Raw genomic sequence first — 70,876 nt, 5'->3', positions numbered from 1 at the left:
AGGGAACTGGAGCACCCGGAGAAAACACACACAGGTCATGGGGAGACCGTACAAACTCCGCACAGACAGCACCCGTAGTCAGGATCGAACCCGGGTCTCTGGTGCTGTAAGACAGAACTCTACCGCTGCGCCACCGTGCCGCACAAAATTGGATAGCACGCAAGACTTTGCAGATTCTCTGTACCCGTGACAATAGTAAACCTGAACACCATTGGTAGCCATGCTGCAGCTGGCAGTGGGTGATCTGTGAATGACCCCCAGCCCCGGCTCTGCCCGGGTCCCTGCTGCTCCCACACTGACTCTCGCTTCACTCCACAGGCTTCGACAACTTCTCCCAGCTGCTGAAAGGAGCCCACTGGATGGTAAATGTTCGGCCACAGCCTCCCCCTCCCCGTTCTCCCCCTCCCCGCTCTCCCCCTGCCCGCTCTCCCCCTGCCCGCTCTCCCCCTGCCCGCTCTCCCCCTGCCCGCTCTCCCCCTGCCCGCTCTCCCCCTGCCCGCTCTCCCCCTCCCCGCTCTCCCCCTCCCCGCTCTCCCCCTCCCAGCTCTCCCCCTGCCCCGCTCTCCCCCTGCCCGCTCTCCCCCTCCCAGCTCTCCCCCACCTCCAGGGGCAGTGGGACATTCACCCCCCCCCCTCTCCCACAGCTCGGTGCCCACCACTCTCGGAGGGCTCGCAGGACTGAAGGTTCTGAACGAATGCAAGCCCTTTGGCCTAACATCTCTGTGCTGGCCAAGATGCTCCCTCTACACTAATCCCACCTGCGTGCGTTTGGCCTGTACCCCTCTAAACCTTTCCTATCCATGTACCAGTCCAAATTTTGTCATAGCCCCTGCCTCAACTACCTCCTCTGGCAGCTCATTCCATGCACCCACCACTGTCTGTGTGGGAAAAGGTTGCCCCTCAGGTTCCTATTAAATCTTTCCCCTCTCACCTTAAACCTATACCCTCTGGTTCTTGATTCCCCTACTCTGGGAAAAGACCCTCCATTCACCTTCGTTTCCTTCATGATCTTATCCACCTGTATAAGATCACCCCTCAGCCCCCTGTGCTCTGAGGATTAAACTCCCAGCAATCCATCCTCTCCTATGACTCGAGTCCTGCCTACATCCCAGTACCACCCTTGTCAGTCTCTTTGACCATGTCAGATTATTGATAGCTTCTGACTGTCTCCCCTCAACCTCAGACACTCCAGAGAAAAGTCTGTCCAACGTCTCCCTTTAGCTAACACCCTCTAATCCAGGCAGCATTCTGGTAAACCTTTTGGGTGCCTCTCCAAAGCCTCCACATGCTTCCTGTATTGGGGTGACCAGAACTGCACACAATTACGGTCCACCACCGAAACTCTTGGTGGAGCTGCAATGTAAATGCAGCTTGGCCAAAGTGCTGTAAAGCTGCATCGTGACACCTGACCCTTGTACCCAATGCCCCGACCAATGGAGGCCAGTCGACCGCCCGCCCCCTTCACCGCTCCGTCCACGTGATCAGCCAGCCCCTGCAGCACGGGCCACTGGTGTGTGTCCGTGTTACACAACCCGTCACCACTCCCTGCTCACACTCCCTCTCAATCCCAAGGACCAGCACTTCTGCAATGCCCCCTTGGAGTGTAACGCCCCCGTGCTACTGGCCCTGCTGGGGGTCTGGTACATCAACTTCCACCGCATGGAGACCCACGCTCTGCTGCCCTACGATCAGTACATGCATCGCTTCGCCGCCTACTTCCAGCAGGTAAGGACCCCACAGCTCAGCACAACCTGGGGGTGAGGGGGTGGGGGGGGGGGGCGTGAGTGTGTGGGTAGGTCTGAGTGTGTGGGTAGGTGGGTCTGTGAGTGTGTGGGTCTGTGAGTGTGTGGGTCTGTGAGTGTGTGGGTCTGTGAGTGTGTGGGTCTGAGTGTGTGGGTCTGTGAGTGTGTGGGTCTGAGTGTGTGGGTCTGTGAGTGTGTGGGTCTGTGAGTGTGTGTGGGTCTGTGAGTGTGTGTGGGTCTGTGTGTGTGTGGGTCTGTGAGTGTGTGGGTGTGTGTGTGTGTGTGTGTGGGTCTGAGTGTGTGTGGGTGTGTGAGTGTGTGTGGGTCTGTGAGTGTGTGTGGGTCTGTGAGTGTGTGTGGGTCTGTGTGTGTGTGGGTCTGTGTGTGTGTGGGTCTGTGGGTGTGTGTGTGTGTGTGGGTCTGAGTGTGTGTGGGTCTGTGAGTGTGTGTGGGTCTGTGAGTGTGTGTGGGTCTGTGTGTGTGTGGGTCTGTGAGTGTGTGTGGGTGTGTGTGTGTGTGTGTGGGTCTGAGTGTGTGTGGGTGTGTGAGTGTGTGGGTCTGAGTGTGTGTGGGTCTGTGAGTGTGTGTGGGTCTGTGTGTGTGTGGGTCTGTGTGTGTGTGGGTCTGTGTGTGTGTGTGTGTGTGTGTGTGGGTCTGAGTGTGTGTGGGTCTGAGTGTGTGTGGGTCTGTGAGTGTGTGTGGGTCTGTGAGTGTGTGTGGGTCTGTGAGTGTGTGGGTCTGTGAGTGTGTGGGTCTGTGTGTGGGTCTGAGTGTGTGTGGGTCTGTGAGTGTGTGTGGGTCTGTGTGTGTGTGGGTGTGTGTGTGTGTGTGGGTCTGAGTGTGTGGGTCTGTGAGTGTGTGTGGGTCTGTGTGTGTGTGGGTCTGTGTGTGTGTGGGTCTGTGTGTGTGTGTGTGTGGGTCTGTGAGTGTGTGTGGGTCTGTGTGTGTGTGGGTGTGTGAGTGTGTGTGGGTCTGTGAGTGTGTGTGGGTCTGTGAGTGTGTGTGGGTCTGTGAGTGTGTGTGGGTCTGTGAGGGTGTGTGTGTGTGGGTCTGTGAGTGTGGGTCTGTGTTGGTGGGTGGGTCTGTGCGTGTGTGTGGGTGGGTCTGTGCGCGTGTGTGGGTGGGTCTGTGCGCGTGTGTGGGTGGGTCTGTGCGTGTGTGTGTGTGGGTCTGTGTTGGTGGGTGGGTCTGTGCGTGTGTGTGGGTGGGTCTGTGCGTGTGTGGGTGGGTCTGTGCGTGTGTGTGGGTGGGTCTGTGCGTGTGTGTGGGTCTGTGTTGGTGTGTGGGTCTGTGTTGGTGGGTGGGTCTGTGTTGGTGGGTGGGTCTGTGCGTGTGTGTGGGTGGGTCTGTGCGTGTGTGTGGGTGGGTCTGTGCGTGTGTGTGGGTGGGTCTGTGCGTGTGTGTGGGTGGGTCTGTGCGTGTGTGTGGGTGGGTCTGTGCGTGTGTGGGTGGGTCTGTGCGCGTGTGTGGGTGGGTCTGTGCGTGTGTGTGTGTGTGGGTCTGTGTTGGTGGGTGGGTCTGTGCGTGTGTGTGGGTGGGTCTGTGCGTGTGTGTGGGTGGGTCTGTGCGTGTGTGTGTGTGGGTCTGTGTTGGTGGGTGGGTCTGTGCGTGTGTGTGGGTGGGTCTGTGCGAGTGTGTGGGTGGGTCTGTGCGTGTGTGTGGGTGGGTCTGTGCGTGTGTGTGTGTGGGTCTGTGTTGGTGGGTGGGTCTGTGCGTGTGTGTGGGTGGGTCTGTGCGTGTGTGTGGGTGGGTCTGTGCGCGTGTGTGGGTGGGTCTATGTGTGGGTGGGCCTGTGTCCCACCTCGCCCAATCTAATCCTCCAACCCCCCCCCCACCCCTGCGAGGGGGGGCCGGAGGCAGTAGGGGTGAGATGGGGGTGTGGGACGGTGGGAGTGGGATGGGGGTGTGGGGCAGAGGGGGTGGGATGGGTGTGTGGGGCAGTGGGGGTGAGATGGGGGACGGTGGGAGTGGGGCAGTGGGATGGAGGTGGGGGGCGTTTTAGGGCGGTGGAGTTGGTGGACTGGGGGAGGGGTGTCACCGCACTGTGGCCAGCGTGCATGGTAGATACCTCGTGCAGCGATGGTCTAATCCAACCCCTCTGTCTCCAGGGCGACATGGAGTCGAACGGCAAGTCCGTGACCAGCAGCGGTGCACGTGTGACCTACAACACGGGGCCCATCGTGTGGGGGGAACCTGGTACCAACGGGCAGCACGCCTTCTACCAGCTCATCCACCAGGGTCAGTCTGCCCCAGACCCTGCCCACCGCCAGGGGAGGGGGTCTGTCAGTGTGGGGGTGGGTCAGGGAGAGGGAGCGTGAGGTGGGGGTGCAGGTCAGAGAGAGGGGTAAACACATCAGGTAATACTACACAAATACAATCAATTCAAACTCGAGTACAATAGGTAGAGTAAAGTGGAGGATACAGAGTGCAGGATATAGTTCTCGGGTGAAGATACAGTAGACACAAGGTGCTGGAGTAACTCAGCACGTTAGGCAGCATCTCTGAAGAAAAAGGATGGGTGACGATTTGGGTCATCACCCTTCACACGTTCTGACTTGAAATGTCACCTGTCCATGTTCTCCAGAGATGCTGCCTGATCCACTGATGTGTTTGCATAGCATGCAGCACTTTATGTCTTTGGTAAATGCAGAATCTGCAGTTCTCAATGCAGTTATTGCCGTGTGCATTGTGGTGAGGTAGTGCAATGAAAGCCTTGCCTATAGCGGCATCACAGGCACAGACAGACAACACTAAACAGAAATTACGCATACTTGCACAATTGCTAAAAGAAAGAAGACTGCAAAAACAACCAAGCTACTAGTGGAAAACACAATTGGAAACAAGTCCATGGTAGAGCAAGTGGTGGTCGTAGTGTTGTGTTGCTGAGGTGGGGTTAGGGTCGTGCGGGTCGGATCAGGAACCTGATGGTTGCAGGAAAGTAGCTGTTCCTGAACCTGGTGGTGTGGGACTTCAGGCTTCTGTACCTCCTGCCTGACGATAGCAGTGAGGAGAGGGCACAGCCCGGATGGTGGGGATCCGTGATGATAGATGCCGCCTTCTTGAGACAGCGCCCGGTGTAGATGCTTTAGATGGTGGGGAGGGCTGTAGCCGCGATAGACCGGGCTGAGTCCACTGCTCTCTGCAGACTCTCGCATTCCTGTGCGTTGGAACTGCCAAACCAGGTCATGATACAACCAGTCAGGATATTTTCTGCAGTGCATTTGTGGACGTTTATTGGAGTATTCGGTGACCTGCTGACTCTCTAACTGAAGATAGACACAATGCTGGAGTATCTCAGTGGGTCACGTAGCATCTCTGGAGAAAAACGATGGGTGATGTTTTGGGTCAGGACCCTTCAGATTGAAAGTAGAGGGGAGGGAAATGGAGGTAGGAAAAGGCCAGAACAAAGCAGGGCTGGCAACGGATGGGTGAAGCCCGTAATGGGCCATAGTTGGCTTGGAAAGAGGAGGTAATGATGGGATACATGGATGTGAACAGTGGATGTAGTGATGAGGGAGAGGAAATGTGGTGGTTACTGCCGGAGCTGCTGTCTTCTGAACTGTCATTAATCACGCCACCACATGCCTCCTTCCCGCAGGAACACGCATGATTCCCGCAGACTTCCTCATCCCTGTGCAGACCCAGAACCCCATCCGGGAAGGGCTGCACCACAAGGTACGTGTGCGGGGCACTGTCCACGGGTGCCCTGGGGGGATCTCCGGGACCCTTGGGCACTGGGTGGGGTGGAAGTCATCCTCGATATGGATTGCAATATAGTTATATAGTAGTTCATTTAGTATTTTTGTTTGACTCATATTATGGTGGTGGGTTTTGTTTCGTTTTATATTGTACTGTAAATATTATTTTAAATAATTGAATAAATTATTTTTGGTTTTAAAAAAAAAAGGTACGTGTCAGTCAGCGGCTGGTGTGGGCGTAGCTGGGGTCCAGGGAGGGGATGGGGCTGAGCATTCCTGTACCTGATCCCTCTCCAGCCCACCACTCCGCTCTCCATCAGCACGCCTGTCGGCACGGGCATGCAGGTGACTGTTCACCTGCAGACAGAGAACATGGGTTTTAATCTGGCTGCATGTCCAGCGCACACATTGTGGGCCGAAGGGCCTGCTCCTGTGCTGCACCCTGCACCAGTTTCTGTTTTTGGCTCATGGTTGCACAGATTGGAAATGCTTTTCAGCCCAACTTGCCGACCAGCATGCCCCATCTACACCAGTCCCACCTGCCCCTGTTTGGCCCAAATCCCCCTGAAACTATCCTTCCCTGTACCTGTCCAAATATCTCTTCAATATTGTGATAGTACCTCCTCAACTACCTCCTCTGGCAGCTCGTTCCATACACCCACCACCCATTGTGTAAAAATAGTTGCCCCTCAACATTCCTATAAATCTTTCTTCCTCTCACCTTAAACCTATGTCCTCTGGTTCACGATTCCCCTACCCTGGGGAGGGACTCTGTGCGTCTACCCGATCTATTCCTCGCACGATTTTGTTCACATCTATCAGATCGCCCCTCCAAGGAATCAAGTCCTAGCCTGCCCACTCTCTCTCACTAGCTCAGGCCATCGAGTCCTGGCAACATCCTGGTGAATCTCTGCACCCGTTGCAGTTTACAAGCCTGTACACCAGATCCAGTAGAGCCGTTCCAAACTGAGCTGTGATCCGTCACGACTGTGTGCTGGAGTGGGCAATGGGGGCACAGACATGACCCAAGGAGATGCCAACCTAGGCACTGTGCCCCCTGTCACTCCCTCTGTGCTCCCCCCCCCCCCCCCCCGGCTATCTGGCCTCCCCCTGCCCTCGTGTCTCAGTGGGGGGTGGGGAGGAGTCTCCAGTTGGCGTGAGGCTGGCTGCCTGTGTTTTGCTGGTGTCCCAGTGGAGGGGTCGGGGGTGGGTGTGGAGGGGGGGGGTCTGGAGTGGAGTTGGGGTGGGTGTGGAGGGGAGGGGGTGGGTGTGGAGGGGAGGGGGTGGGTGTGGAGGGGGGGGTCTGGAGTGGAGTTGGGGTGGGTGGGGAGGGGGTGGGTGTGGAGGGGAGGGGAGGGGGTGGGTCTGGAGTGGAGTTGGGGTGGGGGGAGTGCAGCTGTGTGTCTACCCCTGTGTTACTCCCACAGATCCTGCTGGCCAACTTCCTGGCCCAGACGGAGGCACTGATGAAGGGGAAGACAGAGGAGGAGGCGCGTGCAGAGCTGCAGGCTGCCGGCATGTGTGGGGAGGCTCTCGACAGGCTGGTGCCCCACAAGGTCAGGGGGGTTCACACAGTGGGGGGGGGGTCACATACCATCACACACCAGTCCCTGTCGCTCTCTCTACTGTGCTCACACACACTCTCCCTCTCTGTTCCACCGCTCTCTGCATCTCTAGACTTTAGAAACAAAGTGCTGAAACAGGCCCTTCGGCCCATCGATCACCACACACACCAGCTCTATCCTACACACTTACTGACATTACAATTTTACTGAAGCCAATTAACCTGCAAACTGCGACTGGAGCGTGGGAGGAAACCGGAGCACCCAGAGAAAGCCCACAAGGTCACAGGGAGAACATACTGACTCTGGACAGACAGCACCTGTGTAGATCGAACCCGGGTCTCTGGCACTGTGAGGCAGCAACTCTACTGCTGCGCCACTGTGCTGCCACCATTGTCTCTCCCCTTCCCCCTTCTTCCTCTCCCCCCCCACGCCCCCGCCTCACGCCCACCAGTCCCCACTGCACATTAACCCCTCTCCTCTCCACTCCAGGTGTTTACGGGCAACCGGCCCACCAACTCCATCATCTTTAAGAAGTTGACACCGTTCATGCTGGGAGCCCTGATTGGTGAGTGGGGGCTGAGGGGGGGGGGAGGAGGGGGGGAGAGGAACCTAAAGGGCGGGGAGGCAGGGACAGTTGATCACTCCTCCCATCATCACGGGGCTGAAGCACTGAAACAGGCCCAGCGAGTCGGTGCCGACCAACATGCCCCATCTACACTAGGCCCATCGGCCTGGGGGAGGGGGGGGGGTGTATTGGAGGGGGAGTGAGGGAGGGTGTCCCTGCCGTGCTGCTTCTCACGACATGTCTTCTCCCTGGCAGCCATGTACGAGCACAAGATCTTTGTGCAGGGGGTCATCTGGGACGTCAACAGCTACGACCAGTGGGGGTGAGAACCGTTCATCTGCGGGGGTGGGGGTGGGGTGGAGGGGGGGTGGGGAGTAGGAGGGGTGGGGTGTAGGGGGGGTGGGGTGTAGGGGGGGTGGGGTGGGGCAGGGTGGGGAGTAGGGGGGGTGGGGTGGGGGTTGGCGGTGGTAGGTTGGGGGGGTGGGGAGTAGTGGGGGTGGGGTGGGGTGGGGCAGGGTGGGGAGTAGCGGGGCGGGGGTGGGGAGTAGTGGGGCTGGGGTGGGGGTTAGTGGGGGTGGGGATTATTGGGGGTGGGGAGTAGCGGGGGTGGGGAGTGGTGGGGGTTAGATGGGGTGGGGTGGGGAGTAGTAGGGGTGGGGTGGGGGTTAGTAGGGGTGGGGAGTAGTGGGGGTGGGTTGGGGGTTAGTAGGGGTGGGGGTTAGTTGGGGTGGGGTGGGGGTTAATAGGGGTGGGGAGTAGGGCAGGGTGGGGGATGTGGTGGGGCAGGGATTCTGTGTCGGGTCACTGACCTCCCCCATCTGGTTGCAGGGTGGAGCTGGGCAAGCAGCTGGCCAAGGCCATCGAGCCGGAGCTCACCTCCCCCGACCCTGTCACCTCGCATGACAGCTCCACCAACGGCCTCATCAACTTCATCAAGAAGCACCGTGCCTGAACCCCGGGGACCCCGTCCCCCACCCCCAGCTCCCCGGCCCGGCTGTGACCCCCCCCCCCCCCCGGCCCAGTGCACTGAGCCCTGCCTCACCTTCGCCTCCCCTCCCCAGCGCCTGTGCCCGACTGCAGGGTCTGAGCCGTGAACCCCCAGCCTCTGTGTGTGTGTGTGTGCGTGTCTCTCTGTGTGTGTGTGCGTGTCTCTCTGTGTGTGTGTGTGTGTGCGCCCACATTGCTGTTGTGTTGCTCCCTGCCCTATCCCGACCCTGCACATTCACACTATGTAGAAACTGAATCAAGATTTAAAATAAAATTTCACCTTGAGTTGCTGCTCTTGGCTCTTCAAGCGCGTTTCGTTGTCGTCTGTACCACAAACAGAATGTGCGAGTGCTGGAAACGAGGAACTGCAGATATTGGTTAATGCACAAAAGAATACAAAGTGCTGGAGTAACTCAGCGGGTCAGGCAGTATCTCTGGGGAACTTGGATAGGTGATGTTTCAGGCTGGGACCCTTCCTCAGACTGAAAAGTAACTGAAGAGTGTGAAGATGGTTCCTAACATAAAACGTTGCTTATCCATGTTCTCCAGAGATGCTGCTGATCTGTCATATCACCAACTAGAGAGTGGTCCTGACCTATCATCTACCTCATTGGGGACCCTCAGACTATCTTTCATCAGACTTTATTGAACTTTATCTTGCACTAAACATTATTCCCTTCATGTACCATGTACAACATGTATGGCTCTATTTTAATCATGTAAAGTTTTCATTGACTGGATAGCATGCAACAAAAGGCTTTTCACTGTACCTTAGCCTACATGACAACAAACTTTGTGCAGGAAGGAACTGCAGATGCTGGTTTCCACTGCAGATAGACACAATGTGCTGGAGTAACTCAGCGGATCAGGGAGCATCTCTGGGAAAAAAAGGTGAAAATACGGGTCGAGATCCTTCTTCAGAGGGCGGTGAATCTGTGGAATTCCTTGCCACAGAAGGCTGTGGAGGCCAGGTCAGTGGATATATTTAAGGAAGAGATAAATGGATTAGACAATAGGTGCAGGAGTAGGCCATTCAGCCCTTCGAGCCAGCACCGCCATTCAATGCGATCATGGCTGATCACTCTCAATCAGTACCCCGTTCCTGCCTTCTCCCCATACCCCCTCACTCCGCTATCCTTAAGAGCTCTATCCAGCTCTCTCTTGAAAGCATCCAACGAACTGGCCTCCACTGCCTTCTGAGGCAGAGAATTCCACACCTTCACCACTCTCTGACTGAAAAAGTTCTTCCTCATCTCCGTTCTAAATGGCCTACCCCTTATTCTGAAACTGTGGCCCCTTGTTCTGGACTCCCCCAACATTGGGAACATGTTTCCTGTCTCTAATGTGTCCAATCCCCTAATTATCTTATATGTTTCAATAAGATCCCCCCTCATCCTTCTAAATTCCAGTGTATACAAGCCTAATTGCTCCAGCCTTTCAACATACGACAGTCCCGCCATTCCGGGAATTAACCTAGTGAACCTACGCTGCACGCCCTCAATAGCAAGAATATCCTTCCTCAAATTTGGAGACCGAAACTGCACACAGTACTCCAGGTGCGGTCTCACCAGGGCCCGGTACAACTGTAGAAGGACCTCTTTGCTCCTATACTCAACTCCTCTTGTTACGAAGGCCAACATTCCATTGGCTTTCTTCACTGCCTGCTGTACCTGCATGCTTCCTTTCAGTGACTGATGCACTAGGACACCCAGATCTCGTTGAACATCCCCTCTTCCTAACTTGACACCATTCAGATAATAATCTGCCTTTCTATTCTTACTTCCAAAGTGAATAACCTCACACTTATCTACATTAAACTGCATCTGCCATGTATCCGCCCACTCACACAACCAGTCCAAGTCACCCTGCAGCCTTATTGCATCTTCCACACAATTCACACTACCCCCCCAGCTTAGTATCATCTGCAAATTTGCTAATGGTACTTTTAATCCCTTCATCTAAGTCATTAATGTATATCGTAAATAGCTGGGGTCCCAGCACCGAACCTTGCGGTACTCCACTGGTCACTGCCTGTCATTCCGAAAGGGACCCATTTATCCCCACTCTTTGCTTTCTGTCTGTCAACCAATTTTCTATCCATGTCAGTACCCTACCCCCAATACCATGTGCTCTAATTTTGCCCACTAATCTCCTATGTGGGACCTTGTCGAAGGCTTTCTGAAAGTCGAGGTACACCACATCCACCGACTCTCCCCTGTCAATTTTCCTAGTTACATCCTCAAAAAATTCCAGTAGATTTGTCAAGCATGATTTCCCCTTCATAAATCCATGCTGACTCGGAACGATCCTGTTACTGCTATCCAAATGCTCAGCAATTTCGTCTTTTATAATTGACTCCAGCATCTTCCCCACCACTGATGTCAGACTAACTGGTCTATAATTACCCGTTTTCTCTCTCCCTCCTTTCTTAAAAAGTGGGATAACATTTGCTATCCTCCAATCCACAGGAACTGATCCTGAATCTATAGAACATTGAAAAATAATCTCCAATGCTTCCACTATTTCTAGAGCCACCTCCTTAAGTACCCTGGGATGCAGACCATCAGGCCCTGGGGATTTATCAGCCTTCAGTCCCATCAGTCTACCCAAAACCATTTCCTGCCTAATGTGGATTTCCTTCAGTTCCTCCATCACCCTAGGTTCTCCGGCCCCTAGAACATTTGGGAGATTGTGTGTATCTTCCTCAGTAAAGACAGATCCAAAGTAACGGTTTAACTCGCCTGCCATTTCTTTGTCCCCCATAATAAATTCCCCAGCTTCTGTCTTCAAGGGACCCACATTTGCCTTGACTATTTTTTTCCTCTTCACGTACCTAAAAAAACTTTTGCTATCCTCCTTTATATTATTGGCTAGTTTACCCTCGTACCTCATCTTTTCTCCCCGTATTGCCTTTTTAGTTAACTTTTGTTGCTCTTTAAAAGAGTCCCAATCCTCTGTCTTCCCACTTCTCTTTGCTATGTTATACTTCCTCTCCTTAATTTTTATGCTGTCCTTGACTTCCCTTGTCAGCCACAGGTGTCTCTTACTCCCCTTAGAGTCTTTCCGCCTCTTTGGGATAAATTGATCCTGCAACCTCTGCATTATTCCCAGGAATACCTGCCATTGCTGTTCTACCGTCTTTCCTGCTAGGGCTTCCTTCCAGTCAATTTTGGCCAGCTCCTGCCTCATGCCTCTGTAATCCCCTTTGCTATACTGTAATACTGACACTTCCGATTTTCCCTTCTGCCTTTCCATTTGCAGAGTAAAACTTATCATGTTGTGATCACTGCCTCCTAATGGCTCTTTTACCTCTAGTCCCCTTATCAGATCAGGATCATTACACAACACTAAATCCAGAATTGCCTTCTCCCTGGTAGGCTCCAGTACAAGCTGTTCTAAGAATCCATCTCGAAGGCACTCTACAAACTCTCTTTCCTGGGGTCCATTTCCAACCTGATTTTCCCAGTCTACCTGCATGTTGAAATCTCCCATAACCACCGTAGCATTACATTTGTGACACGCCAATTTTATCTCCTGATTCAACTTGCACCCTATGTCGAGGCTACTGTTTGGGGGCCTATAGATAACTCCCATTAGGGTCTTTTTACCCTTACAATTCCTCATTTCTATCCATACTGATTCAACATCTCCTGATTCTATGTCACCCCTTGCAAGGGAATGAATATGATTCCTTACCAGCAGAGCAACCCCACCCCCTCTGCCCACCTGTCTGTCTTTTCTATACGTTGTGCACAGTTACAGAGAGAATGGGAGTAGATAGGAAAGATAGATCAGCCATGATTGAATGGCCAAGTAGACTTGATGGGCCGAATGGCCTAATTCTGCTCGTATCACTGATGAGCTCAGCTCCCAGTCTCCAGTGTGGCTCACTGCTGCCCCCGCCTGACGAGTTTGCACCATGCAAGGCGAGCACCGTCCCCACCTCACTCCTGATCTCCTGTTTAAGTTTTTATTTGCAGGGCAGGCGATCATTGGTAGAGAGCCGGGATAACGGCACTTTCTGGCCAAGTTAACACTAACATATTGTTACAAATTTCCTACTTGAAAGGGACAGGGTTGGCACCAAAAATGTGGTGACTCTTGAATGAGTGAATGACACTTTATTTCACAAAGTGAAAAGCTTTGTTATGCATACAACCTCGGCAGTATACAGGTGTCCCCACTGTGGGCACTGACAAAGGTATAACAGTACTAAACAGTCCTACCCACTGCCTGCCGCCATGTACCTGTGCACAAACCCACCGTGGTCCACTGTCTTACACATAACATGACTGTGCCCAGCGTATAGCTGGATTGTCACTGAACTGTAGGCAAAGAAAGGGTTTCACTGTATTTGGGTACACGTGACAATAAAGTATGGTCAAACCATCGAACATTTGTTGGCATTGAATCTTTGCAGCCACTGTGTTGGGAGGGGAAGCAGATCCCCAGTGATGGTGGATTGGTTTTTTTCCTCGTGAATTCATTGATACTTCCATCACATGTAACTAGGTGCAGTGAAATGCTCTGTTTCACAACAACCCAGTAAAATCATACAGCAGACCTCACGGGTGCACAAGAATCACCATGTTTCTGGCGCCGATAAAGTTACGAAAGTTCATCAAACAGTTTTATCTTCTGCTCACAGCAGTGAGCCAGGCCCCTACCAGGTGCGCAGGGGAATTTGGGGGCCGTCAATGGGCAGAATAAAAGTTTAATGTACGATCAGCATGAATGGGTGAGTGAAGGCTGGTGTGGACATGATGGGCTGAAGGGCCAGTTTGTGGGTGTGGCTCCACTTTGCCCCACCAACTCTCCTGACTGCTGCATCGTGACCCCAGTCATACAGCGTGGAAACAGGCCCAACTTACCCAAATATCTCTTAAACGTTATGATAATACCTGCCTCAACTAAACTGGTAACCTGGCACGGCAATTACAACACGCAAAAGCGAGAGGCTGCAGTGAACGGTGGCCTCAGCCCGGTCCATCGTGGTCATCGCCCTCCTCACCATCGAAGGCATCAACGCCAGGCACTGCCTCAAGAAGGCAGCATCTATCAACAAGGACCCCCACCATCCGGGACGTGCCCTCATCTCACTGCTACCATCAGGCAGGAAGAACAGAAGCCTGAAGTCCCACACCACCAGGTTCAGGAACAGCTACTTTCCTGCAACCATCAGGTTCCAGAACCGACCCGCACGACCCTAATCCCACCTCAGCAACAGACCATGATAGACCACGACTTGCTCTACCATGGACTTGTTCTTTCCAATTGTGCTTTAAACTAATAGCTTTTTTGCAATCTTTCTTTTAAAAAAGTGTACTTTATGTTTTACGTGTTGTCTGAGTCTACGTGTGTGTGATTCAGCTGTATGAAAGTTTTGCATTGTACCTGTACGTTGGTCAGGTCACATTTGGAGTATTGTGTGTAGTTCTGGTCGCCCCCATTACAGGGTGTGGAGGCTTTGGAAAGGGTGTAGATGAGGTTTGCCAGAATGCTGCCTAGTTTAGCCGTTAACAGAGGTTGGACATTCTTGGATTGTTTTCTTTAGAGTCATACTATATGCCTCTTAACCACTCTCTTCTAATCGTGTTCCCAATTTCAAGGAGCTGTGATTTGGACAAGAAGACCCCTTTGTACATCAATGCCATTATTCTCTGTATAATTTCTCGACACACGACCTCCCAAAGTGCAACACCTGACCCTCGCCTCCTTCACACCTGGGCCTTGCAGGGTGGTGTTCCAACCTGTGGAGAGGATGCTTCCACTGGTGGGGGAATCTAGGACCCATGGCCACAGCCTCAGAATACATTTAGGACATACCTTTAGAAGGGAGATAAGGATGAATTTCTTTAGTCAGAGGGTGGCAAATCGCTGCCACAGACGGCTGTGGAGGCCGTGTCAATGGATATTTTTAAGGCGGAGATTGACAGATTCTTGATTAGTGCGGGTGTCAGGGGTTGTGGGGAGAAGGCAGGAGAATGGGGTTGAGGCGGAAAGATAGATCAGCCATGATTAAATGGCAGAGTAGACTTGATGGGTGGAATGGCCTAATTTTCCTGCTGTCCAACTCCTGGTTTTCACCAACACAGCAGAGAGCCCATCATCAAACATCCAGACCAGGGGGATTTCATCTGAAATCTGCAGCGGCGTAAAGGAACACCTTCCTCTCAGCTGGTATCACTCCGCTGAGCTTTCCTCCCAAAAGCTAGGGTGTAGTCTGATCTTCCAACCTACCTCGCCCCTTGGATTTTTTTTTCCAAAGTCTGCATCTTCTCTGTAAATACTCTGGTATTTTTCTCTTTGCGCTTCCCGTTTTACTCGAGTTTGGCTTGTTTGTTCTCGCGAATGGTATGATTTGGCTGGTTAGCACCCAACGTGTTTCATGGTATATCGATACACATGGCAATAATACACCAATTCACAAATCAGCTATGACAGAACAGACCCGAGGGGCAGAATGGCCTTGGGGAGTGGCTGCCATGCATTCTGCACTTTCATTTCCCTGTCCCTCGGGTCCATGAAGGATCAGAGAAGGTTTAAAGGGATGGAATATGGGCCAAACAGGATAAAACCCAGTCTGAAGAAGGGTCTCGACCCGAAACGTCACCCATTCCTTCTCTCCTGAGATGCTGCCTGACCTGCTGAGTTACTCAAGCATTTTGTGAATAAATACCTTCGATTTGTACAAGCATCTGCAGTTATTTTCTTATATTATTCTTCTCCACACCTTAATTTGTTTAGTGACACAGCACAGAAACAGGCCCTTCAGCCCACTGAGTCCGTGCCGACCAACGCTCACTCGTATACTAACACTATCCTACACACCAGGGACAATTTGCAATCTTCACCGAAGCCAATTAACCTACAAACCTGCAAGTATTTGTAGGAAACCGGAGCACCCAGAGAAAACTCACGTAGTCCCAGGGAGAACGTACAAACTCCGTACACACAGCACCCATAGTCAGGATCAAACCCAGGTCTCTGGCGCTGTGAGGCAGCAACTCTACCTCTCTCTGCGCCACTGAGTTACTCCAGCACCGTGTCTGGCAAATGTGAGCAGTGCAGACTTTCATGGACCGGTCAGGCCGAAGGGCCTGTTTCACACTCTAGACCTCACCTGTGCCCAAAGACAGTGCAGAAAAGTAAAGTTAACTTACAAAAAAACTTTTTATTTTGAAAAAAGGCAGATTATATCTAAGGTTAAGTGACCTTTGACATTTACAAGTTTAATAATTTAGGTTGATATTACGTGGCTTTACTTTTAGATAAATAACTCTACGTCTCCCTCTTTAGTTTCACTGTCAGCACTGCCCCAACCCAAGGAGATCGCGAGCAGGGACCTCCCCCCTCCCCTCCCCTCCCCTCCCCGTGGGGGGTTGGTTCCTCCTCTGCATCCCGTCACCCTCCCCCACCCAAGGGTGCTGACTCCCGCTCGCTCTGAGGGTGCTGTGAACAGGTGGGTGGGTGTCCAAGGAGCAGTGGTGGAGTCTAACACCCCACCCCCCCCCCCCCTCCCCACAAAGGGAGCACTCTACCTTGGGGAGAGCAGGAGCAAGAAAGAGAGTGGACTGACACCACCATCTAGAGCCAGCACAAGGAGCTTGTGTGACCTGGGGGAGGGGAGGAAGGGGGAGGAGGGCATTAGGAAAGGGTCGAGAGATCTGAAGGAGCAGGCAGGGGGAGGGGAGTCACGAGGGAACATTGCTGGCAAACTGGGCTGCAGGAGCGGGAGGTGGATTCTCCACCAACAAAGAAGGTCGTCCAGGACCAGGCAGTTGGGGAAGAACGGGCGGGGGGGGGGGGGGGGCAGTGTAGAGGGGGGGCCAGTGTAGAGGGGGGGGGCAGTGTAGAGGGGAGACAGCTCGGTGTGCTGGGGTCAGGGCTCAGTGTGGAGGGGGGGGCAGTGTCGAGGGGGGCAGTGTGGAGGGGAGATAGCTCGGTGTGGTGGGGTCAGGGCTCAGTGTGGAGGGGGCCAGCTCGGTGTGGTGGGGTCAGGGCTCAGTGTCGAGGGGGGGGGGCAGTGTCGGGGGGGGGGGCAGTGTCGAGGGGGGCAGTGTGGAGGGGAGATAGCTTGGTGTGGTGGGGTCAGGGCTCAGTGTGGTGGGGGGGGGGCAGTGTGGAGGGGAGACAGCTCGGTGTGGTGGGGTCAGGGCTCAGTGTCGAGGGGGGGGGCAGTGTGGAGGGGAGATAGCTCGGTGTGGTGGGGTCAGGGCCCAGTGTGGAGGGGGGCCAGCTTGGTATGCTGGGGTCAGGGCTCAGTGTGGAGGGGGGGCAGTGTGGAGGGGGCCAGCTCGGTGTGGTGGGGTCAGGGCTCAGTGTGGTGGGGACCAAGTGGAGGGAGTCTGTCCAATAAGCAGTACAGAAAAACGTACCGAATCATCCAATTAGAAAATAAGACATACATTAAAAAAAACTATTACAAAACATTACAAAGTTGGCCCACTGCCCGTGAGGGGAGTGAGAAGCCGCCGGTGATATCTTGCATAGTCTACATGCCTGTGTGTGGCGATGGGGGCAGAGCAAGGGTTAATGAGAAGGCATGTTAATAAGTGCAGAGGTCCCGAGGCTGGAGTCGTGGCCAGTGTGGCATTACATGATCCAGGGGCTGACAGGCAGCCTTCCTCTCGCCAGGGGGCAGGTTTTGGTCACGCAACTGATGAAGCAGGTCCTTGGTCAGACACCGCCTGACCGCAGGCTGGCGAGACGATGAGCATTGGTCCATGAGCTTGTGTGGGCATCTCACTGACCGGAGGTCAGAGGTTGGCACTGCCCGGTCACCTGGTCTCTCGCTGACCAGTAAAGTCCCAGGCCCCCCCCCGCCAGGTGGAAAGGGCAGCAGGTTTGTAGACAGTGGTCTCCACAGCACGCAGGGGAGGGAGCTCACTGCAGCCGGCCCCCCTCCCCCCCCCCCGGGGTCGACGCGAGGGTCTCTGGTCACAGCTCGGTGACATGAAGCTGGTAGCCAGGGGGGGGCTGTGGCTGGGGCCGGGGGGAAGCACATTGATCCGCCGGATGTGGGCAACTATGGCACAGTAGATGCCCCTCCAGGGGTAACAGCGACGGGCCTCTTCATCATTCAGGCTGCAGCCCGCAGTCCTGGGGAGGGGGCGGCAAACAGAGGGTTAATGAGGTGGGGGGGGGGGGGAAGCCCTGAACTCACCCCCCTCCCTCAGCAAACCCTCCCCCATCCACAGGGGCCCCCGAACTGGGGAAGGGAGGGGGGTCACCTGTCACCCTCTCACTCACACAGACCCCGGGACGAATCTCACCCCACCCCAGTCCAGGGACTGCAGAGGGTGAGGGTGAGGTCAGGGTCACCAGTTACACCCCACCCCCCCCCCCCCCCCCCCATCATCGGGCCTGCTGGCAATGGGGTGACCCGCTGCGAGAGGTCACACCCAGGGACCTGCCCGAGGGAGGGGGTGATCACAATGAACGAAGCTGGGTGGCCCCTCCCCTCGTGACAGGCCAGACAAGCCACTCCCCAGGGAACAAAATGGTTACCCACCCCACCCCCAGCCTCGTCCCACCCCACAGGCCCAGGTACTGCTCCCCCCCCCCCACATCACCACCTCCCCCCCCCACATCACCACCTCCCCCACATTCACCAACCCCCCCCCCCACATCACCACCTCCACCCCCCACATCACCACCCCCCCCACATCACCACCTACCCCCACATCACCACCCCCCCCACATCACCACCCCCCCCACCACATCACCAGCCCCCCCCCCCACATCACCCCCCCCCGCATCACCAGCCCCCCCCCCACATCACCACCTCCCCCCCACATCACCACCTCCCCCCCTCATCACACCCCCCCTCATCACCAGCCCCCCCTCATCACCACCCCCCCACATCACCACCTCCCCCCCCACATCACCACCCCCCCCCCACATCACCACCCCCCCCTCATCACCACCTCCCCCCCTCACCACCCCCCCCCCCCCCCCCCACATCACCACCCCCCCCCCCTCATCACCAGCCCCCCCCCCCCCCCCACCCAGGTGGAGGGGAGTGTGGACTGACCTCACACTGGAACACTCCACGTGGTAATCCTTGTCCATCGACACCACCCGGATCGTCTCCTCCGAGCCCTGGAACAGAGACAGGAGCGAGGGAAGACACGGACACTGACCCCCCCAAATCCTACCCCGTCCCCAGCCCCGTCCCCACCCCCTGCCCCAGCCCACCCCCTGCCCGTCCCCAGCCCCACCCCCCCTGCCCCGTCCCACCCCCTGCCCCGTCCCCACCCCCACCCCGTCCCCTCCCCCCCCCCAGCCCCACCCCCTGCCCCGTCCCCAGCCCGCCCCCTGCCCCCGCCCCAGCCCCACCCCGTCCCCAGCCCCGTCCCCACCCCCCTGCCCCGTCCCCAGCCCCGTCCCCTGCCCCGTCCCCAGCCCCACCCCCTGCCCACCCCTGCCCCGTCCCCAGCCCCACCCCCTGCCCCGTCCCCAGCCCCACCCCCTGCCCCGTCCCCCTGCCCCGTCCCCAGCCCCACCCCCGTCCCCTGCCCCACCCCCTGCCCCGTCCCACCCCCAGCCCCACCCCCTGCACCTGCCCCGTCCCCACCCCCTGCCCCGTCCCCAGCCCCACCCCCTGCCCCCGTCCCCAGCCCACCCCCTGCCCCGTCCCCAGCCCCACCCCACCCCCTGCCCCGTCCCCACCCCCAGCCCCCACCCCCTGCACCTGCCCCGTCCCCAGCCCCACCCCTGCCCAGCCCCACCCCCACCCCCTGCCCCGTCCCCAGCCCCGTCCCCTCCCCCTGCCCCACCCCCGCCCGACCCCACCCCGTCCCCACCCGTCCCCACCCCCACCCCCGTCCCCCACCCCCACCCCCGTCCCCACCCCCACCCCCACCCCACCCCCGTCCCCACCCCCACCCCCGTCCCCCGTCCCCACCCCCTGCCCCGTCCCCCGTCCCCACCCCCTGCCCCGTCCCCAGCCCCGTCCCCAGCCCCGTCCCCAGCCCCTACCCCGCAGACGTACCTGTGCTGGGAGGATGGGGCGCCCACACGATGAACACTTTGGGGCGAAGACCCTGAAACAGAGAGATCCATCCGTCAGACCCAGAACGAGACAGAGGCAGCTTCAGTCTGGAACCCCTGGCGGGGGGACGGACGCCAACGACGACAACACTAACTCCTGTGAACCCCACCACCCACTTACGTCCCATCTCACTGCTACCATCAGGAAGCCGGTACAGGAGACAGAAAACTGTGACCTCCAGGTTGAACAGCACCTTCTCTCCAGGCTCCTGTTCCCTGACATCTTCCACAGGACTGTGTGCTGGTGTACAATTATGTTCACCGAATATAACCTGATTTACGGTATTACTTATGATTGCACATTTTGTTGTTGCGTTAATGTGCCTGTAAAGTGTTTGGGGCAGCGCTGGGATTTACAGCGCCAAAGATCTGGGTTCGATCCTGACCAAGGGTGCTGTCTGTACGGAGTTTGCATGCTCTCGATGTGACCGTGTGGGTTTCTTCTTAGGTGCTCCGGTTTCCTCCCACACTCCAAAGACGTGTAGGTTTGTAGATTAACTGACTTCTTTAAAGATTGTAAATTGCCCCTCACGTGTAGGATAGTGTCAGTGTACGGGAGTGATCGCTGGTAGGCACGGCCTCGATGGGCCGAAGAGCCTGTTCCCACGCTGTATCTCTTTTGGTTTAATGATACAACATGGAAACAGGCCCTTTAGCCCATTGCGTCCACACTGACCATCGATCACCCTTTCACACCAGTTCCATGTTATTAAACTTTCCCATCCACTCCCTACACACTAGCGACAATTTACAGAGGGACAATTAACCTACACGAGGGAGGACTGGCCTCACGAGGGCGGGGAGCAGCTGTACGCATCGTGCTTGCGAGGGAGAGGGCCACGGGGGTTGGGAAGGGGGTGGCAGGGGTGGGGGCCTCACGTGTGGTAATCCTTGACGCAGTAGATGTTGTTCTCCAGGTCGACGGTGAAGGGCACTCCATCCAGGCACTCGTTACACAGCACACAGCGGAAACAGCCCGGGTGGTAGGACTTGCCCAGAGCCTGCAGGATCTGGAGACAGCACCACAGGGTCAGAGACGCTGCAGGGAGCAGCACACAACTCTCCTCACCCACCATCAGTCCCCCCATGCCCAACCATCCCCCTCTCTCCCATATCTCCTCCACCCCCCCCCCCCCACCCCACATCTCGTCCCCAGTACAAAGTCCCCTCCTCCCCTCCCCACCCCACCCACCGCCCAGTCTCCCCTCCCCACCCAATCTATTTCCCAGCCACCGTTCCCAAACTCCCCCTCCCCGAGGGCAGTCCGTGCAGGCTCGGCATTCCCGTCGCAAGGAGCAGCAGGTTCCTTACCATCTCCATGATCAGGTGTCCACACACAAAGCACTTGTCAGCTGTCTGCTGGAAGCCCGAGTACTGAAAAACAGACGATCCCTCGTTAAAGCAAAATACAGTAGATTCATTCAATCATACCTCCACTCCACCACCAGCCCAGAGCAGCAGAGCACCGCAGGTACAACCGCTAACTCACAGCGCCAGAGACCCAGGTGCCGGGTTTGCATGTTCTCCCTGTGGTTCTATCCGGGACAGGGGAGCAAGAACGGGGGAAAGGGGAGCAGGGACGGGGAACAGCGGTACTCCCCCAACAAGGTACGACACCCACCCACATCCATAGGGTCTGTGGCAGAGGATGTCATCGAGAGCAGCAGACAGTGTCGCGGGCGGCGAGAGAGGGGGAGTGTGGTGGGTGGGGGACTCACCAGGAAGTCTTCCTCACAGTACACCTTGCCATTGACGTTGTAGAAAGCCTTGCCCCGTAACCGACGCCCTGCACAGGAACATATGATTAGAGGCACAACCCACACACACACTGATACCCTCAATGGTGTGACCAGGTCTCGCACACACGGGCACGCACACACGCACACACACACAATCCCTCACCGCTGACACAAACCAGATACTTAAAGGAATAATTGTTCTGGGCACCATCTTATAGAAAAGGCATTTTCAAGTTGGAAAGAGGGCAGAGAAGATTTACGAGGATGTTGCCAGGACTGAGCTGTAGGGAGAGGTTGAGCAAGCTAGGACTTGGAGCGCAGGAGGATGAGGTGTGATCTTGCAGAGGTGTATAAAATCATGAGAGGAATAGATCGGGTAAACGCAGAGTCTCTTGCCCAGACTAGGGGAATCGAGAATCAGAGGACATTGGTTTAAGGTGATGGGGGAAGGATTTAATAGAAACCAGAGGAGCAACTTTTTTTTAAAAACACAAATGGTGGTAGGTACATGGAACGAACTGCCGGATAAGGTGTGTAGGAAAATAACTGCAGATGCTGGTACAAATCGAAGGTAGAGACCCGAACGTCACCCATTCCTTCTCTCCTGAGATGCTGCCTGACCCGCTGAGTTACTCCAGCATTTTGTGATGCCAGATAAGGTAGTTGAGGCAGGTGCTATCACAACGTTTAGTAAATATTTGGACAGGTACATGGATAGGATAGGTTTAGGGGGAAATGGGCCAAACACAGATAGGTGTGTCTAGTGTTGGTCAGCGTGGACAAGTTGGGCTGAAGGACCCATATGATTCTATATGGTTTATTCACAAAATGCTGGAGTAACTCAGCAGGTCAGGCAGCATCTCAGGAGAGAAGGAATGGGTGACGTTTCGGACTGAAAGTCTGAAGAAGGGTTTCAACCCGAAACGTCACCCATTCCTTCTCTCCCGAGATGCTGCCTGACCTGCTGAGTTACTCCAGCATTTTGTGAATAAATCGATTTGTACCAGCATCTGCAGTTATTTTCTTATATATGATTCTATATGGTTCTAATTAACAAACCACACGGACGCTAAATTATATTATGTGCATTAAATTATCGGTCCTGATTCTGGATCACGTGCAGGCTGAAGCGATTACAATAAGCTGTCATCATGCATGGACACTGTGGGTCGAAGGGCCTGTTCCTGTGCTGCACTGTTCTATGGAGAATGAATGAATTAACCGGTATTCACTCCCAGCACAGGTTTCACCCGGGAAGGGGAAGAGAATGACTTTTGGTTGGAGTTGTTGGTTGGACTCTTACAGGCTGTGCTCAGAGCCTGGGCAGCCAGTGATACCAGACATGGGGAGCTGGTTCCTGGTCGGGAGGGGTGGAGACACAGGAACTGTTCAGCCTGACCCCAGGGATGCTTGGAATTCTCCGCGGCAGGGTGATGAAGTGTTAGCGAGGCTGATAGAGACAGGCCAAAGGCTGGGAGTCCGACGGTGGGGTCGAGGGTCAGGGGATCAGATAGGGTGGAGACGAGGTCGAGATTACAGGGTGCGTGACCTCACCGGCCGGCAGTGCGTGCTTGATGGGCAGACTGCTGGTCTAGTCCTGAACACACCACGCAGATTGCTGGTCTAGTCCTGAACACACCACACAACAGTCCTCACAAGCCCAGCAGAGCTGCAGGGACGCGGTGGGCTGGGTAGCACCCATGGAGGGAATAGACAGGCATTGTTTTGGGTCGGGATCATTCTTTAGACTTTAGAGGTACAGTGCTGGAAACAGGCCCTTCGGCCCACCGAGTGTGGCAACTTTATCCCACACACCATGAACAATTTACAATTTTTATTACAGAAGCCAATCAAATTAAAAACCCATACATCTTTGTAGTGCAGGAGGAAACCAGAGCAAATGGAGAAAACTCACGTGGTCACAGGGAGAATGTACAAACTCTGTAAAGACAGCATCCGTAGTCAGGATTGAACCTGGGTTTCTGGCACTGTGAGGCAGCAACTCTACCGCTGCACATCAGTTCTCCAGACTGAATGCCCAGGCAACCCAAAACATCGTCTGGCCATTCCCTCCACAGATGCTGCCTGACCCACTGAGTTACTCCAGCTCTTTGTCTTTTGCTCAAGATTTTATCATCCGCGGGTTGTTGGAGATCTCACGCTAGGGTGTGGTTCCGTATCTTCCAATCTACCAGACACTTAGTGTTTGGATGAGGTGAGACCCACCTGAAACTTATGGAATAGTTAAAGGCCTGGATAGAGTGAATGTGGGGAGGATCTAGGACCAAAGGTCATAGCCCAAGGCCATACCTTTAGAAAGATGAGGAGGAATTTCTTTAGCCAGAGGATGGCGAATCTGTGGAATTCATTGCCACAGACGGCTGTGGAGTCCAAATCAATAGATATTTTTAAAGTGGAGATTGACAAGTTCTTGATTAGGAAGGGTGTCAAGGGTTGTGATGAGAAGGCAGGAAAATGGGGTTGAGAGGGAAAGATGGATCAGCCATGATTGAATGTCAGAGTGGACGATGGGCCTATGACATGAAGTCATGACTCACCACAGGAGCAGCAGATGAAGCAGTTGGTGTGGTAGAGATTGCCCATGGCCTGGCAGGCTTGACTGGCACCGTACACCCCCTTCCGGCACTTCACACAGATACCTGCAGACCAGGGAACAAACAGCAATAACGGCTTAGTTTAGATCCTAGATACAGCATTGAAACATTCCCTGCGGCCCACGGAGTCCGAGCTGACTATCAATCACCCGTTCACACCAGTTCTATATTATCCTGCTCTCTCATCCATCCACGTCCATCATTACTATAAACCAGGATTTTACGGGATTGTATGCAAAACGAATAATTTCACCGTACCTAGGTGCATAGTACCTGTGCCAGTAGAGCATCATCACTCCCCTGCACACGAGGGGCAATTTTACAGAGGACCAATTAACCAACAAACCGTGTACTTCTTAGGGATTTGGGAGGAAACCGGAGCACCCGGTAGAAACTCAAGGGGTCACAGGGAGAACGTACAAATGTCAAAGGTTACGGGAAGAAGGCAGGAGAATGGCATTGAGAGGGAAAGATAGATTTGCCATGGTCAAGAGTATTTTATTGTCAGATGCCCCGAAACGGAACAATTAAATTCTTACTTGCAACAGCACATCAGACATGTAAACACAGTACTCAGCAAAAGCCATAACAACAAAAACGTTCAGTATAGAGATTAAAAAAGACAAATATACAGACAACAGTAGTTGAATGGCAGAGTGGATTCAATGGGGCAAATGGCCTAAATCTGCTCCTTTGACATGATCAAATCGTTAATGAAAGTAATGAACAACATTGGACCCAGCACCGACCCCTGCAGCAGGCCACTAGTTACAGGCTGAAACACCAGCCTCTCCCACCAGCCTCTGTCTCCAACCTTTAATCCAATGTTGTATCCATTCAGCTGTCTTGCTCTGGACCCCGTGTGTTCTCATCTTCCAGAACAGCTTGCCCTGCCAAGTGCCGTCTGAAGAAGGGTCTCGACCCAAAACGTCGCCTATCCATGTTTTCCAGAGATGCTGCCTGACCCGTTGAGTTAATCCAGCACTTTTTACGCCATCTGATCACATCCTGACCGGAGGATTTTCCCGACTCTCAGCGAGGGTTATAGCGCGGGGCCGGGGCGAGGCGTCTAACAATGACTACAGGCGGCACGGTGGTGCAGCGATCGAGATGCTGCTTTACAACGCCAGAGATCCGACTTTGATCCTGACCATGGGTGATGTCTGTACAAAATTTGTACATCCTCGCTATGATCATGTGGGTTTTCAATACTCCAGGTGCGCCAGTTTCCTCCCCTACTCCAAAGATGTACAGGATTGCAGGTTAATTGGCTTTGGTAAAATTGTAAATTGTCCCTAGTATGCAAGATAGTGTTAGTATGCAGGATAGTGTTAGTGTGCGGGATAGTGTTAGTGTGCGGGATGGTGTTAGTGTGCAGGATAGTGTTAGTGTGCAGGATAGTGTTAGTATGCGGGATAGTGTTAGTGTGCGGGATAGTGTTAGTATGCGGGATAGTGTTAGTGTGCAGGATAGTGTTAGTGTGCGGGATAGTGTTAGTGTGCAGGATAGTGTTAGTATGCGGGATAGTGTTAGTATGCGGGATAGTGTTAGTGTGCGGGATAGTGTTAGTGTGCGGGATAGTGTTAGTGTGCAGGATGGTGTTAGTGTGCGGGATGGTGTTAGTGTGCGGGATAGTGTTAGTGTGCGGGATAGTGTTAGTGTGCGGGATAGTGTTAGTGTGCGGGATAGTGTTAGTGTGCGGGATGGTGTTAGTGTGCGGGATGGTGTTAGTGTGCGGGATGGTGTTAGTGTGCGGGATGGTGTTAGTGTGCGGGATGGTGTTAGTGTGCGGGATGGTGTTAGTGTGCGGGATAGTGTTAGTGTGTGGGATAGTGTTAGTGTGTGGGATAGTGTTAGCATGCAAGGTGATCACTGGTCAACATGGACTTGGTCGGCCAAAGAGCCTGTTTCCGAGCTGTATCTCCAGAGTCTAAGACTCACTCACACAAGCAACTCCCACTTGCACCCAACTGTGTTGATTCAGTCCGTTCTCAAACATACAGCTCGCTCACAGCCCAGGAGACGTAGTGGCCAAAGCCAGCCCACTTCTCAGGGTGGGGTCATGGGTGGTGGGGCGATCTCCCTCTCCACCCCCCAGGTGACACCCCCAGGATGGTGTTGAGTTCAGTTTATTGTCACATGTGCCAAGGTACAATGAAAAGCTTTTGGTGTGTGCTAACCAGTCAGCGGAAAGAGACTATACATGATTACAATCAAGACATGTGGAATAGCCCAATCTGTCCATTCCTCAAAGCTCCCACTCAGGGCCAACTAGGGGGGTTGAGTGGGAAGGGGAAGTGGGGAGGGGGGGTAGGCAAGGGTGCTGCACCAATGCAGGAGAGGTTTGGGCCCAACAGGTCCACTTGGTCTAGTATCCCTCTAAACCTTTCCTGTCCAAATGTCTTTTTAATGTTTTTATAGTATCTGCCTCAACTACCTCCTCTGGCAGCTCATTCCATATACCCACCATACCTGTGTGAAAATGTTGCCCCTCAGGTTCGTATCAAATCTTTACCCTCTCACATTAAACCCATGTCCTCTGGTTCTTGATTCCCCTTCCCTGGGGAAAAGACACTGCATGCACCCTCCTGATCTTATCCACCTCTATAAGATCACCCCTCAGCCTTCTGCACTCCAAGGAGTAGAGTCCCAGCCCGCCCAACCTCACCCTACAAGTCAGGCCCTCCTGGCAGCATCCTTGTAAATCTTCCTTGCACCGTTTCCAGCATAATGGCTTCCTTCTATAGCAGGGCGAGCAAAACTGAACACAATACTCCGAAGAATATGTCTCACAATACATCTGAAGAAATGCCCTAAACCAAAACGTCATCCATCCTTTTTATCCAGAGATACTGGCTGACCTGCCGAGTTACGCCAGCACTTTGTCTCATCTTCTACAATACCTTAAACATGGCCTCACCAACATCTTGTACATCTACAACATAACATCCCAACTTCAATACTCAATTCCCTGACGGATGAAGGACTGTGTGCCAAAAGCCTTTGTTATCCCTCTGCCTGGTGTGACTTTCAGGTAATGATGTCCCTGCATCCCCCTACCACCGAGAGAGAGAGAGAGAGAGAGAGAGAGAGAGAGAGAGAGAGAGAGAGAGAGAGAGAAAGAGAGAGTGTTGTCTGGAAACCACAACCTGAAGCCTGGATCTGAGGTGTTGTGAAAATAAATCATGACTCAGGGCTGTGGGAATTGTAAAGAGACTGAAATGTTGCTTTCACATCGAGGGCTTGTGTGGAATTTCCCACGGACAGCAACACTCTCCAGGGAGTGGGCCGCAGAGAGCTTGCAGACTGCACACGCATTCTTTCCCACAGCGCACTTTGTTTACAAAACTCTCTGAGCTTCGTACAAACTGTCGGTCCCACACCACCGCACAGACTCTCAACAACCCGGCAACTAATGCAACCCCGAGACCCTCCCCCATCCTCGGGAAGGCAGCCAACAGAATGAAGGACCACTCACACCCTGTGTTCTCCAAAGATGCTGCCTGACCCACCGAGTTACTCCAACACTATGTGTCCTTTTGTGTGTTAACCAGCATCTGCAGTTCTTGGTTTCTACCATTTACAACCTTCGTCATTCCTTCTTCCTCCCGCTAGCATCAGACAGAAGACACAGGAGCTTGAAAGTGCACTCCACCAGATTCAGGAACAGCTTCTTCCCCTCTGTTCTTTGACCACTGAACGGTCCTCTCATAAGCCAAGATGTAGTTCCGATCTTCCAGCCTACCTCACTGCAGCCCACCTCACTGCAGCCCGTGCACTATCTTTATTTGCACTTTCTCTGTATCTGCAAGGCTACAATGCTGTAACACTATATTCTTTCTCCACTCTGGTATTTTTCTCTTTGCACTACCTGTTGTACTTGTGCATAGTTTGATTGCACTCATGTACAGTATGATTTGACTGCATGGCGCAAAGTTTTTCCAATGTAACTCAGTGCACGTAACAATAATAAATCTGTACCAAAGCTCCACACAGCACCTCTCATCACTGCTGCTCTGCAATAATCTCCCCACCCAACAATGGGAAGAGAGAGGGTGGAGTTAGCTGGGTCCTGCACGGAGGGTTCTGTATTTTTGCTCCAGAAGACCAGACATTAGGTTTATGCTTATTATTGTTACATGTACTGAAGTAAAGTGAAAAGCTTGGCTTCGCATGCTATCCAAAAAAAATATTTCAGATAATACTGCACATAACTACAGTCAAATCAACTTCAAGTACAACAGGTAGAGCAAAGGGGAAGATACAGAGTGCAGAATATGGTTCTAGGCATTGTAGTGCACCAGTTCCACAGACAAAGTCAAATGTCCTCAAAGGGTAGAGATGAATCGGACAGTACTCTAGCTTATGGAAGGAACGTTCAAAAGCCTGATTACAGAGGGGAAGAAGCTGTTCCCGAGTCTGGTAGAGTGTACTTTCAAGCGTCTGTACCTTCTGCCAGACGGGAGCGGGGAAAAGAAGGAATGACTCAGGTGGGACAAGTCTTTGATTACGTTGGCTGCTTTCCTGAAACATTGGGGTCAATGGGGGGGAGTCTGGTCTGTGTGACGGACCAGGCTACATCTACAACTTTAATAGACATTCGGCCCTTCGAGCCAGCACCACCATTCAATGTGATCATGGCTGATCATTCTCAATCAGTACCCCGTTCCTGCCTTCTCCCCATACCCCCTGACTCCGCTATCCTTAAGAGCTCTATCTAGCTCTCTCTTGAATGCATTCAGAGAATTGGCCTCCACTGCCTTCTGAGGCAGAGAATTCCACAGATTCACAACTCTCTGACTGAAAAAGTTTTTCCTCATCTCAGTTGTAAATGGCCTACCCCTTATTCTTAAACTGTGGCCCCTTGTTCTGGACTCCCCCAACATTGGGAACATGCTTCCTGCCTCTAACGTGTCCAACCCCTTAATAATCTTATACGTTTCGATAAGATTTCCTCTCATCCTTCTAAATTCCAGTGTATACAAACCTAGTCGCTCCAGTCTTTCAACATATGATAGTCCCGCCATTCCTGGAATTAACCTAGTAAACCTACGCTGCACGCCCTCAATAGCAAGAATATCCTTCCTCAAATTTGGAGACCAAAACTGCACACAGTACTCCAGGTGCAGTCTCACTAGGGCCCTGTACAACTGCAGAAGGACCTCTTTGCTCCTATACTCAACTCCTCTTGTTATGAAGGCCAACATTCCATTGGCTTTCTTCACTGCCTGCTGTACCTGCATACTTCCTTTCAGTGATTGATGCACTAGGACACCCAGATCTCGTTGTACGTCCCCTGTTCCTAACTTGACACCATTCAGATAATACTCTGCCTTCCTATTCTTACCACCAAAGTGGATAACCTCACACTTATCCACATTAAACTGCATCTGCCATGCATCCGCCCACTCACACAACCTGTCCAAATCACCCTGCAATTTTTTGCGCGGTCTTGGGCAAACCAAGAAGTGATGCATCCCGATAGTAAGCTTTCTAGAGTATGTTTGTAGAGTCAGTAGAGACATGCTGAAGATCCTCGGTCTCCTTAGAGAGAGGAGGCGTTGGTGTGCCTTATTAGCCAGGTTTAATCTCGATGAGGACAAGGCAATGCATTTTAAGAGGGAAATACAGGAGGAATGTGGACACATTTACACCCCTCCAATCACCTGCTTCCTCTGAAGAAGGGTCCCGACCTATATTTGAAAACCTCTCTCTCAGTCCCCGCAAGGGGCTTGGATACATCAAGCCTTGGATACATCGTCCTAGTGATCTGTACACCTTTAAACCAGCCCTGATTCCGACACCTCCGCCTCTCCAGTGCCCACACGCTGGGTTCATCTGCAGACTGCAGATCTGCAGACTGTGTATCTCCGTTTCCATTACAGACTTTGGTTCTGTATTATTATGGTTATTGATTTATTGTATGATTGACTATTATATATATTTTTTCTCTGTTATTTCATTAATAGGCCTCTAAACTTTAGACTTGAGACACAGCAGGGTAACAGGCCGTGCCAACCTGCAATCACCTCGTACACGAGCACCATCCAACACACTAGGGACAATTTACACTTTACAGAAGCTAATTAACCTACAAACCCGCATATCTTTGGGAGGTGGGACCCAGGTCACTTGGCCCTGCAGGTAGGAGTGTCCGGTTCTGACCTGAGCAGACTGCCGGCCGGGCAACAGGACATGAACTATGCCCCACCCGCACTATGCCGCCCGCCTGTGTCCGTCCGAGTCACCCTGCCTGCAATGCTGTTGTCAGCACGATGATCACTGCACCTGTACCTGACCGCGTAGATGACAATACACCACCCTGTGCACTCCCTAGCCAAACCCATCCCCACCGGTACTGTCTGTACCCCAGTGTTACACAGCGACCGGCTCCTTACCGAAGTACTCCTTCTTAACGTGCAGTTCCAGCTCCTTCTCCAGCTCCCGGGTGAGCGCTTCAAGACGCTTCTCGGCCTGGCTCGGCCCGCTGTCCCGGCACGGCGTCACCTGGTACGGCAGCCTGATCTTGTGCGCTGCGGCCTGGCTCTTGCCCGGGCTGTAACCGTACGGGTGGACGGATGGGGCCTCGGGGAGCGGGACGGCCGCCTGTCGCTGGTAGCAGCATGTCTCGCCGACGCAGGGCGGCTGGATGTCTTGGCCTGTGTAGGTCTCCGGGAGGCCGGGAGGCGAGGGCAGCTGTAGGTCGGGGTAGGCGGCACTGATGGAGCCGCGGGAGCTGTGGCTGGAGATACTACTGCGGGCACTGGGCCCCGACCCGTCGGCGTCAGCCTGCGGGAAGCGGCCGTCTGAGTAGCTGGATCGTGGGCTGACGTGCCGCTGGTCGTAGCCCATACTGATGCCGCTGGTGCGGTTACTGCTGGGCCGACTACTGCCGCTGCCTCCACCGCCATCGTTCAGGGTGGCCCGCGGGCTGGAGTGTTTGCTGGTGTCGCTCGCAGTGCTGGCGTAGCTGGAGCGGGAGCTGAGGCTGAGGCTGAGGCCGCCGCCCTCGTAGCCGGCCAGGCTGGTCCTCGGGCTCGGGTACTTGTCGTGGGCCGCCAGCACCAGGCTGGAGCGGGGACTGGGGTGGAGGCTGGAGCGGGGGCTGGGCTCCTGTTTACTGCTGTGGATGTGCTCCTGCATGGAGTTGGATGAAGACGAGGAGGCCGAGGCCGAGGCAGAGGCGAGGCTGGAGCGGGGACTGGACACATTGTTACCGCGGCCGCCCGACATGTTGTTGCCGCCTCTGGGAGCCGACACGTTGTTGCTTCTCGGAGCCGATACACTGTTGCCTCTGGGGCTGGGGTAGAGCGTGTAGCCCGGCCCGTGTCCATGTCCGTGCCGCCCGCAGGCCGAGGCCAAGGATGGGCCCGGCTCCCAGTACAGACCCCCGCCGCTCAAGCGCCGGCTCTCCCCCGCCCCCGGGCCCGGGCCCTTCACGTAGCAGCCCAGAGGCTCGGCCTCGCCGCCCGGCTCCGTCCCCGTCCCCGTCCCCCCGCGGTTCACGTTGCCGGCCCGGGGCGCTGCCGACAGTTTGCAGTAAGTTCCCAGGCCGCGGTCGTGGGGATCTCCGCAGGCCCCGGTGCCGTTCATCCTGCCCGCCGACACCTCGGGCACTTGCAGCGGCAGGACGTGGTGCGGGGGTCCGGGCATCATCTGCAGCAGGAAGGTCCGCTTTGTCTCCTCCAGCCCCGGGCTGGGGCCGCACAGCAACTCCCGCCGCCGCCCGCTGTATGGGCCGTCACTGGCCGGCTCGTACACAGACAAGTCCTGCAGGAAGGTCGCCTGCACGGCCAGCTCGTCCTCGTATTTAGACATGGTCCGCAGCCGCCATGGAAGGTATCCGAGCGGAACTCCGTGCAGGTTAGGCTGGGGCTGGGGCTGGGGCTAGTCTAGGGCTAGCACGGCATCTTGTAGTCAGTCAGCCTGTCTGCACCGTCCCGTCCCGCTGCACAACGCCTCCCTCTGCCTCCCTCGCTTTGTTCTGCAATGTGTTGTCTATTTCATAACCCGTGCAGCGGCCGCCTCTCCCTCGCCCGCTCCCACACGCTGCATTTTATTCTTTGCATTTGCAGTGTGTAAGCGGCAACCATTCTCCCCTCTCCCTCTCTCTCTCTCTCTCTCCCCCTCCCCCGGGAAGCCAAGCGAAGCTCCGGCCGTGCGCGCCCCCGGGCCGCAGCACCCAACGACGTGCACGCGCGGCGGAGGCCCGGGCTCGGTCCGCACTGAGAGACACCGGCGCCGGCCCCGGGTTCGCTCCCTGCCGCGGCCCGCTCAGAGGAGGGGGAGAGGCGGGTTGGCGGGGCGGGGCGGGAGGGGAGGGGGTGCGGTGAAACCCCCCACTCTCCCCTCCGCTCTGCACTCTTTGGCCGGCTGTGGAATGCGCGCAGGAGCACGGCCCTGGGGGGAGCGATGAGGCCGCCAGGAATGTGCTGGTACCCGCGCCAAACAATGAGGCGCGCCGGGCGGGGGAGAGGGAGAGGGTGAAAGAGAGGGGGATGGTGATAGAGAGGGACGGGGAGAGGTAGGGAAGGAGTGAGGGTGGAGGAGGGGATGGTGAAAGACAGGGACAGGGAATGACAGGGAGAGGGGGATGGTGAAAGAGAGGGACGGGGAGAGGTAGGGAAGGGGAGAAGGTAGGGAAGGAGAGAAGGGAGGGAAGGAGTGAGGGTGGAGAGGGGATGGTGAAAGAGAGGGCAAGGAGAGGTAGGGAAGGAGTGAGGGTGGAGGAGGGGATGGAAGAATGGGGAAGAAGGGAAGAGAAGGGATGAAGTGAGAGCGAGGGGTAGTGTGCTGGAGAGAACAATGTGGGAGGGGGAGAGGCAAGGCGGTGGGGACAAATATTCTGCCTCTGTGTCTGTGGACCCTGGGCGACGGGACAGACGTAGAGGCCTTCAAACACTTCTGATAAAGTACCACAGAATAACGAGCAAGGATGTTGCCACGACTTGAGCGCATGGACTACAGGGAGAGTTTATTGCTTGGAGCGCAAGAGGATGAGGGGTGATTTTATAGATGTGTGTGTAAGATGATGAAAATAGATAGGGTGAATGCATAGAGTCTTTTACCCAGAGTAGGGGAATCAAGAACTAGAGGACATGGGTTTAAGGTCAGAGGGGAAAAAAATAATAGGAACCTGAGGGGCAACATTTTCGCACAGAGGGTGGTGGGTATATGGAATGAGTTGAGGCAGGTACCATTACACCATTTAAAAGACACCTGGACAGGTACATGGATAGGCAAAGGCTTGGATGGACAATGGGCCAAACACGGGTGCGAGTCAAGAATGTTTTATTGAAATATTGTCCCAGATAGAACAATGACATTCTTACTTACAGTTAGCCAATATTGCCGGAAATAGACGAGTTGGGCCGAAGGGCCTGTTTCCATGCCGATTGACTGGCAGAATCTGAAGGAGGGACCCAACCCGAAACGTCGCCCCTCCATTCCTTCCATAGATGCTGCCTGGCCCGCTGAGTTCCTCCAGCACTGCGTGCTTTGCTCAAGATCCCAGCCCCTGCAGTTCCCTGTGTATCTGCGTGTTGGTGAGCAGGTGGATGGGATGGGGGGGGGGGGGGGGGGGTGGTGGCGGGGAAGATCGCGTCGGGGGAGGTTTCCTCGCTGAGCCTGAGGAATGGAAGCCACAGTTTCGAATGTGTAGGAAGGAACTGCAGATGTTGATTTACACTGAATGTAGACGCAAAATGCTGGAGTAACTCAGCGGGACAGGCAGCATCTCTGGCGAAAAGGAATGGGTGACGTTTCGGGTCGAGACCATTTCTTCAGACTGAAACGTCATATATTCCTTCTCACCAGAGATGCTGCCTGTGTTGCTGAGTGACTTTTTGCGTCTAACCACAGTATCCAATGTGTCAGTGACACAAACGGGCGGGGGCGGCGTGTCTGAGACTCAGGCTGCAACAATCACAGCGAGACGTTCAGTAACCTGAAGAACGGGAAAGAGACTTCATCATAGCCATGGCCAAAGTTCCACACTGTCGAACAAATCATGGACGCTACATATTACTGGAAAATAAAGTAAGTGCGGAAATGAGAATAATCCCGGAGATCGAGGTGATACAAAGCAAACCCAACACTGGTGTCTGGAGGGGCGGAGATTATGTGGTCCCCTTGTGTCATAAGTGATAGGAACAGGAGGCCATTTGGCCCGTCGTTCATCTTCTACATGCCCAATCCCTTTATTCTCACGTTTCCTTTAATATCCAGAAGCTTCCCACCTCGGCTTCGAGTGGATTCAATCCTGAACTTGCACGTTGATGCAGACCTGGAGAACCACGAGGACAGGACATCGCCTCTCCATGCCTTCCACAGAGGCTGCCTGAACCGCTGGGTGAAGGGCCTGTTTCCCTGCTGTGTGGCTCTATGACCCGCTGAGTTCCTCCAGCACTTTGTGGTTTACGTAAGATTCCACCTACATCCTCCCTTTCCCAGAGTAAGGAAATCAAGAACTATAGAACGGAGGTTTATGGTAATCGGGAAAGATTAACGAGGAACCAGAGGGCAACGTTTTCACACAGCGTGTGGTGGGTGTATGGGACGAGCTTCCTGAGGAGGTAGCTGAGGCAGCTACTGTCGTGATGTTTAACAAACATTTAGACAGGTACATGGACAGGGGAGGGACATGTACAAATGCAAACAGGTGGGACTAATGTAGATGGGACATGTTGGGCGGAGTGTGCAAGTTGGGCCGAAGGGCCTGTTTCCACGCTGTGACTAACTCGCTGAATATGTGGCCTGTGTAGCTGAAGCGTTTGGTGATGTATGGTATCTGTCTAGTGTACAGGGAGACATGAATCGCCCGCTCCAGCCTCTGCTGTAACTTGAATAATAAACTGTTCACGTGGCTGTTTAGTTTTAGAGATACAGCGCGGAAACAGGCCCTTCGGCCCACAGAGTCCGCACCGACCAGCGATCATCCCGTACACTAGCACTATCCTACACACTGGGGACAATTTACAATTTTACCAAAGTCAATTAACTACAAACCTGCATGTCTTTAGAGTTTGGGAGAAACCCCACGGGGAGAATTTACAAATTCCGTACAGACAGCACCCGAAGTCAGGATCGAACCCAGGTCTCTGTCGCTGAGGCGGCAAATCTACCACTATGCCGAATTGATGGAGCACTTGTTATCCCTTGTATTACCTGCAAAGATGGTGCCAAATTTAAACGTTTAAAGGAACTATGTCTGTACATTTTACAAAGAAGCATTAATAGATTGCTTCCGGGAACATTTTCCGAATTGTTTATTTTATTCACGCCCTTCCAATGTATTGGATTACCGAATGCTAATTCACCCTTCCTTATTCTTGCAATCAAGGTTTTAATTCGACAAAGCCGTGGATTAGTGTCTGCCGCTTTGGGAGGAGGTGTAAGTTACGCAGTAACGAACTTGTGTGTAGCAGCGTGGTGGTCTGGCCTCTCCCGGTGGATACCTGTTCACTCCCGGAAGCTCAAGGTCAATGGTGGGACCGTTACTCAGTGTCCTGCTCATTCCAATCACTGTCATAAAACATGCCCTTCAGCCCAAACCCTCCATGCTGATCAAGTTGCCTATCTGAGCTAAATCATTATACATGGGAGCAAATTAGGCCATTCGGCCCATCGAGTCTACTCCGTCATTCAATCATTGCTGACCTGTCTTTCCCCCTCAACCCCATTCTCCTGCCTTCTCCCTGTAACCTTTGATACCCTTACTAATCAAGAATCTGTCAATCTCCGCTTTGAAAATACCCAATGACTTAGCCTCCGCAGCCATCTGTGGCAATTAATTCCAGATTCACCACTCTCTGGCTAAAAACATTCCTCCGCATCATTATTCCAAAGGTGCGTACTTTTATTCTGGTCGTCTCCTCATCCCCTCGATCCAGGCTTTTCACTATTCATTAGGTTTCAATAAGATCATCCCAGGGATCTCCTCCTCTCGACCCTCTTCAATGCCAGCACATCCTCAGATATTTGACCCAAAACTGCTCCTACTTTTTTTTAAATTATTTTTTTAAAATTTTAACAAAGCACATACATGTTACAACTCATAGTACCCAATGATACCTACATCATAAATTCGATAAACTGCTCCTACTTATAAGGTCATAAGTGATGAGAGAAGAATTAGGCCTTTCGGCCATCAAGTCTACTGTGCCATTCAATCATGGCAGATCTATTTCTCCCTCCTAACCCCATTCTCCTGCCTTCTCCCCATAACCCGACACCCATACTAATCAATAATCTAACTATCTACCATAAAAATATCAATTGACTTGGCCTCCATAGCCTTCTGTGACAAAGAATTCCAGATTCACCACCCTGTGACTAAAGAAATTGCTCTTCATATCCTTCCTACAGGAGCATCATTTAATTCTGAGGCTATTACCTCCTAGACTCTCCCACTAGTCGAACATCCTCTCCACATCCACTCTATCCAAGCCTTTCACTATTCGGTGCATTTCAATTAGATCACCCCTTGTTCTTCTAAACCCCAGCAAGTACAGGCCCAGTGCCGTCAAACGCCATCATATGTTAACCCACTCATTCGTGGGATCATTCTTGTAAACCTCCTCTGGACCCTCTCCAGGGCCAGCATATCCTTCGTAAGATATGCTGCCCAAAATTGATCGCAATACTCCAAATGCAGGTTGACCAGTGCCTTATAGAGGCTGGGTTTGGCCTATATCTCTCTAAATCTTTCCTTTTCATTAAACCCCTCCAAATGTATTTTAAATGTTATTGTACCAGCCTCAACTACTGAACCATTTGGTGAACTTTTGTAAGTTTGTCGTCACCAGATACGTGGTGACTCTCGTGTACCGCCTTGGTGAGGTCTGCGATATGATTTTACCGGGTTGTATTCAAAACAAAGCTTTTCACTGTACATGTGACAAAAAAAAGTATAATTGAATTGAATCCTCTGGTCCATATGCCCACCGCCATTTGCCTTTCAGATTCCTTTAAAATCTTTTCCCTCTCACCTTAAACTGGTGCCCACTAGTTTTATTCCCCAACCCTGGGAAAAATACTTTGGATTTTATGACCCTCTTGAATTTATAGCTCTCACGAGTTTACAAATCTCTTTTAGGAGTTCCTTTCATCAGAACCTTGTTCTCCCGGGTCTCCTGCTACCAACTCTTTGCCGATAGTGTTTTGCTTTCTTTAAATTGCCCCAACAAACCAAAGGCACAGAGAACCAATCTCACATCCAAAACCTTAGTCACAGTTGTGATCACCGTACACATCAGGCCTGACCAAGGGGTACTGCACCCGGCTTCCTGCCCTCACCCTCTGCTATTTAAAACTACCTTGTTTTCTCACTTCCCTGGTTCTGAGGAGGGGTCTTTGACTCAGAAAGTGCACTGTGCCTCTCTCCACAGATGCTGCCTGGCCTGCTGAGTGCCTTTCCGTTTTTTAAATTTAATTGGTGGTGTGGATGGCTGGGCTGCAAACTGAGCATGAGCAGTGAATTCCTCTCCCAGCTGGTTGTCAGAGAATATTTGTGGCGTGTGCACAAAGCCCCAGATTAAATTCCACAGCAAAGCTGCTCAACTAATCACAACCAATCCAGGACAATTGCTGTTTATTCTTCCTACGGCCAGGATTTTGAACTCGCAACAATGAAAGGAACAGAAGTATGTTCCCGATAAGGAATGAAGGATGACAGAGTCTCAGTGTGGATTCACCTCAGCCATCACTTAATGCCACAGGTTTGGGATGAACTGCTGCAGAGGTGGAGTTACAGCAGGCAAACAGGCCCTTTGACCCACCTTCAACATAGAAAGCATACTGTCAGGTTGCATCACAGCCTGGTTTGGGAACAACTCCACCCAACAAATTGCAGAGTTGTGGATAGTTCCTAGTCCGTCACATAGACCAGATGCCCCATCAATGACTCCATCTACACTTCATGCTCCCTCAGAAAAGCAGCAAACATAACCAAAGACTTGTTGAATCTCAGTCATTCGTTCTCCCCAGTCTCATCCTGAAAAAGGTACAGAAGTGCGTATCACAGGACTCAAGAACAGCTTCTTCGCCTCTATTATCAAACTTCTGAACAGTCCTTCCATAAACCAAGGTACTATCTGATTCACCTCTACCGCATTGCAGACATTGGACTTTGTCTCTGGAACTGATGCGCTACAATGCTGAAAACTATATTCTACACGCTATCTTCCCCTTTGCTCTACCTATTGTACCCGAGTTTGACTTGATTGTATTTATTGTACATCTTTTCACTGTACCTCAGTGCACGTACACTACATACACACTGGGGGCAATTTACAGATGCCAATTAATCCACAAATCCTCATGTCTTTGGGGGTGTGGGAGGAAGCCTGAGCACCCAGACAAACCCACATGGTCACAGGGAAAACGTGCAAACTCCACACACAGTACCCAAACTCAGAATCGAACCTGGGTGTCTGGTTCAGAGCCTGTCAGTACAGTCATTGGAACATCCATTCCCACCACCACCAGTGTGTATACGTCCACAGGTACAGCAGCAACTCACCAGGATGCCAACCCAACCTATATCCATCTATCACCTGACTGGCCATTTCCCACCCCTACCACTCATTTTGCTTCCCTATTTTGTTCCTTCCCCCCACCCCCCCTACATTCTGCACTCTGGTATTTTGCTCTTTGACTACCTGTGTACTTGTGTGTGGCTTGACTGTACTCATGCATAGTATGATTCCATTTGGCAAGCAAACAAGCTTTTCACTGTACCTTGGTACACATGACAATAAATAAACCAAAACCATTAAACCTTTGATTCAGTGAGGAGACGTGGACTTTACACAATGAATGTTTTAATCAGGAAAACTGCCATTCATAACAAAGCTTTTCTTTACGTTTATAGTCGATTCGGATACAAAAAAAACTGTAATGAAACAACAATGTCAATTTGCTACAAAAATACTTCCAGCAACACTGCAATGTATCTCTCTAAACATCGAACAGGTCGATCAGATCAGTATTGGATGCACAACAGTGCAGTTGCAAATTCCAATCTGTTTTTCCCCTCCTCTCCCTGTGGAATTTGACAACCGCTGTTCTGAAAATGCCCTGATCCTCTTGCTCCCCAACCACGCCTGGGTACGGTGTGTAGCCCGAGTCACAGCCAGCCAGGGATGTCACAGTCAGACACCTCCAGGTCACTGCACACCCACAACCCTGTCGCTCGCCATCCCACTCACAACCCACACACAATCGTTGGGGTTTGCGCAAGTTACAAACAAACAGAAGTTAAGATATCTGTGTTATACAAAAGTCACATATAAATAACTACAAACTGTAACAAGACACGAGGAACTGCCCCTGGAACTGATAAAAGAGGCTCCAATGTTCAGGAAGTACAAACAGGGCTGGGGAGAAATTAAGTGTTTACAGCAATTTACAAAACACATCGCTGTTTGATCTTAAGTTATACAAAGAGGAACGTTTAATACTTTATCAACAGCGAGATTTATAAGTAGATTCAGAATCGAGATGGGGAGGGGAGGCAGGTTGAGCTGATGCTGGGGAGCAGTTATTGAGGAGCGAACCCAAAGATGTGAGTGCTGAGTTATACCAGCGATGTTATGGACATGATTGCCTGGTCCATTGAGTGGGTGCTCCTTCCTCTGAGCTCTCCCTAGACTCTGCCCATCCCCCTCCCCACCCCGCGGCTCTGACCTGATAGTTTAAGGCTGGGACCTGTCTGTCAGCTCCCTCTGTCTGAAACATTGCCGTGTCAACCCCCACCTCCCCGACTAACCATCCCCACCCCGTCTCGGGTCTAAGCGTCGGTACCGCGTGGCACCAGCTGCCCCCTCAGTCCAGAGCGATGACGTCGTCCTCCTCCTCCTCCTCCTGCTCGGTACACCTCCGCTTCACCCCGCCTCCGCCCTCCTCCTCCAGCTTCCTCTTCAGGCCCCGGCTCTCGCCATCACCCTCGGCTCCGCTGGATGAGGGCATCTCCTCGTCTGAGTCGACTATCAGCACGTCATCCTGTTCTGCAGCTGGGGAAGGGGGCAGCATTAGACAGGGAGGGAGAGACAGCACCGTCAGAGTACAACATAGGGAGGGACTGGACCCACCAAGCACCGTGACGGTGAGGCAATGCCTGGTACCGGCAACACCGGAGACCGACCGGTACACCAGGAGGGACTGGACCCACCAAGCACCGTGCCTGGTATTGGCAGCACCGGCAGAGACCGACTGGTGGCAGCACCGGCAGAGACCGACTGGTGGCAGCACCACCAGAGTACAAAGAGGAGAGGGCTGGACCCACCCAGCTCCACAACGCCACGATCTCCTGTAAACCAGTCCAATTTCTTTCTAAATCTAATATGTGATTAAGATAGAGGTTGTGCTGATAAGATTCACAAGGATGTTGTCTGGACTGGAGGGTTTAGGTTACAAGGAGCGACTGGACAGGTTGGGACTGTTTCCCCTGCAGCAAAGAGGTGACATGAGAGGTTTATAAAATTATGAGTAGATTCAGAAACCCTAAGGTTTTCCCAGGGTAGGGGAGTCTTTAAACACTAATTTGGATTGTTTTCTCTGGAGTATCGTATCTGCCTCCACCATCACCCCTGGCAGCACTTTTCTGGCACCCACCACCCTGTGTAAAAAAACTTGCCCTGTACATTTCCTTTACTCTTTGTCCCTCTCACCGTAAAGCTATGTCCTCTAGTCTTTTGACATTGCCACCCTGGGAAAATGATTCTGTCTACGCTCTCTAAACCTCATAATTTTATACACTTCTATCAGGTCTCAACTCCGCATCCGACCCTCCAGAGAAAACAATCCAAATTGGTCCAATTCTCATAACTAAACTGGGCAGCATTCTGGTAAACCTCCTTTGCACTCCCTCCAAATGCTCCGCATCCTTCCTGCAATGGGGCAACCAGTACTGCACACAAATGCAGCCTAACCAAAGTCCTGTAAAGGGTGCAATGATTTCCTGACTCATACTCAATCCCCGACCAATGATCTTTAGTTTAGTTAGACAGCGCGGAAACAGGTGTCTGCGTTGACCAGCGATCCACATACACTGGCACTATCCTACACACTAGGGACAATATACAATTTTTACCGAAGCCAAATTAACCTACAAACCTGGAACCGGAAAGCATTGTGAGAGTCATGTTTTTTTACTTCTCCAGTGCTTTTAACACAATCCAGCCTGCGCTGCTAGGGGGCAAGCTCAAGAAGATAATTGAGGCAGCGTAAATTCACGAGATTGATCCCTGGGATGGTGGGACTGTCATACGAGGAAAGATTGAAAAGACTAGGCCTGTATTCACTGGAGTTTAAAAGATGAGGGGGGGGGGGGGGGATCTTATAGAGACGTATAAAATTATAAAGGGACTGGACAAGCTAGACGCAGGAAAAATGTTCCCAATGTTGGGGGAGTCCAGAACCAGGGGCCACAGTCTTAGAATAAAGGGGAGGCCATTTAAAACTGAAGGAACTTTTTCACCCAGAGAGTTGTGAATTTGTGGAATTCTCTGCCACAGAGGGCAGTGGAGGCCAAATCACTGGATGAATTTAAGAGTTAGGTAGAGCTCTGGGGGCTAGTGGAATCAAGGGATATGGGGAGAAGTTGGGCACAGGTTACTGATTGTGGATGATCAGCCATGATCATAATGAATGGCAGTGCTGGCTCGAAGGGCCGAATGGCCTCCTGCACCTATTTTCTATGTTTTCTAAGATGCGGGTGGATGCTCCATTGGTGTCCTGGATCACCAACTACCTGATTGGACGACCACAATATGTCAGGCTACAGAACTGTGTCTCGGACATGGTGGTGAGCAACACAGGGGCCCCACAGTGGACAGTCCTCTCTCCCTTCCTGTTTACCATCTACACCTCGGACTTCAGATATAACTCTGCCTCCTGCCACTTGCAGAAGTTTTCAGATGACTCTGCAACTGTGGGCTGCATCAGTGAGGGGAGGGAAGCAGAATACACAGGTGTAGTCAACGACTTTGTTGAGTGGTTGGGCTGAATCAGCTGCAGCTCAACACCGACAAGACTAAATTGGTGGTAGACTTTAGGAGGAGAGGAACACCCATCCCGTCTCCATCAATGGTGTGGATGTGCAGTTTACCACGGAGTACAAATACCTGGGAGTGTACCTGGACAATAAATTGGACTGGTCCAGGAACGCTGAGGAACTGTACAATAGTGGACAGAGTCACCTGTACTTTTTGAGATGGCCCTGCTCCTTCAACATCTACAGTGAGATGCTGCAGATGTTCTAGGTGGTAGCCAGTGCCATCTTCTTCGTTGTCGTGTGCTGGGACAGCAGGGCAAAGGCTGCAGACGCCAATAGGATCAACAAAGTCATCAGGAAGGTTGGTTCCATCCTGGGGGCGGAGTTGTATTCTTGGGAGGTGGTCTTGGAGAGGATGCTCCTCAAACTGCAGAGGATCCTGGACAATACAGCTCACCCCCTCCATGACACACTGGTCAAGGTGAGGAGTACCTTCAGCAACAGACTGGTTCCACCAAGATGCAGGACAGAACGCCACAGGAGATCCTTCTTCCCTGTGGATATCAAACTTCACAACTCCTCCCCCTTCTGTTGTGGGGTAGACTGAGACTGATCCCTCACCTCCTCAATCATTGCACATCCCCAAGCCTTACCACTCGTCACTTTATTTTCATGTTTCATGTATTTTGTGTTTTCAGGACTGTTGGCAAAAATTTCCCTCCTGGGATAAATAAAGTTCTATCGTATCATATCGTACATCTTTGGAATGTGGGAGCACCCCGAGAAAACCCACGTAGTCACAGGTAGAACATACAAACCCTGTAGTCAGGATCAAACCCAGGTCTCTGGTGCTGTAAGGTAGCAGCACTATCGCTGCGCCACTGTGCTGCCCAAATCTGATGACTGATTGATTATACTTTCAGGGAGCTGTGGACTTCAGGGAGAGGGACCCCAAGATCCTTCTGAACATCAACACTGTTAATTGCATTAATTGTGCACTTTCCCCTTACATTCGACCTCCCGAAGTGCTTTGAAAAGGAAATGCTGAAGAACAAGAACAGGAAGCCTTACTGTGACCCTCTAGAACTACAGCTGCTGCCTCTGTACTCAAGGCCACACTCATGCTGGAGGCCGGGGTGGAATGAGGTGATTGCCCCGCGGAGAGCATGCAAGTGCATTGGCCCTTGGAGCACGAGGGATGAGGAGAGAGTGGTGGTCACTGGGCTGGGAGAGGCTGACAGGGTAAAGACAAAACCCTGCTTGCTCTGGGAAGGGGGATGCGTTACCTCTGGACGTGGATGGTTGGGCCCCATCGTCACTGCCGTTGGTGATGGCCTTGCCATCTTCCTCGCTCAGCCTATGGGGCGCCTTGTCTGGGGCATCTCCGACCACCTCGAACTCAACGTCCTCCAGATCTTCACTTCAAGCGGCCAACACAGAAGACAAGGAACAGGTCAGCGGCCCGCGGGGTTCATTATAAACCAGACATTATCACCAGCCTTCCCCAACAAACATGTGCTCCCTGTCGCATTGAGGAACTTGCTTACGTAAGGCCACCCGTTGGGTTACCTCAGAATCTGCTGCTCATCAGAGAGCTGTGGACCTGCTGTCTCAACCCTGGCAAACTAGACACGGCCATGACCAACTGTGATATCTCTGTGTGGTCCACGACTCATTGATGTGACAGCCAAGAAGACTACTTCCTGAGAAGACTGAAGAAATTCGGCACCTCTCCAGTGACTCTACAAACTGAAAAGAGATGCACTGTAAAAAGCATACTGTCAGATTGCATCTTAGCTTGGTTTGGGAACAGCTCTGGAACCGCAAGAAATTGCAGAGTTGTGGATGTAGCCCAGTCCATCACCCAGCCCAGACTACCCACCATCACCTCGACTTCACCCTGCCTCGGAAACGCAACCAACATAATCAAAGACTTGTCCCACCCCGGTCATTCTTACTTCTCCCTGCTCCTATCCGGCAGAAGGTACGGAAGTTTGAAACTGCGCACCACCAGACTCAGGAACAGCTTCTACCCCTCTGTTATCAGGCATCTGAATGGTCCTACCATAAGCTAGGTTACTGTCCAATTCACCTCTACCCCATTGCGGACATTGTCTGTGGAACTGATGGGCTACAATGCTGAGAACTATATTCTGTACCCTGTATCTTCCCCTTTGCGAAGCGATTTGAGAACCTGAGTTTGGCTTGATTATATTTATGCGTGGTATATCTGATCTGATTGGATAGCATGCAAAACAAATCTTTTCACCGTACCTCAGTGCAGGTGACAATACACTCATTTTTGCTCTCAGCTCACATCACTGATATACCAGTTGGTGAGCAGACGTACCACAGGGTACGAGGGAAGGGAACGCCGCTGAGATGGGGTGTTTCACGTAAAGCTTCGTGCCACATGGAACATGGAAGGCAGTTTCTCACCTGTGCAGGAGCGTGACGGTAAGCGTGTAGTCCTGTAGGAAATCGTCGGCCTGTAGCCGGCTTCCATTACGGATACCAAACTCAGCGAGGTTCTTGTTGTTGTTTGCTGCAAAGGACCACGAGAGATACATCAGGTACAGTACCCAAAGCCCGGCCTTTGCTCAGCCGACATCTTAATCTCAGCACTGTGGACAGCTACACGGTCAGTCAGGATTCCCATTCTTCATCGCTAAACTCTGCAAGCGTCACGTATCGTCACTGTTGCAACAGTGGAGCCAGTGACGGATAGCAAACTCCCCAGAGAGCAGCCAAAGAATCCTATTTGGTGATGTCCATGAAGGAATAAGTACTGGTTACAACTCCCTGTTCTTCAACATATCAAAAGCAGGGCGAGATCTTTCACACCCACCCAAGAGAATTGTTTTTTGAGTGAAAGATAAAGCACGGAGACAGGCCCTTTTGCCCGACCATCCACGCCAACCATCGATCACCCGTTCACACTAGTTCTACGTTATCCCAATTTCTCATCCACTCCCTACACACTGGGGGCAATTTACAGTGTGTCAATGAACCTACAGACCTGCATGTCTGGGATATGGGAGGTAATTGGAGCACCCGGAGGAAATGCACACGGTCACAGAGAGAATTTGCACAGACATCTGAGATCAGGATTGAACCAGTGTCTCTGGCGCTGTGAGGCATCAGCTCTACCAGCTGTGTCATTCATTGTGTGTTGCGGATCTCGATTGTCCCGTCAAGGCCAGGACAGAACATCAACCCAAACGTTGTCCCTGGAGCAGAAACGTGAACCCATGACCCTCTAACTCGGTCAGGAGAGGCTGAGAACATGTACGTACCTTCAGTTTCTCCCTCCTCTGAGGAGATGAGAATTGTTCCCTTGCCGTCTTCTATCTGAACATCAGGAGCCACCATTCCAAATTTATCCTTCAAGATCTGCGCAAATCCAGAGATGCAGCCGTTACTACAGGGGAATGATCGCCATGGAGCCAACAGTTTTACACCTCAGACATCCACATGCTGGCAGAATTGAGTCACCACCCAAACTAGAGGTCAGAAAGTGGGCATGGCAAATCTAAACGGATGGCACCATTTCAAGGGGACGGTTAATTGGAAGGATGCGATTGTGCTGGAAAGGGTGCTGAGGAGATTAACCAGGCTGTTGTTTTGCTGGAGGCATTGCAGTTATAAGGACATAAGGGATAGGCTGAGTCTGTCTCCTCTGGTGCAGAGGTGGATGCCTTGACAGAGATATATAAACATAGCACAAAAAGTAAGGAAATTTGTGTTTGGTAGATTATTTCTTTGTTGTAACAATGCTTCTTGGCAATAAATCTTATACCGTTGGAATGCCTGTTTATTTCCCTTTTAAATGGTGCCACATTTGTAAGGAACATGCATTTGTGGGATGAGCAGCAGAGCTGAGTATATGGGTTGCGCCCATGAAAAATTTGCCAAATCTTCTCTGCCAATGTCAAACAGCTTATTCTGCTGTTGCTATTGACTCTTGTTTTGAGCTTCTGGTACCCCCAGGTGCTGACAATCTGGTGCCTGATTGGCACCTGATTGGCAGCATCTGTGAGCATGGGCCCTGCTACAGTGGTCAGTAGGTGTCTGCTCCAAGAATCGGCATGCCACGTTTGACTGATCTGGATAGGGCCCGTGCGATAGGGCAACTTCAAGCTGGTGTTCCGCAAAACCAAGTTGCGGCATTATTTGGAGTGAGCCCTAGTACCATCTCCAAAGTGAAGGCCAAGTTCCATATAACGGGGGATGTCAGAGACAGTCCGCGAAGTGGGCGTCCCAAGAAGACGACACCCGAAGACCATTTCCTCACCCTGTCAGCACTTAGGAACCGTAGGCTGTCTTCTACAGATTTGCAGTCAAGGTTTGCAGGACGATATGGCCGACGGCTCTCTGCCCAGACAATGTGGAACAGACTGCACGCAGCCGATCTCCGGTCTCATAGGGCTGCCAGGAGGCCTGCCATGACTGCCCTTCACCGTCAGGCCTGTTTGCGCTGGTGTCGGCAACACGTGCACTGGAACCTGAACATGTGGAGGAACGTTATGTTCAGCGATGAGTCCAGATTCTGCCTATAGATCATAGGGTCAAAGTGTGGAGAAGACGAGGAGAACGCTATGCTGATTGCTGCACCGATAGAGTAACATCTTTTGGTGGAGGCAGTGTGATGGTGTGGGGCGGCATCTCCCTCACTGGAAAAGCGAGGCTTGTCATCATTGGAGGCAATCTCAATGCAGAGAGATATCGAGATGAGATTCTGCAACCAGTGGCAATCCCATATCTCCAGTCTGGGACCGAACTCTATCCTCCAAGATGACAATGCTCACCCCCACAGAGCAGGGTTTCTCAGAGACTACCTCCAGAATTTGGGAGTGGAGAGGATGGAATGGCCTGCCAGCAGTCCTGACCTCAACCCCATTGAACACTTGTGGGATCAGCTTGGACGTGCTGTTCGTGCCAGAGTGACCAACACAACTACGTTGGCTGACTTGCGACAAATGCTGGTTGAAGAATGGGGTGCCATCCCACAACAGTGTGTGACCAGGCTGGTGACCAGCATGAGGAGGAGGTGCCAGGCTGTTGTGGCTGTGTATGGTTCTTCCACACGCTACTGAGGCTCCTGTTTATTAAATGAATAAATTGTTAAATTGCCAATATGTCTTGTTTTTTCAGACTTCAATCATCCAATCCACCAAACAACACCGAACAAGAGTCAATGGCAGAATAAGCTGTTTGGCATTGGCAGAGACGATTTGGCAGATTTTTCATGGGCGCAACCCACATACTCAGCTCTGCTGCTCATCCCACAAATGCATGTTCCTTACAAATGTGGCACCATTTAAAAGGGAAATAAACAGGCTTTCCAACGGTATAAGCTTTATTGCCAAGAAGCATTGTTACAACAAAGAAATAATCTACCAAACACAAATTTCCTTACTTTTTGTGCTATGTTTAGAATCATGAGGGGCATTTAAGAAAGAGAGTAGGAATCTTATCCCCACAATGTTGGTTTATAATGAGGAGTCAAAGATTTAGAGAAGTTCAAAAGGGAAAGGGTCTCAGCCGAAAACGTTGCCTGTCCATTTTCTCCACAGAAGCTGCTTAATCTGCTGTTCCTCCAGCACTGATTTTTACTCAGGATTCCAGCACCTGCAGTTCCCTGTGGCTCCATCTCAAGGGAAATGGGAGCTAAGTGTACAGGAGAGGGGGGGGAGGGGGAAGGAGCAGCGTGACGTGGCTTAGTGGGAAGAGTGCAGACAAGATAAAAGGAAAATTGCAGGTTTGGGCTGTGGTCTCCGAGAAGGGGCAGAGTATAACAGAGGAAGCTGTGAGGTGCTGACATAAAACTGTTTGTCGTGGAGGAAAGAAATGAAGGATCTTCTTTGTGGCACTGGATAATACCGTAAGTGTGAGCAGCTTGGATAAGCTGCAGCTTCAATTATTAGGATAGGAAGGGTTTAGAGGGCGCCGGCCAAATGCGTGCAAGTGGGACCTGCACAGTACACAAGATGGACTGAAAGTCCTGTGCCTGTGCTGTACATTTTAGAGATTTACTGATACTAACAGGCCCTTTGGCCCACCGAGTCTGTGCTGACCATCAATCACCCGTTCACACACTAGTTCTATTTTTTCCCACTTTCTCATCCACTGGCTACATGCTAGGGGCAGTTTACAGAGTCCAATTAACCTATTAGTTCAATAAGTGGGAGCCAATAGGTTAGCCAATTGACCTGCACGTCTTTGAGATGTGGGAGGAAACCCGTGCAGTCACAGGGAGAACGTGCAAACTCCACACAGACAGCACCAAAGGTCAGGATCGAACCTGGGTCTCTGGTGCTGTGACCTTCTGTGACAGCGGGTGGCACAGAGGTTTGTGTGGTGAATGGTGCGTGCACAACCATTCAAGCCTGATGCGCTGTTGAGTGAGATTGTGGGCAACCTGTGCATGGGACAGACGGGGTGCGGGTGAGGGGGCTGGCTGTGGAGGTGGGGGGGAGGGGAGGGGGAGGGGCGGAGTGTTGGCCACACTCTCGGGCACCCTCTTGTTGTGAGAGAAGTGCGCAAGATTTACCCGGTCCTGCAGCATCTGGACGGAGACGCGATGGGTGTTGAGCTTCACCGTCACCTCAGGTTTGATGGAGCACACGTAGCAGCTGGCATTCGGCGGGTCCAGGCTGCACGCCACCAGCAACTTCTTCCGCGGATTTGGCTGCTTGTTCAGAAAGATCTGCCAACATCAAAGCCGTCGGTTAAAAGTGACGAAGGGAACCAGGGCTTCCTTATGAAGCTAAGAAATGTTAACGCTCGCTCCAGAGAAGAACGGTCCAGAGCGAGTTGGAGGCAGGGTGATTTGGTTGGTCCACGGACTGCAGCACACAGGTGGTAAAGTGCTGAGGCGGCTATTCAGCCCACTTCAGCCAGTACTCATCGTGCATGCAAGCATCCTCCTTTCTTACTTCCCCAGACATGACCAGCTGTGGCCAAGAATGCACACCAACGCCTCGACTTCCTCAGCAGTGTAAGGAAGTTCAACGTCTCCAACTTCTCCAGATGCACCGTAGAACGCATCCCATCGAGATGCACCACAGCTCAATTTGGCAAGACTACAAGAAATTGCAGTGAGTTGTGGATGTAGCCCAGTCCCTCAAATAAACCAGCCTCCCTTCATCGACTCCATCTACACTTCATACTGCCTTGGGAAAGCAGCTAACACAAACAAGAACCACTCACACCCCTGTCATTCCCTCCTATCCCCCCTCCCCATTGGGCAGTAGATACAAAAGCTTGCAAGCACATACCACTGGATACAGGAATAGCTTCTTCCCCACAATTACCAGACTACAGAACAACCCGCCCGCCATAAACTAGGGCATACTCCTGATCTCCTAACCAACCTCATTGTGGACCGTACACTATTTTTCTCTGTACTTTTTCTCTGTAGGGTTTTATTCTGCACTATGGTATTTTTCTCTTTGCACTACCTGTGCTTGTATGTGTATTGTTTGATTACAGTTGTGTAGCATGATTTGAGTGGATAGCACACAAAGCAAGTTTTTCCACTATCGTGGCACACGTGACAATAAACCAATACTGATATCTATCACCTTCAAGTTCTCCCAGCGTCCCCGGGAAGCATCCACATCATTCACCGCACTTGTACCACGATCAGTCTGCCCTAGACTCTACTGAAGGAGGATGCTCCCAATGGCTGGAGACCAGACTAGAGGGCTCCACACGATTGACTTGAGTCGCCCAGTGGCTCTTTCTCCATCCTCCCCACTCCGCGACTTCTCCCAAAACTCACTGTCCTGCATTGCTCCATGTTGCCCGAGAGAATCTTCAGTCCTTCCAAAACGATTAGGCCAGCGATGACTGCGTTGGTGGTGGCGATCGCCGGGATGATATTGCCTGCCATGGCTAAGAGCAAGGAGGAAAATTAACAGAGTAGAAACAAGGAATTGCCGATGCTGGTTCACATAAAAGGACACAAAGTGCTGGAGTAAATTAATGAATTAACAAACCCGCTAATCCATAACACAGCTACAGCTTTATTCAGCACATCACCACAACATACTAGGTCTTTGTTAGTTTAATTTAGTTTCAAGATGCAACACGGAAACAACTGAGTCTACGCAGAGCAGCAATCCCGTACACTAGCACTACCTATACAATAGGGACAATTTACAATTTTTCCAAAGCCAATTAACCTACAAACTTGTGCGTCTTTGGAGTGTGGGAGGAAACTGGAGCACCTGGAGAAAACCCTCGTGGTCCTGGAGAGAACGTATAAACTCCGTACATACAGCCCCCGTATTCAGGATTGAACCCGGGCCTCTGGCGCTGTGAGGCAGCAACTCTACCTCTGCGCCACCGTGCAGCCCATGTTTGAACTTGAGAGCGTCACTCGCAATTCACTGCCAAAGGAATTGATTTGCAGGGGTTCAGTTCCAGGGACAATGAGTGCTTTAAAACTCTGACAGAGTCTTCTCTTCACTGCTGACCTTGGACAATGAGGCCAACAGCCTGGCCAACTACAGAACAAATCCCAACCAAACAAGTGCTCACTTCTCAAAGGGCCATGAGAGGAAGACACCCGACTCCTTATTCCCTGCTCCCACCTGGAACACAATGCAAGGAGGCAGAGACTCTCACAATGTGTGCAAAATATCTGGACAAGCTGTTAGATCACCAAGGCATAGAAAGTTCCAGGCCAAGGGCTGGAAAATGCGATTAGTACGATAGGTTCTTGATGGTTGACATATATATGGAGGGGTGAAATGTTTCTGTACGACGACCAAGACAAACAGAATTCACCAATTGCACCTATCTTTGGACTCTTTACCTTGGAGTATAGGAGGCTGAGGGGTGACCTTATTGGGTACAAGATCACGAGGGGCATGGATAAAGTGAACACAATATTTTTCCCCAGGGTAGAGGATTCTAAAACTCAAGGGCACATGGTTAAGGAGAAGGTAAAGATTTAAAAGGGACATCAGGAACAACTTTTCCAGTCGGAGGGTAGTCCATATCTGGAATGAGCTGCCAGAGGAAGCTATAGAAGCGGATATAATTATGATTTTCAAAATACATTTGTACAGATATATGACGGGAAGCATTTAAAGGGATGGGGGCCAAATGCAACAGATGGTACATCACCTCGTAACATCTCTCGGTTATGATGAATGGTAATTGACCTGAAATGAAAGCAGCCAACAGAATCAAGGACTGGGCCAATACGCCAAATTGGTTGGTATGGACATGGCGGGCTTAAGGGCCTGATCCTGTGCCGTACAGCTGTGTGACTTTAAGGCACCAAGGAAACAGTTGTTGTTCTCTCCCTCTCTGCATTAACTTCCCCTCTCAATGCTTCCACCAAAGGAACAGTGGAGCTGGCCACCAGCTACGAGAGCTCCTTGCACCAGTACAGAGTCCAGCAGAGGCATTTGTCCATCAGCCTACTGCTGCCATCTGCTGGCACAGCACAGCGTTTACGAGCTCTCTACTTTCTCCCGTGTATTAATTTTCTGCTAGACAACCATTTCATGATCACCAACTGGTCCAAGTAATCAGGTTGTATACATAAATGCAAGAAAGACATCTTCAGCTCTGAGAAAAATCTTTCTTTTTCTCTCTCCACAAACACTGCCTCATCGACAGAGTATTTACCTTTGCATATATATTCCTTTCAAATGCATAGCCCATTTTCAACAGCAGCATTTCTTACACTAACTATGCTATCTGTACACTGTGGACACTTGATTATAATCATGTATAGTCTTGTCGCTCACTGGAAAGCGCGGAAAAAAAAGCTTTGCACTGTACCTCGGTACATGTGACAATAATAAACTCACTGCTGGAATCTAGAGCAACAATTAATTTGCTCGAGAACTCTGAGGAGGAAGAAATAGAATGATTGCATTGTGTAGAAAATTGGGCTCAGTGTAAATCTGCCTCGCATACAGGTTTGGTGTATATGTGACTCCAGATCCACCAATGTGGTTGACTCGAACCTGCTTCTGAAACGCAGGGAAAGTTACTGATGGACAATGAATGCCAGTGTTGCCACATCCCAGACAAGAAACACCAGCAATCATTTTAAACACATTTTCAGGAGCAGTGCTGAAACACGAGGGCAGTGGGTGCCAGATCCAATTCCTAACGTGCTCTAAACGTGCTCCTCACACAGTGTCCCTGGCTATTCTGACAGAGATTGATGGCCTTAGCATTCAAGGGCAAAGAGAGAGGGACGTCAGCCAGCGTTCCTGCAGTCAATAGACAATAGGTGCAGGAGTAGGCCATTCAGCCCTTCGAGCCAGCACCGCCATTCAATGCGATCATGGCTGATCACTCTCCATCAGTACCCCGTTCCTGCCTTTTCCCCATACCCCCTCACTCCGCTATCCTTAAGAGCTCTATCCAGCTCTCTCTTGAAAGCATCCAATGAACTGGCCTCCACTGCCTTCTGAGGCAGAGAATTCCACACCTTCACCACTCTCTGACTGAAAAAGTTCTTCCTCATCTCCGTTCTAAATGGCCTACCACTTATTCTTAAACTGTGGCCCCTTGTTCTGGACTCCCCCAACATTGGGAACATGTTTCCTGCCTCTAATGTGTCCAATCCCCTAATTATCTTATAATCCCCTTATCAGTCGTAGCTATTCAACGATCAACATCAAAGGCATAACAGCAAGGTGATTCAAGACGGAGAATACTTTGGCAACTAAGCTTTAACGTGCAAACCTTACATTTCACGTCGAACTTGCTCTTCATGGTAATACTGAAGATGTGCATTCGCAGGTTGGCAGCAGCAGTCACAAAGTTCATGGCTGGTGCATCATCCTGGGGACACAACCAAGGCACATAGATTAAAGGGACGGCCATCTGTTCAGGAGCAGGCAATGCCCTGTATACACGCAGCCCTGTTCCTTAGCCCAGGCACCATCTCTGTACTCCAACATGTTCCTGTGACCTCTGTTCACCCATCGGTCAGAGGCTTACCCAAAGCACCCAGATCGTAACCCAGATCGTAGCCTGACCGTGGGAGAAGACGGCAGGGGAAGAGAAAAGACATTCTGGCCTTCCATCACAGTGAGGAGGTGACTGGAGGAGACTCACTGTGATGGATGTTTCTTTTTTTTTTGTTTTGTGTTGGTTTGTGATTATGTGCGTTATTGCTTATTTTATTGCTCTTATTGTTGGACTGTGGGTAACGGAATTTCGTCCAAAAGACGTGGGTTTTTTTGGATGACAATAAAGGTGATTCTGATCAGATCGCTCCATGCCTACAGACCTACGTTAGTCCCCGATAATTCTGAACTTCGTTACCATTTCTCTGCACACCCCACCATCCTCACGGCCTCCTCTGTCCTCACGCTCTATGTCTCGCCTGCTAGTGCGTGTATCCCTGCAGTTATCACCACCTCATGCCTAGCTGTTGCTGACTGCCTCTCTGTCTGGCAGTAGCAATGGCTTGTGAAAGGGGTTCTGATGCTGCATCCAAACCGCTGGGCTTACTCTGGTCCTGTGTTAGGGGTGGACAATGACTTCAAACTTCCCAACATCAGTTTAGGGGGATTCCATGAAAACGGAGATGACGATTGACTTGAAAAGATACAGCATGGAAGCAGGCCCTTCACCCCACACCAACAATCGATCACCCATTCAGAATTATTTCCTTCTGTGGAAATTTTAATTTGGTCTCCAAGTCAAATAACTTGAACTATTAGTTAAAAGCAATAAACACTGGTTAACGTTCAGAAAACAAACATGACTCGTTCTGACCTTGTCCCAGACCAGCTCTCCTCCGTCCCCCTTCTCTGCCAGACGGGCTTTGAGGTGATCCACACTTTGCGCAAACAAGTGTGCATAGCTCCTCACGTCCAGGACCTGTTGGTCTTTCAGGCCGGCCGGAGAGGCGCTCGCTTGCTGCAGGGACGAGCCCATCTCTAAACGACACAAACAACACCGTTACACAGTGAAGGGAGAGGACCGGACCACATCCACTCTATCCAGGCCTTTCATTATTCATGGTTTCAATCAGATCCCCTTCTAAACTCCAGTGAGTGCAGGCCCAGAGCCATCACACTCATCATATGTTAACCCAATCATCCCTGGGATCATTCTCATAAACCTGCTCTGCACCCTCTCAAACGGCAGCACAGCCTTCCTCAGATATAGCGCCCAAAACTGCTCACAATACTCCAAATGTAGTTTAAACGGTGCCTTAAAGCTTTAGCATCATATTTTATATTCTATGTCCTTGCACTGTGTGTTGTTATTTTATATATTCTATGTAAATGCATTGTGCGTTTATATTTTATTTAACATATTTTATGCCCTTGCATAGGGTGTTATTGCAGTGATCACAAGGCTTGTTTGGAAGCAAGGATTCTAGGGAGCAGATAGATGCATCTAAAGGTTGATGCAAGAGTTGCTACTTGATTCATCAACCTTTGGGTACACCAAACTTAGAGTAAACTAAGCTAAATTAACACCCACCTGCCCCATGAGTGTTTCCCTACAGAATCCTTGCTGCCTTTCGATAGCTGCAACAACACGTTGATTGGAGTTAACACATCCCGGCTCTAGGAGTGAATATGATCACAAGTTTTAAAGGGCATTTGGACGGATATGGATAGGAAGGAGTTAAGACGATGAGGCTGTTTCTGGGATGTATTGCTTTATGATAATTAAACCCCGGGAGCTCCCTGGCTCAGACACACCCTGTATCTGCCACACAAGCCAGGCTGAAGGTGATTTCTGAGACATGGGTGAGGCTGGCAAGGCTACTGTTTATTGCCTATTTCAATCTAACTGCAGACTTACCAACTCTCTCTACAGCAGTCCAGTCCAGTGGCACAGGAGCTTTCCTTTTGCGCCACAGTTGGTCCATTGTCAGTAAGTACTTTATATCATCCCTGAAAAGCTGCAAAAGAATCAGTGTGTGAAGATTGTTCACTCATTACCTGAAAAATCTGAAATTGAAGTTTAATAGCATCTAATTTTACTGATAATATAATGCTCACGTGTAGAGAATCGCGGATGTAGTCCACTCTATTAAATAAACCAGCCTCCCCACCATTGACTGCATCTGCACTTCAAGCTGCCTCGGAAAAACAGCCGACATAATGAGGACCATTTCTAACCCAGTTACTCCCTCTCCCATTGGACAGAAAATACAAAAGTTTGAAAGCACATACCACCAGTTTCAGAAACAGCTTCATCCCCGCAGTTATCAAACTACTGAACGGTCCTCCCATGAACTACAATGTAGTCCCGATCTTCCAACCTACCTCATTACAGAATGTGTACATTTTAGAAATCTCCTATTTCTCTGCAACTGTAACACTATATTCTGAACTCTGGTATTTTTCTTTTTGCACTACCTGTTATAGTGATGTAGGGTATGATTTGACTGGCTAGCACACACACACACAGAGCTTTTTACTGCATTTCAGTACACATGGTAATAATAAACCAATACCAACGTTTTGCGATGGGAAGCCAATGGGTGCAGTGTACAGTGGTGATGGGAAGCCAGTGAGTACAGTGTACAGTGGTGGTGGGAAGCCAGTGGGTGCAGTGTACAGTGGCGGTGGGAAGCCAGTGGGTGCAGTGAACAGTGGTGGTGGGAAGCCAGTGGGTGCAATGTACAGTGGTGGTGGGAAGCCAGTGGGTGCAGTGTACAGTGGTGGTGAGAAGCCAGTGAGTACAGTGTACAGTGGTGGTGGGAAGCCAGTGGGTGCAGTGTACAGTGGTGATGGGAAGCCAGTGGGTGCAGTGTACAGTGGTGGTGAGAAGCCAGACTCCCAACGTGTTCCAATCAGTGAGACCGAGCGTGGCAATCAGCGGTTGTGACCGTCACACAAGGCAGTGAGTAATCGTGGCTGTAATGGATGGATAATCTTTAGTTGAACCTCTGCCACCATTTAACCCTGAACAATTGCATCCCCTGCCTCAGCTCAACATGAAACCGGCGATACACCGAGTTGAAGGAGCCCGAGGATTAACACCAAATGTTTCATAGAATGGTTACAGCACAGAACGAGGACAGTTGTTCTCAACCAGATTTATTCACAAAATGCTGGAGTAACTCAGCAGGTCAGGCAGCATCTCGGGAGAGAAGGAATGGGTGACGTTTTGGGTCGAGACCCTTCTTCAGATCAGTCTGAAGAAGGGTCTCGACCCGAAACGTCACCCATTCCTTCTCTCCCGAGATGCTGCCTGACCTGCTGAGTTACTCCAGCATTTTGTGAATAAATCGATTTATACCAGCATCTGCAGTTATTTTCTTATACTATATGTTCTCAACCAGAGCCCTGCACTAGTTCCATCCCCTCTCGAGGATGCTCTCTACCTGCTTACGGAAGCTAAACTCCTGCAGCAGATCAGGCCATGGACCTTTAGTCCCGTCAAGAGTGACAAGCTGGGGGAACAGGGAGGTCCCGGCGAATGAATCGCTGGACATTAGGAGGAACAGCCCCATATCCACCGGGCCCAACTGGTTCAGGGGCTCAAACACCAGTCCCTCGGGCTCACCCCCAACCATGGAACCAGTTGCCACCTCTACACCTTCTCCTGACGGTTCACCGTGTAATGAGGCTGCAAGAATCTCAGTGACGATACCTTGTTGAATATTTTGACAGGATCATACCCCGTGGATCTGGCCCAGTCCTTTGTAGAAACACGTTTGATGCCACCATCTTCATTGGAAGCTCCTGCCCTCATCGCTGCATCTGATAGCTCCCCTGCCAACAAATGCAAAGACATTTAATGCGGCAGAGAACCCTGGGGTCTGCCTCAGGACTTGCAGCTGGCAAGGCTGACGTCTCTCTGTGTAGTTTACTACAGGTGACGTTAAGAGGGAGTTTGGAAGGGCCCCGTGTGTACTTACAGGCAGCCTCTGGGTCAGCCGTATCGGGCGATACCTCCTGGTCGGCATCTTCCTCTCCAAACAACTGGCTAAGGAAAGAACAGAGAACATCGCCAGGCCCGTTTGGAAGATGCACTCCGAATAGTCAAACCCACTCTGCTCTACAAAACCCCAAATCTTCTCTTACTCTTTAGTTTAGTTTAGAGATACAGCGCAGAAACAGGCCCTTTGGCCCACCGAGTCAACACCGACCAGCAATCACCCCATACATTAGTTCTATCCCACACACTAGGATAATTTTTACAGAAGCCAATTAACCTGCAAACCCGTACATCCATGGAATGTGGGAGGAAACTAAAGCATCCAAAGGAAACCCACACAGTCACAGGGAAAACATGCAAACTCCGTACAGACAGCACCGGTCGTCAGGATTGAACCCGGGTCTCTGGTGCTGTAAGGCAGTAACTCTACTGTTGCACAACCCAAACTGATGTGATCAACCCCAGTCTGATAAGACAAGGGAAGATGTTCGTGAATCTAGTGGTGTGTGATTTCAAGCATTTGTCTCTTGTGCCTGACGGGAGAGGGGAGAAGGGGGGGGGGGTGAGTGATCCTTGATCAGGTTGGATGCTTTCCAAGGCAAAGCAAAGCATAGATGGAGTTGATGGTGGGGAGTCTAGCCTCTCTGATGGACTGGGCTACATCCACAACTCTGTGCAATGTGTTTATCATGCACAATTCCTCATAGAAGCAAGAATCCATTGGCTGCATCCATTACACAACTTTTCAAGCCACATTCATGCATCCGATGCTTGTCTTTTTTTAAATGTGTTCCAGGGAGCAGGTGAGACATTGCTGCATGTAATGATTCCCGGCCCTGGCTGCCCAGTGGTAAGAAAGAATCATAGCTTAAGAATAGCGATGGAGCAGAGACAATGTGTGAAAATGAAAGGGTTGGTGAAACCATTGGATAACTGCAGCAACCCACCAGTCTTCGCAGTCCTTGTACATGACGCCCGCCACAAATTGCAAGCTTGGTTTTGCTGCTGGGATGGATGGATTGCTAATCTATCAGCTAATCTATCATTTGATGGATTACTAATTGATGGGACTGAGGGATTGCTAATCCATCATCTGCCACACTCGCGTTGGGAACACGTGTGCTGATCCAGTTGCCACATGTACATTCCCTGCCGCACCACAGCCTCCCTCAACATCATAGAGCTTTGTCTCCGAGAGAAGAACCCACCCCCCCCAGCATGGTCACCACTAGCACAGAACCATTGCAGTAACCCACACACCACTGCTGCTTACTTGAACAGGTACTTGGCCCACACGATGCAGTGGATGGGTTCTGAAGGAGTGTTTCGGATTGTGCAGCCTGGGAATGTTTTCTGTGTCGGTTTAGGCTGGCACTCGTAGCATTCCGTTACGCCCTGCGCAAAGACAATTAACAACAACGGTTTAATATCCCCAGTATCAGATCAGATCCCAAACTCTTACTCAACCTGCCTCCACTGTTGTCCGAAAATGAAAACTAGTGTACAACACTGGAGGAAAGCAACAGTACTGACAAAGAGGTGCAGGCGAGACCCTGACATACAAGGGTATTAACTGTGGGGCCAGTCAAGTTACAACAGTGTTTTTGTTCATTAAATCGCTGAGATTTTTTAGAGGCTGAGATAGCATGGTTGAGACCAATTTAGATCTTCGCCCACAGTTAGTTAGTTAGTTTAGCTTATTATCATGTGTACCAAGGAACAGTGAAAAGCTTTTTGTTGCGTGTTTTCCAGTCAGCGGAAACACTACACATGATTACAATCGAGCCGTCCACGGTGTACAGATACAGGATAATGAAAGGACTTAGTCTAAACTCAACCCACTTACTGGTAAGGGGGCATTTGATTTAGCTGAACTTAACCCGATTAAAGGAGACTCAAGGACCTGCAGATGATAGTATCATGAGCAAAACACAAAGTGTTGGAGGAACTCAGCGGGTCGGGCAACATCTCTGGAGGACATGGACAGGTGACATTTCAGGTCGGGACCCTTCTTCAGATGAAGTAGAAAGCTGAAAGAGAGGTATGGTGGGGCAAAGCCTGGCAAGTGATAGGTGGTTACAGGTGAGGAAGGGTTGATTAGCAGATGAGTCAGATGGGGAAGGATCCCAATGTAAAACATCGCATGTCCATTCCTTCCACAGATGCTGACTGACCTGCTGAATTCCTCCAGCAACTTTGCTTTTTTTCTAACCTGATGAATTGTCGACTAAGTGCTACTGTCCATTCATTGGGTTAGAGGATGACTCCACCAACTAATCACCAACCAGTGAAACTTGCTGCAAAGATGCACAGCTAACTTACCAGCTCATCAGCATCTAACTTCACTCAACCAATACTCATGTGAGTTACTATTGCTGGTACCAGATAATGAAGGGTTGTCTTTACTCACAGAGTCAGTCATACAGCACAGAAACAAGGCCCTTCAGCCCAACTCATCCATGCGGACCAAGATGCCCATTCTAGGCTAGGTCCCATATCCAGTTTGGCCCATATCCTTCTAAACCTTTCCTATCTATATACCCGTCCAAATGTCTATTAAATGTTGTTATAGTACCTGCCCCAGCTACCTTATCTGGCAGCTTGTTCCATATATCCACCACCCTCTGTGTGGAAGAAGTTGCCTATTAAATCCATCCCCTCTCACCATAAAACTATGCCTTCTAGTTCTTGATTCTCCTATCCTGGGTAAATGACTCTATGCATGCACCCTATCTATTCCCACCATGATCTGATACGCCTCTATAAAATTGCTCCTCATCATTCTGTGCTCCAAGGAATAAAGTCCTAGCCTGCCCAACTACTCCCTGTAGATCAAGCACTCTAGATCTAGCAACATCCTCATATGCCAATCAGAGGCAACATTTCGTGATGGGTTATCAGAGGAGTTTTTTGACTGATACACCGACTGTTACAAAACGCAAGCCACACATAGTACCTTTTTGATGACAGTGACTTGGCCAAGGTACCCAGCAGTACCGCTCTCTATCAGAGGAATGTCAGCAGCCAAACACATTCTATTCACGTGGTTCCGGGCAGCTGAAAAACAGAAAACAACCTCATCTCATCAGGGATCTGCAAACACAACCAGGCTGCTTCCAGAGACACAAGAGATGGCAGACACTGGAATCTTGAGCAAACCACATGGTGCTGGAGGAACTCAGCGGGGCAGGCAGCGTCTGTGGAGGGAATGGACAGGTGACACTCCCTCCAGGACCCTTCTTCATTCTCCTACAAATCTGAGTCTGAAGGGTCCCGACCCAAAACATTGTCTGTTCATTCCCTCCACAGGTGCTGCTTTATGATATTTGGCCCATCAAATTCATTCTATCTCACAGAACAATCTCATCACCCATACAATAGCCTCTGTAACATAGATTCCCTCCAATCTCATGAGCTCCCCCAGAATAACATTAGGGGCGAACTACAGCGGTCAATTAATCTACCATTGGAATGTAGGTGACAAGGCTGAATGGCCTATTTGTTTTCTATTATGTTCTCTCAGTTGGACATATACCTTCCTTGGCAAGTTTCGGAGTGGTGAATCTGTGGCATTCTTTGCCACAGATGGTAGTGGATATCAAGTCATTTGGTATTTTTAAAGTGGAGATTGATAGCTTCTGTAATAGTAAGGGCATCAAATGTTACCCGGAGAAGGCAGGAGAATGGGGTTGAGAGGGAAAAATAGATCAGCCATGATTGAATGGCAGAGTAGACTCAATGGCCCATTTCTGCGCGTATGTCTCATGGTGTTCTAAGAAATGCAGGAGAATTTTCCCTGGTGTCCTGACCAACATTCTCTTAACTTCACAAGAACAGATTATGAATTGACCAATTATGATTAATATATGGCTGTTGGCAAGGTAAGCAAATGGAAATGAAGACAATGGCAGGTGAATGGGATATGGCACAGATCAGTAATGATCTAATTAGCTGTAAAATTCCCCAGACAGGCTGACAGACCGCTCCCTGATGCTATGGTGATTGCAATGTACTTAGAATTTCAGCATTTGTGCAGTCAAATTACATTTAAGAAAGAAAATCCCACATACCTAAATTAACGACTCTGCTTAGCATCCATAACTTTATCATCGAGCTGTACAGCTCGAAAGCAGGCCCTTCGACCCACCTTGCCCATGCTGACCAAGATGGCATGGTCCCATTTGCCTGCATTGACCCACATCCCTCTAAACCTTTCCTATCTAGATATCGGTCAAATTTATTTGTCTTAAAACTAGTAGAGCACAAGGCCCGGGAATCCTTACCTCTGTTATCTAGAGCATTCATCACAAGCGTAAACTGTCTGAAGAATTCCACATTATAATCTGGGCTGCAAAGAAAAACAAATGATTTTTAAAAATCGGTTAGTAGAAATAAAAACAAAATCACACTATGAGTTTAACGTGAATGTTTTTTTCATATTAAATTCTGTGTGTCTCAATATTCACAAACATCTGTTTCTGACAATTTTTTAATGATTATTATTATTTGATTAATCACTAAGTGAGTTCTAAGAGAATTTGTTGGTTCAGTTGGAATGCATTTAGGAAAACAATCTGGTTTGGGTTCTGTTTTAACCCGTATCACTATACTACGATGGTCATTCATAGTTGAGATGGAAACAACATGGGCAGATGATTTCAGACGCCGCAAGTCTGAAATGCAAAACAGAACAGGCCTGAAATACTCAATAAGCAATGTGTGCATAAGTTCTAGGAGCAGAATTAGGCCATTCAGCCCATTCAATCGCCATTCAATCATGGCTGACCTATCTTTCCCTATTAACCCCATTCTCCTGCCTTCTCCCCAGAACCCGACACCCTTACTAATCAAGAATCTGTCAATCTCCAACTTTAAAATACCCATGGACGGCCTCTGCTGCCGTCTGTGGCAATGAATTCCACAGATTCACCACCCTCTGACTGAAGAGGGTAACGTTCAGGAGAAAACAGTTGGAAAATAAATAAAGTTCAAGTTTTAGGTTGATTAGCTTACATCAGAACTCTATTTCTTTCTCCACAGATGCTGCCTGACATGCTAAGTATTTTGAGCACTTTTGATTTGTATTTTGGAATCAGCCTTAATCGCCCACACCTAGATGCCTTTGGGAAGGGAATAGTGAGTATAGTCGAAGATAGACACAAAATGCTGGAGTAACTCAGTGGGACAGGCAGCATCTCTGGAGAGAAGGAAGGGCTGACGTTTTGAATCAAGACACTTCTTCAGACTGAGCATCAGGAGAGAGGGCAGGAGAGAGATAGAATGTAGTCGGAGACAGTAAGACTGGTGGGAGAACTGGGGAACTGGGAGGGGATGGAGAGAGAGAGAATGAAAGCAAAGCCTATTTGAAGTTAGAGAAGTCAATGTTCATACCGCTGGGGTGTAAGCTAACCAAGCGAAATATGAGGTGCCGTTCCTCCAATTTGCACTGGGCCTCACTCTGACTATGGAGGGGGCCCAGGACAGAAAGGTCAGATTGGGAATGGGAGGGGGAGTTAAAGAGCTGAGCAACCAGGAGATCAGGTAGGCTAAGGCGGACTGAGCGAAGGTATTCAGCGAAACAATCGCCGAGCCTGCGCTTGGTCTTGCTGATGTATTGGAGTTCACACCTGGAACAGCAGCACAGTTGATGAAGGTTGGAGGAGGTGCAAGTGAACCTCTGCCTCACCTGAAAAGACTGTTGGGGTCCTTGGATGGAGTCGAGGGGGGAGGTAAAGGGACAGGTGTTGCATCTCCTGCAGTTGCAGGGGAAAGTACCTAGGGAACGGGTGGTTTGGGTGGGAAGGGATGAGTTGACCAGGGAGATGCAGTCTTTGTGGAAAGCAGAAAGAGGTGGAGATGGGAAGATGTGGCCAATAGTGGGATCCCGTTGGAGGTGGCAAAAATGTTGGAGGATTATATGCTGTATGCGACGGCTGATGGGGGTGGAAGGTGAGGACAAGGGGGACAATGTCCTTGTTACGAATGGGAGGAGGGATAGCAAGAGCGGCGCTGCGGGATATTGAGACCCTAGTAAGAACCTCATCTATAATGGAAGAGGGGAACCCTCATTTCCTAAAGATTGAGGACATCTCTGATGCCCTGGTATGGAAAACCTCATCCTGGGCACAGATGCAGTGTAGACAGAGGAATTGAGAGTAGGGGATAGAGTCTTTACAGGAAGCAGGGTGGGAAGAAGTACTGTCTAGAAAGCTATGGGAGTCAGTGGGTTTGTAGTAGATGTCGGTCAATAGTCTGTCTCCTGTGATGGAGTCAGTGAGAACTAGAAACGGTAGGGAGATGTCGGAGACAGTCCAAGTGAACTTGAGTGCAGGATGGAAATTGGTCATGAAGTTGAAGTCAGTGAGTTCTGCAGTCGTCAATGTGGGGGAGGTAGAGTTCGGAGATAGGGCCAGTGTACGCCTGGAACAGTGATTGCTCCACGTACCCTACAAAGAGGCAGGCATAGCTGGGGCCCATGCGAGTGCCCATGGTTACGCCTTGGATTTGGAGGATTGGGAGGAGTCGAAGGAGTTGTTGAGGGTCAGGACCAGTTCTGCTAGGTGGAGGAGAGTTTTAATAGACGGAAATTGGCTGGTTCTGCAGTTGAGGAAGAAACGGAGGGCTTCAAGACCTTCTTGGTGGGGGATGGAGGTGTAGAGTGACTGGACATCCATAGTAAAGATGAGGATGTGAGGGCCTGGAAAACGGAAGTCATTGAAAAGACGAAGCGTGTGTGAGGTGTCTTGGACATAGGTAGGGAGGCATTGGACCAGGGGGATAGGATGGAGTCAAGATATGTGGAAATTAATTTAGTGGTCGTTTAGTTGCTAGACTGGCAGCCAGAGATCTGGACCATTCATCCAGAAACGTGGGCTTGAATTACAACACAGCAGCTGTTAACATTTAAAGTTAAGTTACATTTACTTTAAATAAACCTAGAAGGAAAAAGAAAAAAGTTAGATCCAGAAACCGTACCCACGGAACTACCAGACCGTTATCAAACCATGCAGTTCACTAATCTCTGTCAAGGACAGCAATCAGCCTCCTTCTCCACCTGACCCAGGCGTGATTCTGACCCACCGATATTTGAGAGTAATTAGGGATGGGCAATAAATAATGGCATTGTTGATGACGCCCATCCACAGAGCATGAAAAAAAAGGTGGGAGTTGCCTTTTTCGATTGCAATTAAGGTGAAGATTCACTCCAACAATACGAACGGGGAAGGATCTCCAGGAGACTGGAATTACAGTGGTGATTGCAGGGCATAGCAAATCATCAGTGTTGGCACACACAGACTCATCGAGTCATACAGCATGGAAACCAGTCCTTCAGCCCAACTTGTCCATGCCGACCAAAATGCCCCACCTCAGCTAGTCCCATTTGCCTGCATTTGGCCCATATCCCTCTAAACCTTTCCTATCCATGTACCTGTCTAAAGTGTCTGTTAATTGCTGATAATAAATAGGCTGTGCAATGCGACTACTGGACCAGGACGTTCCAGAAAGCAACTGCATTAATAAAGACACTCATCTATTTAGTGCCACTATCACCCATTGAACATAAACATCCATACGGTTAATACCCGAACACAAAACTCAGGCCAACAACCTGTGTTGCCCTATAGGAGGGTTTCAGATAAAACAAAGAATTACATAGTTCCCACACATGAAATTCTGCTCAGCGTCTATTTCCCTTAATATTAATCCTTAAACCAATACTTTGCAAGAAAACAGCTCTTTCTTTTTATATTACTGCAGTGGGAAGCAGGTTAGTAAGCAGAAACCTCACTGTAAAAACCTTCCTTGGATGCAAAGCTTTGGGGTGTTCTGAAAGTTACATATGGCACCACATACTTCTTTCTCTCAGTGGGAGAGTGAGAACGGCTACCTTGATCTAAGAGAGAAGCAGTGAGGTACTGGAGCAAAAAGCACAGTTACACCGTTCAGATTTACGAACATTCTTCTCTTTCTCGTGTAGCTCAGGAGCCTAATCATTGGTATAAGAGACAAAAAGTGCTGGAAACACAAGCAGGTCTGGCAACATCTCTGGAAAGAGAAAACATATTTTTCTCTTTTCTCCAGTTCTGATGATGGGTCTCGACCTGAAAGTTGACTGTTCCTCTCTTGACAGATTTTGTCTGACCAGCTGTTTTTATTTCAGATTTGCAGCATCTGCTGTTTGTTGCTTGATTTTCATTCCTTAACTCCAATTGTTGCTTACCCAGAAAAATGCGACTTACTTCATGATGCTGTCGTGATAAGCAGTAATCTTAGCCTCAGGACAGAACTGTTGGGCACTCTCCTTAGCCACCTGCAAACCAAATAAATACAGGTCTTAAAGAGTCTTTAAGAGTCAGAGTTATTCAACGTGGAAACAGACCCTTCAGCCTAATTTGTCCGTGCCGAAAAAACTCCCAGCCTATCGCCATAACTCAAGATCCAGTAACATTCTGGTAAATCTCCTCTGCACCCTTTCCCACTTAATGACCGCCTTCCTATAGATGGGCAGCCAGAACTATACAGTGCTCAAAATGTAGTCTCACCTGGGTCTCATAATCTTAAAGATGATGGCAAATCTTACCTGAGCTTTTGACTTTCCAACATGTTTCTTTTGGAACAGAAACTGCCGGTTGAGGTTGCTGACGTCAATCGTATCCAAATCAACCTAGAGGCGTAAAGATGGAGAGAGACAACGTTTTGTCGGTTCCAAAGATGGTGCAGGTGTTAAATAAAATCTTTGATTTAAATGGTTTCTTCACCACAAAATTGACTACATGGAGGTCATTCAGGCTATCCACATGAGTTAATAGTCAAATAGTATAAGAAAATAACTGCAGATGCTGGTATTTATTCACAAAATGCTCGAGTAACTCAGCAGGTCAGGCAGCATCTCGGGAGAGAAGGAATGGGTGACGTTTCGGGTCGAGACCCTTCCTCAGACTGATGGAAGGGTCTCGACCCGAAACGTCACCCATTCCTTCTCTCCCGAGATGCTGCCTGACCTGCTGAGTTACTCCAGCTTTTTGTGAATAAATACCTTTGAGTTAATAGTCACACAGCTTGGAAACATGCTTTTGGCCCACCAATGCCATGCCAACCACCACGTACCCATTTACGCTCATCTTGTTTACCAGTGGCTTTGAGTGCTCAATACCCTCCACCACCCCTCAGGCAGTTGTCGCAGATTCCAAACACCCTCTGTAGATCCATGTCTGGTTTTACTGTTGTGCATCCGGCCCATAATCCAGGCCGGGTTTTGTACTGCGTTATCCTGGAGTTAGCACTGCTAGTTAGGAGACTATCCTGAGAGCTGGAGGTAACGGTAGCCAGCGTCTGTTCTGCCAATGATCTGCTAATAAAGAACTTACATACTCTGAATGTACCCACTCACAAACATGGTGTCAGAAGTGGCCGTAATTTAGCTTTTTGAATCACCACCATTTGTTTCCTCAAGACTTTTGACGTCTCCAACCATGGCTGAATCTTTTCGGAAGCCTGATCCACTTGTCTTTGACGGCAACATCGGTGAACGTTGGCGCACCTTCGAGGAGGGTGCAATCATGTGCAGTATGTAACAGCTTGGCCCCACATCAGCAAAGGGAATCACTTTTGCTGCACCCGGTTCCTGATTTACCCTGGTCCTCTGTGGCCACTGACATTTTTGAGTGGCGTGGCAATCACCGCACAATTTCCTCAGCGGCGATAATTCAAAAACTGGCAAGACATTTCTCGGTCCATGGGTCTCCTCACACCCTCATGTCGGATAATGCCGGTCAATTTACCAGTCAGTGTTTCAAGGACTTTGCTACGCGCTGGTATTTTAAACACATCACCAGCAGCCCGGAGTATCCACAGTCAAACGGGCTAACCGAGAGGGCTGTCCGTAATGCCAAACAAGTCATGGAGAGATCCAGAGGAGCCGGGTCCGATGTATTCCTGGACCTCCACAATCTCCGTAACGTTTCACGTGACCCGGTGTTGGGTTCGTCGACCCAACGTCTGATATCCAGACAAACTCATACCACCCTTCCTGTTTCAAGACACCTGCTGCAGCCCCGTGTTCACGAGCCCCAATCTGTTCAGGCTCATCTGCAACATAAACGGCAGATCCAGAAGGCGTACTACGACAGGTCTAGCCATCCTCTCCAGCCTCTGTCGGAGGGTCAGACCCAGAATGGTCATGATCGTCTGGGCGTAGTTAGTGGAACCTGCCAGGAGCCGCGGTCCTATCTTGTCCAATCAGAAGGAGGAACCTACCGGCGGAACAGAAAACACCTTCTACTGGTGAATGAGCCGGTGCCATCTCAGCAGCATCCGCATGGCTACACGGAGGTCACAGATGGTAGGTTATAGACCGATGGAGGCCAGGCATTAGCAGACCGCAAGCTGGTCTTTACACCAACAAAGGTGTCGCTGGTGCCGGTGATGGAATCACCCATAAAATCGCCTCTACAGTCACCCGTGACCTCACCGGTGCAGTCTCCTGTGCAAAAGGCTGTTGCGAGACCAGTGCCGTTTTGAACCACCACCTACGGTGCTGCCACCTACAACGGGTACAGCGGAGGGCCTGTATCGTACTCGTGCAGGACGGGTCTGTAAGCCCAATCCCAAGTACCAAGACTGTGGCTAGGCACTTATTATGGACTCTGATTAATTACAGTCCTTACCGTTTCCTTACATTTATCTTACTCAATTTGTATCCTCCTCTGATTAGCGTTTGTCGTAGTTGCTGTTTTCAACCCTTATATTAGGATGTCGGTAAGCTGTAGTTTTTTTTCATATTGTGGTGGCTTTATATGCTCTTATCTAGTTTCGGGGCTTATGCTTAAGAAGGAGGATGTAGATCCATGTCTGGTTTTACTGTCCATAATCCAGGCCGGGTTTTGTACTGTGTTATCCTGGTGTTAGCACTGCTAGTTAGGAGACTATCCTGAGAGCTGGAGGTAACGGTAGCCAGCATCTGTACTGCCAATGATCTGCTAATAAAGAATTTATATACACCGGAGTGCCTCTGAATGTACCCACTCACAAACACCCTCTGGGTGAAAAAACATCTTCCTCAAATCCCATCTAAACTACTTATCCCATGGCCTCTCACATGTAAAACATGCAACCACCCACCCTACCTATGCCCATCACAATTGCGCACATCTCAAATCAGATCCTCTCTCAGCCTCTTCTGCTTCAAGGAAAACAAACACAGTCCTCCTCTGAACAGAAACGCTCCATCCCAGGTAACATCCCACTGAATCTCTTCTTCATCCTCTCCAGTGTCTTTTCTATAGTCTGGCTTAACCAACGTTTTATTAAGTCCCTGTTTTTATAATATATAGCCAGGCTAATGAAGTCAAGTAAGCATCTTGTCCAAAGAAGGGTCTTGACCCGAAATGTCACCCATCCATGCTCTCCAGAGGTGCTGCTTGACACACTGAGTTGCTCCAGCACCTTTGTCTCTTTTTGATTTAAGCATCTTATTTAATTATGTTGCCATCTTCCAAAATCCTTCACATATCCCGAGGTCCCACAAAAGATTTAAAATCTGTCAGAGACCCAGAAATCTCTTGCCCTACCTCTGGAATACATGTTGTAAGATCCTGCGGATATTTCCACCATTATGCCCACCAAGGAATCTAATATATCCTCCATTTTAATAATTACTTGATGTAGCACTTCACTGTCTGCCGCGACCCTCTTCTTCCTCTCCAGCCCCCCTAGGCTGATGTCCATCCCTTCCCTAACACACTCCCTGTTTCCCTTTGTGACTTCCTTCTGAAACCGTCCTTCCTGTTGTTTTCTGATCTCCCCTTTGACGTGAACTGTAGGATTCTTATGGCTACCCTTTGAAGAGCAGAGGAGGTCAGCCTTCTGCCCAGGAACTGTTTTCACTAAACATATTTAAACACGTAAACCGTGCTCTTCAAGGACTCTTGCGGAGCATTTGTTGATTATTGTTTTTCACAACACAACGGTGGATATGAAAGGTTCAGAGGAAGGTGGGCCAAACGGGATTATTTTGGTTGGAACATCTTGTCGACATGAACGAGTTCGGCCGAAGGGCTTGCTTCCGTGCTGTACGATTCTATGACTCTAATAGGCACTTCACTGGGAAGTGAAACGTCACCCATTCCTTCTCTCCCGAGATGCTGCCTAACCTGCTGAGTTACTCCAGCATTTTGTGAATAAATACCCCCGATTTGTACCAGCATCTGCAGTTATTTTCTTATACTATATATATATATATATATATAAGTAAAGAAATGGCCCGGCCTTCAGCTCCTCCATTCAACCCTCAGCATCGAACCCACTGCTCACCCACCCCACCCCAAAACGCACAACCCTCCAGCCTAAAGGATCCTGACCCAAATCGTGGCAAAGATGCATCCTGACCCAGAGTTCAACCGAGTCACACAGCATGAAAACAGGCCCTTCAATCCAAGTTACCGATGCCGATCAAGATGCCCCATCTAAACGACACTACCCCGGAGCCGCCCCGCATTTGGCCCATATCCTACGAAACCTCCCCATTCCCAGAAGATCTCTCCCCGACCCTTCTACATCAGCCGAGGTGCGGATCTAATCTCCCCATCTACCCAGCCCATGGTCCCATATACACACCCCAGACCCACGACCCCCCACCGCGATTAGGGCCGGGGCAGACCCAAGCCTCGCCTCCCCTCCCACTCCCTGGGCCGCTCCACTCCTGCTGCCCACGCCCCAGCCCGAAGCCAGGAGAGGCCCTGATCCCGGTGCCCGCCGGCGCCTCACGCCGAGCCTGGCCTGGCCTCCCCGCCCCCGGAGCCGCCCCGCGTCCCCCGCTTACCACCTCGATGTCCCTGAAGCCGGCGAGCACCAGATTTTTGAGGAGCTCGCAGCCGATGCCGCCGGCGCCCACCACCAGCAGCCGGCAGCGGGACAGCCGCTCGGCCAGAGCGCGGGAGACCGGCCCGACCAGCGCCATCTTCAACAGCCCAAGGCCCAGACACGGGCAGCGCTTGCCGGGGAAAGCCGAGGGTTCCGGCTGCCTCCGCGGGCATCGCCTCCTGCCGGCAGCGGCGGCGGGTCCTCCAGCCACCGCGCCTCCTGCCGGTACCGGCAGAGTCCTCCGGCCATCGCGCCACCTGCTGGCAAGCGAATTCTCCAGTCACCACACCTCCTGCCGGTATCGGCAGCGGGTACTCCAGCTACCGCGGGCACCGCCTCCCGTTGGCAGTGGTGACGGGTCCTCCAGCCACCGAGCATCCTGCCGATCCCGGCAGCTGGTTCACCCAACACCCGCGATATGGGCATTCGGACATTTCGTTGCACTTTGCGGAAAGCTGGAGCGAGAGTCCTGACGAGGAACAGAATGACCGTGCAGAGGGAGCGAGTACCCAAGACATCTGGTCTATATAATGTCACTGGGATTAAGGGGCGAGCCCGCTCTGCCCTTTGTTGCTAGTTTATTGTCCCGTGCACCGAGATACTGTGAAAAGCTTTGTGTGCTATTGAGTCAAATCATGACTGTGTATGGCTAAATTGTACCCATGTACAAGTACAATGCGTATCATAAAGAGAAAAATACCAGCGTGCAGAATAGTGTTAAAGACTTGAAGTCACAGTCGCAGAAAGAAAAGTACAAGGTCCGCAGTGAAGGTAGGTTGGGACATCGGGACTACACCCTAGATTCCGGAAGGACCTTTCAGTTGTCTGATAACAGTGGGAGAGAAGCTGCTCCTGAATCCGGTGGTACATGATTTCCAGCTTTTGTTTCTTCTGTCCATCAAGAGAGAGAAGAGGGAATGACTGGGGTGAAAATGGGACCAGCCCAGAATGCCAACCTGGTCAGCTAAGATAAACTGGACTGAAAGCCTTGTTTCCACATGGTCTGTGACTGAATTTACCTCAATGAAAGTTATTATCTCTTTGATGGTACAAATACACTGGTAACCCAGTTACCATATGCAATTCACATCATGAATTACTGATGTAAAACACTTTAAGAGACTGTGAATGTAATGCGTTGTTGAAACAAGGTCTGCCC

General features: G+C 51.0%; 3 protein-coding genes across 5 annotated transcripts in view; 1 reads left to right on the top strand and 2 right to left on the bottom strand.

Annotated features, from left to right (window-relative positions):
• The window catches only part of LOC144594328 (glucose-6-phosphate isomerase-like), a 36,756-nt gene extending 27,913 nt beyond the window's left edge, over positions 1-8,843 (top strand). The window contains exons 10-17 of one of the 2 annotated variants that reach the window (XM_078400698.1): positions 319-362; positions 1,573-1,725; positions 3,851-3,980; positions 5,341-5,417; positions 6,868-6,996; positions 7,495-7,570; positions 7,826-7,892; positions 8,399-8,843. In XM_078400698.1, coding sequence (XP_078256824.1) covers positions 319-362; positions 1,573-1,725; positions 3,851-3,980; positions 5,341-5,417; positions 6,868-6,996; positions 7,495-7,570; positions 7,826-7,892; positions 8,399-8,522 — 800 coding nt within the window. In that variant the 3' untranslated portion in view covers positions 8,523-8,843. The remainder of the gene's footprint in view (positions 1-318; positions 363-1,572; positions 1,726-3,850; positions 3,981-5,340; positions 5,418-6,867; positions 6,997-7,494; positions 7,571-7,825; positions 7,893-8,398) is intronic. The other variant, XM_078400699.1, reaches the window with a different exon arrangement.
• A 7,759-nt stretch (positions 8,844-16,602) lies between these two features.
• Positions 16,603-32,325, bottom strand: wtip (WT1 interacting protein). The gene is given in 9 exon segments (XM_078400697.1): positions 16,603-17,610; positions 17,613-17,659; positions 18,594-18,661; positions 19,554-19,605; positions 20,492-20,622; positions 20,924-20,986; positions 21,331-21,398; positions 23,910-24,011; positions 30,365-32,325. Coding segments are annotated over 9 exon segments (2,064 nt in total). The 5' UTR covers positions 31,785-32,325; the 3' UTR covers positions 16,603-17,497.
• A 6,448-nt stretch (positions 32,326-38,773) lies between these two features.
• Positions 38,774-69,887, bottom strand: uba2 (ubiquitin-like modifier activating enzyme 2). Of its 2 annotated transcripts, none has more exons than XM_078400696.1 (17): positions 69,677-69,887; positions 65,438-65,521; positions 65,097-65,167; positions 61,140-61,204; positions 59,813-59,913; positions 58,130-58,251; positions 56,837-56,904; positions 56,569-56,690; positions 54,769-54,868; positions 53,725-53,888; positions 52,689-52,782; positions 49,748-49,860; positions 48,515-48,670; positions 45,258-45,354; positions 44,401-44,506; positions 43,248-43,381; positions 38,774-39,973 (listed from the first exon to the last, which is right to left on the bottom strand). In XM_078400696.1, exons 1-17 carry the CDS (start codon positions 69,812-69,814, stop codon positions 39,792-39,794), a joined length of 1,917 nt encoding a protein of 638 aa, XP_078256822.1. In that variant the 5' UTR covers positions 69,815-69,887; the 3' UTR covers positions 38,774-39,791. The 2 variants fall into 2 exon arrangements, with proteins under 2 accessions (XP_078256822.1, XP_078256821.1); XM_078400695.1 differs by having other exon boundaries at positions 38,775-39,979; positions 69,677-69,885.
• Positions 69,888-70,876: the final 989 nt, after the last annotated feature.

Source organism: Rhinoraja longicauda, chromosome 6 (assembly GCF_053455715.1).
Source record: "Rhinoraja longicauda isolate Sanriku21f chromosome 6, sRhiLon1.1, whole genome shotgun sequence".
NCBI classification, from domain to species: domain Eukaryota; kingdom Metazoa; phylum Chordata; class Chondrichthyes; order Rajiformes; family Arhynchobatidae; genus Rhinoraja; species Rhinoraja longicauda.
Note: the sequence above shows the minus strand (reverse complement) of the source record. Positions and strands in the feature narration are given on the sequence as shown.

Bases quoted from the DNA above. Each gene is read 5' to 3' on its own strand.
- uba2 (XM_078400695.1), bottom strand. From the start codon at position 69,814: ATGGCGCTGGTCGGGCCGGTCTCCCGCGCTCTGGCCGAGCGGCTGTCC. The intron at 61,205-65,096 runs GTAAGTCGCATT...TTTTCTTTGCAG, and splicing joins TATCACGACAGCATCATGAA to CCCAGATTATAATGTGGAAT. The intron at 53,889-54,768 runs GTAAGTCTGCAG...TGTGTCGTTTAG, and splicing joins GACTGCTGTAGAGAGAGTTG to AGATGGGCTCGTCCCTGCAG.